This window comes from Saccopteryx leptura, chromosome 2 (genome assembly GCF_036850995.1).
Source record: "Saccopteryx leptura isolate mSacLep1 chromosome 2, mSacLep1_pri_phased_curated, whole genome shotgun sequence".
NCBI lineage: Eukaryota > Metazoa > Chordata > Mammalia > Chiroptera > Emballonuridae > Saccopteryx > Saccopteryx leptura.
This window is the reverse complement of record NC_089504.1, coordinates 271,121,449-271,182,396: the sequence shown is the minus strand read 5'-3', so window position 1 is coordinate 271,182,396 and position 60,948 is coordinate 271,121,449. Positions and strand designations below refer to the sequence as shown.

The following is a 60,948-nucleotide window of genomic DNA, read 5'->3' as shown; positions in this document are numbered from 1 at the left end:
CAGATAGTCACTTCTTCTGTGTGTACTGATGAGGAATCGAACTCAGGACATCCACACATCAGGCCAACACTCTACTGCTGAGCTAACTGGCCAGGGCCTCTTGTATTATTATTTAATTATTGTATTATTTTCTATATAGACAACTATAAATCTACTTTTGCCCCACCCTGTATATAAAGTGCTGAGAATAGTGTTGGCACATAGGAATTAGACAACACTAGCTATTATCATCATTATCATGATGTAGGTAATTAGCTTCTACTGGGGATTTTCCTCAATATAGTACAAACAAAAAAAGTTCTGAAGTCAGATGTTTGAGAAATGCTGCAACAAACAATGGGAAGCTTTCAAAAAGTTTTGAGCAGGGAGGGTTCGCCTTCGGTGTTGCACTTTCTCCGCAGACATGCCCATCAGAGACACGCAGCCAAAGTCACTGCTTCCTCCCTTTGTTCCTCACCTCATTCGTCAGGCTGAGCTTTTATGTTGTTGGCACATTCTGACTTTTAACTTAGGGGAAAATGGATGAAGTTACATATTCAACTGTATAATATTATGATAGTTCTCGGCTCCGTCTCATATTCTTTTGGCAGAGAATTATATAAATAAAAACAGACATCTAATGAATATATAACAGTTATGCATTCAACAAGTGTATTTGAATTCCAAGTTCAATTTTTTCTTCTTAACACATGCTTTATTCCATGGTTAACTTCAATGATCATTTTGTTCCTTACCTGAGTTGTGTATGTCATAGTTATTGACGGCACTTGCCCTTCGATTAGGCAGAAACAGTTTAGCCCGTCTTCCCCATCAGTGTGAGTTCTCACAGCTTCCATTTTCAACTGGCTGCACCTAGTTGAATGGTTGGTATCATATACAGACTGTACTATTTCGCATTTTTAATTGTGGTAAAATACACACAATGTAAAAAATGTATCATCTTAATAATTTTAAGTGCACAGTTCAGTTTGGACTGTATTTTTATTGTTAATGCCTGTTTTATGGACCCACCTGCATTTCACTTGTGACTTGCGTAAACACAATGTGTACAAAGCTTAAAAATAAATGTCCTCCGATGCCTGATAACCACATTCACAAGGAGGCTGTAGAAGGTTTTTCTTTGCTTCCTTTTGTTTGCTAGCCTGTTTTTTAAATGGTCTAGCTCATTTCAATGGGAAAAAGGTTTGGTTTTCTAAGAAAACCATAATCATCTGGATGGTAGCAATTACCATCTCGAACCTCCCTGGACAGCTCATATACTTTCTGTTTCCCTGGTACCTTATCTTTTGAATAAGAAAATAAACATCTCTTTGGTTCTCTCCCTTCTGGTGAGGAAAGAAACGGGACAGAGGAATGTGATTCCTGTTTGGCCAAGCAGGGAACCAGGCGAGGAGTCAGGGAAACGCAGTGTCCCAGTGAGGCCCCGGGCCAGGGCTGATAGGGATCCTGCTCTCCTGGGCTCTTCTCCAAAGCTCTGTGCTCAGCTCAGCTAGACGCTGTCACTCACCAAGCTCTGCCTCTGAAGGGTCTACAGCCTTGGCAGGAAGGTAAGCTGCACATATTTAACTATATTAAAAAGCAGCTCAAGGCCATACATAGGTGGCAAATGAAGGATACAGATAGTAAAGGCAGGGGGAGATGGTTAGAAAAATCTTCATGGGAAAAGTGGGGTTCCTGACGTATCTCGGATCTTAGATGGAGAGATTGTTGGAGAAACAAAGGGAGAATTAAGGGCCTGCTGGTAGGACAGTAATCTGCAGAGGAGAGAATGAACATGCATATTGAGAAAGCCTGTATCTCCCTACACTGCTTTACTATTACTTTTCATCTCCTGAACTAAATTCAGTTGGTTGGATTGGTTTTTGCCATTTGCAAAGGTTGTTTTTTGCTTCCACTTCTCCTTCAATCCTTAAGACAACTCCCAGCATTTACCTTTTTGTATTTCTGTGGATGAGCAATAGATCTTGCTTTTCCCCTTTTTTGGACATTGGCTTCCTAAAGGTAGAGGTCATGGCTGTTATGTGCAATGTGTCTGGGAAAAATACAAGGAGATACTCCTTGCCTGAATCAGGCCATGTATCCAGGGTTAGATTTCCCTCCCAGAGAGAGAGATGTCTGAGAAGTGTTGGGGGGTTTTGGGGGATGATCATGTCTTCAGACACTTCTGAGGTACCTGTGAGTAGCTAAGTTTGGGGAGCATCTCCCTTATCGCCAACCATGAATTTCTCCAGACAGAGATCACATGCAGTTTCCATGACTGTGTTTATTCGATAGCAACACTGACCAGTCTGGCCTCAGGGTCAGGTCTGGTGTAAGTCTGGACTCTGAAGGCACTGATCAATTTTGTGGTCTCTCCAGACTCTCTGGGGTCTCAATCTGGTTACTCAACTTCTCCTGATCACACGCTTTAGCCAAGAAAAAAGGGCTTCTGGGCAGAATGCCATTAGGAAGAATGTCCTTCAGAAAACAACACACCCTTTTATTTATGGTCTTTTCCTCCCCCCCCCCCATCAAATCAGATTTTGCTTTCTCACACTACTGAGGTGAAAGAGACAAAGACTTGTGTTTAATATGCAAAAGCAGTAGCTCACATCCAAATTGCTATTATCCCTGCAAAAAGGCTGCTTTCAGTGCTTTAAAATGCCTTAGCTATTTACTTTCATGGCGTGGGTTACATTCACCTATTTTTTGTTTGTGTTTTATATAGCATAATCACAAGGAAAGGGAAGCAGTTCTATACTATTTTTCTAGCCAGTCATCCCATTGAATGTTTATTTAAAACAAAGAAAAAGAAAATTCTACCGCGATTTCATGTAAAGGAATTGCAAACAGGTATAAGACTTGAATTCTAAAAAAATTCTATTTTATCTCATTTTTTTCCTTATTTTTATCTTATTTTCCAAGCCAGGTGATAAAATCACAGACACATGCAAGTATAAAAGCGCCATGTGCCCTCGATTTCTTTTGGTTTTCTTTGTAAAATGAAAGGTTGGCCCTGAATAGATTATTTTTGTTTCCTTCTAATTTAATATTTATGATTTCCACAGGAGGATATGGTGCTGTTTTTGTTGGAAGTTTAAGATGGTAACCAATTAAAGAGAGAGAGAGAGAGAGGGCTAGAAGGAGAGACAAATATTCTGCTTAGAGTAGATTGGTAGCCACCACTTAAGACCTCCTGGTTCTAAGAATGGTCAGCATTAGTGTAAGCAGAAGGGAGAGTCAGCAGTCCTTCCGTGGAGACATTCTACCTGTAGCTTAATATTTGCAGCCGAGGCAGGTATGAAAGTGTGTGAAGTGGTCAAATGAGAGTCCAAGGGGAGTGGTAGGAGCTCCAGTCAATAGGACAGGGCCTAACCCCTGCCTGAAAGTATGTAAATAAAATAAACTATAAAACAGTGTGGCCAAAACATGCAAATGAATCTCTTCCTATATTCAGCCCATAGGCTCCTAGCTTCCCATCCTTAAATTCTAATCCAGGCAATCCCTTTATTTTCTTTAAGTAACATTCTGAGATCCAGAGAGGTGTAATAATTTGCTACAGGTCACACAGCTATTTAGCGGTGTAGCAGGACAAGAAGCCAGGTTTCTTGATTCCCAAGTTAGTATTCTCACATCTGCTTATTCCCAGCTTGACTCTGCTCCAGCCAAGCAGGTCTACTGGTTGTCCAAACATAGAATGTGCTGTGGTCTTGTGGGAAAAACAGCTTTAACAATACCTGCTTCCTAAAGGAAAAAAAAAAGATCTATTTACATACAGTCACTTTTAAAAAGTGTTGGCACATTATTAAGTCATCATTAAATTATGAAGACTCTAAAACAGCCTCATGCCACAGCCACATAGATAATTTTAAATTGTCTAGTAGCCATGTTAACACAGGTAAAACCAATATATACAAAATACTATTATTTCAACTTATAATAAATATAAAAAATATTTAAAAGACATTTATATTCTTTTTTTTTAAGAGAGAGGTAGACAGAGACAGGAAGGGAGAGAGATGAGAAGCATCAACTCAGAGTTGCAGAACTTTAGTTGTTCATTTATTGCTTCTCATATGTGCCTTGTTCTGAAGGCTCCAGCCAAGCCAGTGACCTCTTGCTCAAGCCAATGACCTTGAGCTTTAAGCCAGCAACTTTTGGGCTCAGACCAGTGACCATGGGGTCATGTTGGTGATCCCACCCTAAGCCAGTGATCCAACACTCAAACTGGTAAGCCTGAATTCAAGCCAGATGAGTCCACACTTAAGCCAGCGAACTTGGGGTTTTGAACCTGGGACCTCAGTGTCCCAGGTTGACACTCTATTCCCTGTGCCACCACTGGTCAGGCTGTATTACACAAATATTCAAAAATCTGGTGTGACCTGACCTGTGGTGGCACAGTGGATAAAGTGTCGACCTGGAAATGCTGAGGTCACCGGTTCAAAACCCTGGGCTTGCCTGGTCAAGGCACATATGGGAGTTGATGCTTCCAGCTCCTTCCCCCTGTCTCTCTCTCCTCTCTCTTTCTTTCTCTCTCTCTCCTCTCTAAAATGAATAAATAAAAAAACCAAAAAATAAAAAACAAAATCTGTTATGTATTTTACACTGCCAGCGCATCTTAATTTGAACAGTCACATTTCACATGCTCAATAGCCACTGTGGCTACCATTTTGGACAGTGCAGTTCTGGAAGCTTCCTCATTGTTCCATTCTCCCCTGCTCACAGCTGACCAAGGAAGAGAGAAAGTCCCCAGAGGTTTATCTTTCTTGAGCCTTCTATTGCTAATTAAATTTCTAAGCAACAGCTGAGTCACTTGCAACTGAGGAAGATAATTTAAGAAATCTCTCTCAAAGCCAACATAGCTCCTCATAAAAGAAAGGGAAGAGAGTTTTTAGGGCTAGATGCCTTGCAAGAGGAAGCGTGAGCTTTGAATCAGGTACCCCTGGGTGGAGGCTAATAAGATAAGTAATTGACAAGGAGAGAAAAAAGCAGAGGAGAGGAATGGATTCCATTAGGGTCACTGTTTCCTGCCAGGCCACTATAAAGGAAAGCCTCCAATGCTTTCTCTACTCAGTCCTCACAGCTTGTCCATGAGGTGGGCACTATACAATTCCCATTTTATAGAAGAGGAAACAGACACAGAGAGTCATGCAGCTTGCCTGAGGTCATGTAGCTAGTAATCAGAAGAGCTAGGACTCAACACCTAGTCTGATGGACGTCAACACCTCATTCTTAACCATGGTGCTCTACTTAGGATGTTGTCACACCATCCTCTAAAGATCCAAGAGGGCCACATGCACATCTGCATAAAATGTGCACCGGTGTTGGTGTTTAAATATAATTTATTATTGTCTGAATATGACTGAATAGTCTATTTTCAGGCAAATTTCAATCTAAAGTGGTATCACTGCTTCCCAATAAAGTGCTAAGGTTTATTTTTGTTTGTTTGTTTGTTTTCATCTTTCCCTTTGCTATTTCTTTTCATTCACCCACTGTTTCTGGTGGACTCCTGGGAACAAAACTGTATGAGGGGACAAGAAGGAGCAAAGGAGGAGGAGGTGAATGCCAGAAATCAGCGGGACTGACTACCAGCAGGGGAGTTGGCATTTCTGTAACATCTGGTTTGAGGTGGGAGAGGAGGGAAAGAACAAAAATGTGGTGTTTGTTTCCCTCCTACAATATCTCCTATTAGATTGGACACGGGTACTTGGAATCACAGTGTCCATGATCTGTATGTGGCTGCAGCCGACATTGTATTGATATTTGGTTATTTCTCAGTATTCCCAGAGACCGCGGCCAGTACCGGTGCAAAGAGGGGCAGCCCGAAGAAGGGGGCCATTCACAGACTCAGCCGGGGGTGTCCTGAAGCCAAATGAGAATGTCTTGGGTGTTATTTACGGCTTCAGACACCAGGGGAAGTAAGGCTATAGGCTTCAGCAACGGACACATCCCAGGACACCCCAGGCTGCCTGCGGTCTATGAATGGCTCCCTTCTTGGAGCTGCTTTCGGAGCGCTCTTTCGACCTTAGGCATGTATGTAAGGAAACCCCTAGCACGTAGTAGGCACTGATAGCTTTGAACCATGACACTTTGAACCCACTAGTCAAACCACTTTACCAAAAATAATAGCTGTCATTCATATACGTCTTTATAGAGTATGTTCATAAATGTTATTTTTTAAGTTGTCACAACATTTTTGATTGTGAGGCAGGAAAGAAAAATCTTATTATATTTTCCAGGAAACAATAAATAAACAAACCGAGGTTCAGAGGGCTTAAGTAAATAGCCCAAGGTTCATGCAGTTAGTAAGTGGAAGGTCTGTCTCTTGAATTCAGGTTTCGGGTTCCAAATCCCAAGTGTTTCCCATGCCTGGAGGAGGAGCTGGAGAGCTGTTGGTCTCCCTCCTCCCTGCCTCTCCTTTGCCCTCTGCCCATAAAGCCTGCAATGGACAGAGCCACCTTTTAGAGGGGCCATAACCGAGTTCCCTTCTGTAAGTTAAGCTTCACCTCCTGTGCAACAATAAGCCACTCCCCTGGTTCAGCCATGACTGAGGACCATCCAGGAGCCGGGTACTATGCGAAGGGCTGAGCTGTAAAGAGGAATAAGACAGGTGAGGAACTCACCAGCAGAGGTTTCTGGATGTTTCTGCTGCACACTTGAGAGAGGGATGGGCAGCACGTGCTCTTGGAAACAGAGTGAGAAACAGCAATGACCAGAATGAAGGCAAAATGTCAGTAAGAGTCCAAGAGCAAGGACTCATAAAGTGAATAACAAAGAGACAACTGCAAAGAAAGTGGTAATTGACTTTCAAGCTCCTCTTCCCCTTCTCAGCCCTATTTTCACTATTTCCTGCTAGAAGGTCTGATGTCTAGAAAAGACTTGGGAAAACTGATGCAGGTGGTCCAGGGGTCCATGACCCACTGTGGGTTCTTGGCTTCATGCAGGAAAGAATTCAGTGACGAGCCAGCATAGACTTTAAAGCTAACGTGGGCTTATTAGTGAAGCATGAAACAGAGAGTGGCTACTCCACACACAGAAAAGCCCCTCTTTAGCGGAAGTTCCTCCCTATATCGAGGTTCATTTAGTCAGGGGTAAGGTGTTCAACAAGGGGAAGGAATATTCAGGATCTTCCTGGGAAAGGGCTGGAGCTTTCTCAGAGGAGTTCCGTGGATTATTTTCTCCTTATATGAGCTTTCTGTTAACGCATTGGTACAGGTGTGTTGTTTAGCATGCTAATGTATTACAATGAGCATATTATAAGGCTAGGGGTTACAGGTAGGTGAAATTAGTTGCCTAATTCAGTGATTTTCAACCTTTTTTGAGCCACGGCACATTTTTTACATTTACAAAATCCTGGGGCACACCACCTACCAAAATGACACAAAATGACACTCTAACACAGTACATATTATACATATAGTTAATAATATAGTTTCTAAATGTATTTATACTCACTTAGTGTGAAACCTGGGCCTGTTTCGATGAACACAAAAGGGATATCCTGGCAGGAATGGTAGAAAGACACACACAAAGCTCTTCCAAAACAGTTCTCAGTCTCTCTCTGTTTTTAGTTTTTATCACAGTCAAGCTTGAGAAGCTCAGCTCACATAGATATGTGGTTGAAAACGGGAGCAATGTCAAAATAGCTTTGTTGGCCAGAATGGGGAACTCCTTGGCAACAGATAACCAAAAACTGTCCAAAGGAAGATCAGCAAACTTTAGCTTTACAGTTAGATAACATTGTGATGCACTGTATATCACCCTCTGCGGGGGCCTCTTTTAAAAAGGAAAAGGTCAAATATCTATACATAACCAGCTGAAGCTGAGGCTTCATCTAGTGGTGGCAACATTTACCTCCAGTCCTGACCAGGATTAGAAATCAGGACCATGGGGAGGAGTAGCAGCTTCAACTACTCGCCAAGGCCACACAATGACAAGTACGCAGCAGCCTGAGCAGGGACCTTCCTGGGTGTGGATGAGAGGCGGCCTACTATTGGTTCATCGTTAGTGGTCGGGATGAATCCTAAAAGGTGATTGGTCAGTGAGCATTCCCTGTGCTTCCACTCTTCCTGTTGCTGATAGCTGGAGGGATTGTGAGGGGAATGTTTATGTTCAGATGGAGGCGGCTGGCGGCGGGCCGGATAAATAGCCTCCGTGGGCCATAGTTTGGGGACCCATGTTTAATTTCCCCACGGCACACCTGACCGTGTCTCACGGCACACTAGTGTGCCGCGGCACACTGGTTGAAAAACACTGGCCTAATTAGTTGAAATATGGGATGGAGCTGGTCTCTGCTGGTTATAAACTATAAATCTGGTTGGGAGTGGTCTTACATCCTTGTTGATAGTTCCTGTTTTTATCGATTGTGACTGTGTAGTCACATATCCTAATCTCAAAACTGGCCATATCTTGAGCTAGTTGACCCAAAGAACATCAGGGGAAATTCCCCTTTTGATAGCTTCCTTCTCACCTGGACAGATGGGGGACTACTGCTGAGAGACTGGGGTGGGGGGAAACAGGGAAAGAAAAATTGCTGTGTCTGTCGTCTCTGTTGACTAGGCCCCAGAACCTCTTCTGGTTTGGCTGTCTGTTATTGGTTATGTGTTATAATGTGTGTGAATCAGCCTGTGCATTTAATGCTGAGAGTTAAATCATTCTATTCCAAGACTCTAACTCAAGGAGTGAATGGAGAGAGACATCAAAGGGGCTTTTCCCCTGGATGGAAGGGAACACCACCACCAACAACCATAACTACACGGCTTACCCCTCCTCATTAGGGCTCAGCCTGGTTGGGATCTTCTAGTTCAACTGGCAGCGAGAGAATATCTCAAAGGCTAATTTGAAGGCTCCTAACTTCTGGAAATGGACAATTTACTTTTTAATAAGGAAAAACCCAAAGAGCTCTCCCCGCTGCTATGCCCAGCTTCCCTACTACTGACACCTGTGAGCTGGCGCCAATCCTCAGTGACCCACCCACCAGGAACCCTGACCAATGACCTGGCGGCTGCTCCTTCTGAAGGAAATTCACTTCCATTCAATGCCTACAGCCCAGCTGCATGGCTGCACAGTTCAATTGCTCCAGGGATGCTCCCAGAAGTTCCATCTCCCCACTTCTCAGAAGGCTTGGTGTTGAATGAAGTGAGGGCTCCCTCTTGGAAAGACAAGTGGTGCTAACATTGGCTAACCATCAGGCACTGCCTTGCTTAAATTATTTCTCACAATAAAGAAAGCTATAATAGTCTCTACTGCACATGTGGGGGAACTGAGGCTCAAAGAGATGACATGCCTTTCCCAAAGTCACATAGCCAGCAACTGAAAGGGTCCAAGTTTCATCACAGACCTGTCCAACACCAAAGCTGGTCCTTTCTCACTATATCATTTGGCCTCTTGATTTTTTTAGCATCACATGGATACGACTTAGTATTCCGGTGTACCAGTGCAGGGAACAATTGTGGCTTGTTTGTAGCCCCTCCCCCTCTGGGGAGAATAACTGCTCAGCTCCCAGGGTTCCCACTTAGTACCTGGGCCCTTGTATTTTAATAAACTCTCCTGGTGATTACAGTGTGAAATCTTGGTCAAGGCATCTCTAAGCCTCTATCCTGTGTGCACCACTGGATTATTGAGTGCTAATTTTCCAGGCACTTTATGTTCCCTGTCTCATTTAATCCTCTTGAAAGCCTATCAGGTGAAGAAATTTCAGTAACCTGTTTAAGTTGCCGCAGCTGGAAAATGGCAGACCAGGATGTCCGACACAAGCAATGTGGCCTCAGAGGCTGCAGGCTTAGCAGCGACTCTGTATGGCTTCCCCATTTGTTCCATTACATTTTCATGGGGTCTTCTGGAGAAAATATTTCCCCTCCAGTTAAATGAATCGACTAAGGGGAGCAACTCACTTAACCACATGGCTGACTGACGTTGATAGGATATTTTGAGACAGACAAAATTTTCGGTACTTCCCTCCTCTCCCACCTCAAATTGGATGCTATAGATGTGCCAATCCCGCTGATGCCTGGCATTCACCTCCTACTTTTTTCTCTGTGTCTCCCCCGCATACAGTCTTGTTCCCAGGAGTTCACCAGAAACAGTGGGTGGGTGAAAAGGAATAGCAAAGAGAAAGATTAAGAAAGCAGTACTTTTTATGAAGCAGTGATACTGTTTTAAATTGAAATTTGCCTGAAAATAGACCATTCAGTCATGCAGACAATAATAGTGTTAACTAAGACTCGCTTTAACCAATGATTGAGGCACTATTTCTAGTGACTTACAAATAGAACTTATTTAATATATATATATTAAATCATTCTAATCCATGTATATATATATATATATTTTTTTTTTAAGTGAGAGGCAGGAGGCAGGGAGACAGACTCCCACATGCGCCTCTTCCAGTATCCCACAGGTAAGCCCCCTAGAGAGCAATGCTCTGCCTATCTGGGGCCGCTGATCTTTTGCTCAGCAACTGAGCTATTTCAGTGCATGAGGCAAGTCCATGGAGCCATCCTCAGTGCCCAGGACCAACTTGCTCAAACCATTTGAGCCATGGCTGCAGTAGGAGAGGGGGGGAGTGAGGAAGAGAGAGAGAGAGAGAGAGAGAAAGGGAATGGGTGGAGAAGCAGATAGTTGCTTCTCCTGTGTGCCCTGACCAGAAATTGAACCCAGGACTTCCACACGCCAGGCTGACACTCTACTGCTGAGCCAACCAGACAAGACCAGAACTCATTTAATCTTTACAAGAACCCCACTAGGTGAGTTGTATTACTATCTTCATTTTCATATGAGGACACTGAGGTGCAGAGGGTTTAAAGAACTTGTCCCAAATCTCTCAGATTTGAGTGGTGGAATTATGATTTGAACCCAGGCAGTGTTGCACCAAAGGAAACTAGGCCAGCTGCTAACCTTGGGAGCAGCCTTTACAAGGACCTGTGGACTCTGCCTGGAAGGCGGGGCAGTATGCTCTGAACAACCTCTCAGGGATTACAACCTCTCTGTCCAGGATTGCCAGATCATAGTGGTTTTCAAGGGTTAAGAAAGAAGGGGACTCCACTTTTTATTCTATTTTGTTATACTTCTTGTCATAAGGACAACTTAATAGAAAAGGTAAAACTCATGACTTTGCTATAGACATAAAAAAACACACATTAAAGATAGTTGAAACTGCCTGACCTGTGGTGGCGCAGTGGGATAAAGAGTCGACCTAGAACGCTGAGATTGCCGGTTCAAAACCTTGGGCTTGCCTGGTCAAGGCACATATGAGGTTGATGCTTCCTGCTCCTCCCCTTTCTCTCTCTCTCTCTCTCTCTCTCTCTCTCTCTCTCTCTCCCTCTCTCTCTCTCCCTCCCCCCCCCCTAAAAATCAATCAAGATAGTTGAAACTCATTCTTAATGAGAGGACTAGGCAGATGTTGTAACTGGTTTCAAGGAATCCAAAGGACAATATTTATAGACAAGGAATTTACAAATGGAGGCAAAGAGGCTTTTGCTTGGGTGGGGAGAGACATCGTCCCTGTACTGGACAGAATTCCCTTGCATATCTATGGCAAGAATTATTTTGCATTGCCATTGGTTACCTGCTATTTACAGAGTTGTAGGGTAGCTCAAAGGCAATGAAAAGCTAGAATCAGGTAGTCCTAAAGGGTGTGCCCTGAACAATGAATAGTTTTTTACTAGAAACACCTATTTTTTTTTGCTTATTTCACATTTTCTTACAGTTTTCATTGCTAGAATCATTACAACATGCACCTATCATTGTATTATTTGAGTGATTTGTATACGTTGACTGAATTTTTTTAAAAAAGCAAGTTCAACTCCCTCTTCATTCTCTCACCTTTTTTCTGCACCCCCCAAGACTTCTTTCCTTTTCTCATTCTACTGAGTTGAAATGTTTATACAGTATTTATAAACTAATTTATATTGTGGTTTGATAATTCCAATATCTGAAGTCTGATTCTTCTGCTTGTTGCTTCTGTTGACTCCCATGGCATTTTATGTCCTTGTGGGTTTTGTGATTTGTATTTAAAAACTGTGAATATGAGTTTATTGACTCTTTTCTTGCTGGGATTCTTTGAGGCCTAGCTGGGAGTGGTCCTCCCAAGAAAATTTACATCTGCTTCCTCTAGGCATTGAGAATCCCTGTCTATCCAGGAGCAATTTAAATGACATTCCCAATTTGAGGTTTTCCAGAATATGCAGGTAAAGTGAATTTGGACCAGAAACTTGAGTTAAGGGTGGGGTTATGGTGATACATATCTCAATGAGATTTCTTTCAAGATAAGTACTTTCTTATGAGCCCCTTTGTAGGGGACCCCTCTCCCACCGCAGTTCAGCTTAAAGAAGTTCAGCTTCATGCTGGTGTCTCCGATCTGATCTTTCAGCTTGGGTGGAGCCTGTGGTCTCTAGAAGTTGACAGATTTTTCCCTCAGAGTGCCTGTGTGTGTGTGTGTGAGTGTAGGCATGCCAGCTCAGCAATACATTTTAAGAGTATCTAAGATTTTTTTTATTATTTTTAGAGATTTTAGGTATTTGTCCATTGCAGGGTTTTCCAAGACTATCTGGGCTACCATACTGCAGAAAATAAAAGTTACCTGTTATTTTCAAATTAGTAGCATAGGTTAATAAAATAAACCTGGGATTTGAGCTAATTTTCATTCAAAATGGCTACTACATGACAGGTACTGTACTAGATACTGGTGAACAAAATCCTGCCCTTAGCCTCAGGACAATGCCTGGCCCCATCTCCTTCATGAAGTCAGAACTGGATTGAATTTGGAGTAAGCTGCATACCAGCTGTATTAACTTAAATGCATTTGTTAATCAGTAAGAAGGAAATAGATAGATACTGCTTGGACAGTGATGAAGGCTAAGTGAACTAACCTATGGATCTCAGAATGTTTTCTGATGCAAGTAACAGAATCCCCAATTTAATATGGCGTTAGCACTAAGAAAATGATCATATTACATACGAGGAAGTCATATCCATACTAAATCCAGGGTTATCCCAAGCTCCAGGGAGAAATATCAGGTTTCCTGGCTTTGCCCCCTCTCTGTGCTGACATTTGTCCTTAGGCTGGTAACAAGATGACGACAGCAACTTCAGGAATCCCCCCAGACATAATACCCAGAGAGAAAAGCCATCTCTTTCTGTCTCTTTCCCAAAACCTTTAGCCTCCCTCAAAATGATTTCCCTTTATGCTTCAATGGCCGAATTGTATCAAATGACCTTTATTAAGTCACTCGTTGTTAAGGGTAATGGAAATATCATGATTGTGTAGACTAATTAATACTTACCTTTGGAATGAGATAGTGCTGGTCAAATAAGTTTGTAAATATGATGTATATGTTTGCTCACTTTGGGTGTGGGAGACAGGCTGTAGGCTGGCAAAGTCCTTATAGCCTAAGGCAGGGGTCCCCAAACTACGGCCCGCGGGCCGCATGCGGCCCCCTGAGGCCATTTATCCAGCCCCCGCCGCACTTCCAGAAGGGGCACCTCTTTCATTGGTGGTCAGTGAGAGGAGCATAGTTTCCATTGAAATACTGGTCAGCCTTGGCCGGTTGGCTCAGCAGTAGAGCGTCGGCCTGGCGTACGGGGGACCCGGGTTCGATTCCCGACCAGGGCACATAGGAGAAGCGCCCATTTGCTTCTCCACCCCCACCTCCTTCCTCTCTGTCTCTCTCTTCCCCTCCCGCAGCCAAGGCTCCATTGGAGCAAAGATAGCCCGGGCGCTGGGGATGGCTCCTTGGCCTCTGCCCCAGGCGCTAGAGTGGCTCTGGTCGCGGCAGAGCAACGCCCCGGAGGGGCAGAGCATTGCCCCCTGGTGGGCAGAGCGTCGCCCCCTGGTGGGCTTGCCGGGTGGATCCCGGTCGGGCGCATGTGGGAGTCTGTCTGACTGTCTCTCCCCATTTCCAGCTTCAGAAAAATACAAAAAAAAAAAAAAGAAAGAAATACTGGTCAGTTTGTTGATTTAAATTTACTTGTTCTTTATTTTAAATATTGTATTTGTTCCCGTTTTGTTTTTTTACTTAAAATAAAATATGTGCAGTGTGCATAGGGATTTGTTCATAGTTTTTTTTTTATAGTCCGGCCCTCCAACGGTCTGAGGGACAGTGAACTGGCCCCTTGTGTAAAAAGTTTGGGGACCCCTGGCCTAAGGCTTAGTTTTAAGACTAAGCCTTTCCCTCCCTTCTAATATTAAAATCTTCTCAAAACTAAGCTTTTCCCCACACCCTTGACTGTTGCATGACAGGGGATGGTACACTCTTATAAGGAATCCCATTTATGCCTCAGATAAATGGCTTTGTATCAGAGACTTCCTTATTTGTATATTGGCTTAAAGGCTTTAATTTTCTACACTGTAAAATGAAGCAGACTGGGGTCTCTCGCTCTCGGTTCCTGCCATCAGCATTGCAGAGGCTTCCCTGATCCCTTGCCCTCTATGGGAAAAGTAGGTTTTCTGCTTTTTCCTTGGCTTCTCTTGTGGCTTGCCTGTCTTGGTGAGACACCAATAGACAGAATGGCCCACCATCTTCCAACTCTGCCATTTCTTTACTGTCTTCCCGAATTCAATGGGAACCTGCATGTGAATGGCCATGGTAGTGGCCACTGGCCATACAGATGGGGTCACCCTTCTCTGGATCTCAAAAGGAAAATATAGATGAAAAAAGTTGGGGTTCTGTTAGAAGGAAGAAAGGGAGAGATGGAAGCTAAATAGGACACCAACCGTTTCCAGGACAGCCTACAAATGCCCAGGACAATGATGACTACCCAGCAGATATGCGTCCAAAAAATGTTAGTCATCAGTTCTCTTAGCTACACCTAAATATAATCTATAAAAACTAATTTGAGGGCAACATCTTAATGCAACACTTCACTGACAAATCAAGTCAATGAAATACTGTTCAAAAGCTTAAGATGGACAGTCTCCAGGAGTAGATACTGTTCATACTGTGTCCCACGCTGCACAGCACACTCCTTGCCAAGCAAGTGTTCTTGGGTGGAATGGTCCCCGCTCTCCTCTGTGTTGGTGGATCCTCCGAACCTCTGTACAGTTTGAATTCCACAACTGGCAAAGAAAATCTCCTCTGGGATTTTGTGCCTGGGAGGGAGGACTCCCCGCCTTTCCTTTCACTTCAAATAAAATATAATGAATATGAAAGTCAAACAAAAGACAGACACAAAGCAGACTTAGAAAGACAGAACAAGGAAAATACACATACTTTTACAAAAGCAATGGAGAAAACATCTCTGTGTCCACTTGAGCTCTGGGGAATCCTGGTTTTTTAAAACTACTTTTCACACTTAAAGATTTATTGCTTATTCTCCCCTTCCTAATCATCCACTTTTCAACAGTTTCTTTATTCATTTGGAGGCAGGAGGATGAACAAGAAACACCCCCTCCTTCCTTGTCTCCACACCCCTGTCCTCAGATTCCATGACTTCAGGAAATCTTTCAGATAAAACAATTCCAGTTACTGGAAAATCATAAGGCTTCCTCTGTGGGTTTACAACGGCCTGGTCTCTGACTCACAAATAAGAGATTTACTGGGAGACAGGAACACCTTTTATGGATTTTAAGACACTTTTCTTTCCTGATTCAGACTCCTCAATCACACAATACTGAAGGTTGGAATGAATTAGTGGTTCTCAAACTATCCAAGTGTGTGTGTGTGCTTGCATGCATGTATGTGTATATTTACTTAAACAACAGAACATCTAAGTAATTTTTTATTTTATTTTTTCATGAGAGAGAGAGATAGACAGGGACAGACAGATAGGAAGGGAGAGAGATCAGAAGCATCAACTCATAGTTACAACATCTTAGTTGTTCATTGATTGCTTCTCATATGTGCCTTGACTGGGGGCTCCAGCAGAACGAGTGACCCATTGCTCAAGCCATTGACTTTTGGGCTCAAGCCAATGATCATGGGGTCATGTCTATGACCCCACATTCAAGCCAGTGACTCCACACCCAAGCTGATTAGCCCATGCTTAAGCCGGCGACCTCAAGGTTTTGAACATAGGTCCTCAGTGTCCCAGGCTGATGCTCTATCCACAGCACCACTTCCTAGTCAGGCTAAGTGAATTTTTTTAATTGATTGCTTTTAAAGAGACAGAGAGAGGAAGGAGAGAGAAACATTCATTTGTTGTTTCACTTAGTTTTACCTTCATTGGTCACTTCCTGTATGTGCCCTTACAGGAAATCGAACCCACAACCTTAGTGTTTCAGGACAATGCTCTAACCAACTAAGCTAACTGGCCAGGGCCAGACCATCTTTTTGAACGATGACATCTTCTTTGGAACCACAACATAACATACAGACAGAGGCAGATTTCCTTTGGTTGAAAGGAAGGTGGGGGTGGTAAGGATAGGGTAAGAGAAGGTGCGAGGTCTCTAAGGGACCCACTCTTGGCCCCAGCAGCCCCTTGAAGTACTGCTCCAAGCTGGGCTTTCCCAGGGCCATCTGACAACCACTGGCCTAGCTGTTTCCTATGGTCCCTTCTGATCTAAAACCCTAAGGTTCTGCTCTTTCCTTCTTAAAAAGAAAGTCCGATTCTTCCATTCTAGATCACTAGTAGCACAACACACCCCCATAGATATGAAGTAGGTGAAAATATATTCCCTTCCTAACACCATTTTTCTCTTTTTGTAATTTTGAAAAACAATTTAATAAAGAAAATAATATATATGAAATAACAAGACTACCTACCATCCATAATCAGAAAACTACAATTTAACCTATTTGTTTCAGATAACTTTTTTAAAGAAAAGAAATAAAACCTCACAGATAAAGCATTCTTAGGTTATCTCCCCAATTCTATTTTCCTCCTTCTGTCCTCACATAAACATTATTGTGCCTGTCCAGTGGTGGCGCAATAGATAGAGCATCAACCTGGGACACTGAAGTCCTAGGTTTGAAAACGCGAGGTTGCCTGCTTGAGCATGGGAGCATGGGCTTTAGTGTGGGATCATCAACATGATCCTGTTGTTGCTGGCTTGAGCCCAAAGGTCGCTGGCTTGAAGCCAAAATTGCTGGCTTGAGCCCAAGATCTCTGGCTTGAGCAAAGGATCACTGGCTTGGCTAGAGCCCCTGGTCAAGGTATGTATGAAAAACAATCAGTGAACTAAAGTGACACAACTATGAGTTGATGCTTCTCATCTCTCTCCTTCCTATTTCTATCTCTGTCTCTCTCTTGCAACAAACAAACAAACAAAGCCACTATCATGATTGAATAATGCCCCTCCAAAGGTGTTTAAATCCTAATCCTTGGAACCGTGGATGTGTTACCTTACATAGCAAAACGTGTGATTAAATTAAGGGTTTTGAGATGAGAAGATTATTCTGGATCATCTAGCTGAGTCCAGCGTAATCACAAGTATCTTTAGAGGGAGGGTCAGAGTGACAGATGATGTGATGATGGAAGCAAAGGGTAGATGTAATGCAGCCAAGAGCCAAGGCATGTGGGCAGCCTCTAGAAGGTAAAGGCAAAGATTCTTTTCTAGCGCCTCTGGAAGAAACATAGCCCTGCTGCTCTGCTGTAGACTTCTGACCTCAAGAACAGTTATATTCTTTCAAGTTACTGAGCTTGTGCTAATAGGAAAGTAGTACAATGAGTTAGGTGAGTTTTCATCTGATCCATATTTTTATATTTGGACTAGATAGATGATAGATAGATATAGAAAAATAATTGTATGCATTTTCTATAGTCATTAGATGTTTTTGAGAATCTGTCCATTTGATACATAAATATCTAGTTCATCCATTTTAATTGCTATATAGTATTTTGTTACATGAATATACCAGTTTATATAGTTCTCTAAAATGGGGTTTAAGGGGCTCTGGCCGGTTGGCTCAGTGGTAGAGCGTCGGCCTGGCGTGCAGAAGTCCCGGGTTCGATTCCTGGCCAGGACACACAGGAGAAGTGCCCATCTGCTTCTCCACCCCTCCCCCTCTCCTTCCTCTCTGTCTCTCTCTTCCCCTCCGGCAGCCAAGGCTCCATTGGAGCAAAGATGGCCCGGGCGCTGGGGATGGCTCCTTGGCCTCTGCCCCAGGCGCTAGAGTGGCTCTGGTCGTGGCACAGCGACGCCCCGGAGGGGCAGAGCATCGCCCCCTGGTGGGCAGAGCGTCGCCCCCCGGTGGGTGTACCAGGTGGATCCTGGTCGGGCGCATGTGGGAGTCTGTCTGATGGTCTCTCCCCGTTTCTAGCTTCAGAAAAATACAAAAAAATAAATAAAAATAAAAATAAAAAATAAAATGGGGTTTAAGGTATTTTTCATTTTTCACAGCAATAAACATCCTTGTATGTATTTCTTTATACACATATGTCCTTGTACATATGCAAAAGGTCTACTAGATCCATATCTAGAATTTGCAGATTCTGGCTTTACCCCAGTCAGATTCCAAAATAAAGTTCAAAATCCTTAACACATGTGTCCAGACTATTGACAGGGGCTACCTCTGGGTAAGGGAATAGAATTTGAAGGAAGAATGAGGAGGACAACTTTCAGGTTCACATTATTATTATTATTATTATTATTATTATTAGTGGGAGAGAGGAGAGACAGAAAGAGAGACAGACAGACAGGCACACCTTAATTTTTTGATCTTTAAATGTTTTACAAGCATATATTACTGCAATAAAAAAATAACAAAACAAACAAAAAACTTATCCAGGTATTTAAGATTTTAAATGCAGGTGGAAAACTAGAGGTCCTCAGGCTAGATACAGCTGGCAGAAATGTTTTGTTTGCCCCACACGGATTTTTAAAGGATTGAAATATGCATTTATATGAAATAATTAGGAGATTTCTCATAAAAATCAAGAGTTCCAACTTGTTTTGAAAAAAACAGAAGAGTTGGAGACATTGTACCTGCATTTTCATGTGGCAGTAATTGTTGGGAGCAAAGCTGGACTGATCTGCCAAGTGGAACAAGCACTCTCTTGTTTTGCCATGGTTCCCTCCTTCTTCTGTTGCCTCCCTCCCCATTCATATCACTCATTTACTTTATCTCCTAGCCTTTTGTAGGCATTTACGTTTGCCACCCCAGCTAGAGTTACCAGATAAAAAACAACTTCCAGTTAAATTTGAATTTCAGGTAAACAATAATTTTTAAGTCAAAGCATGTCCCAAATATTGCTGAGTATCTTGTATTTCTATTTGCTAATCTATCAACTCTGACCATAGGTCCCCAGCTCTCAACAGCCTGACCCCGCCCATTTATTTATTTTTTTTTTAGGTGAGAGGAGGGGAGATAGTGAGGCAGACTCCCACATGCGCCTGACCAGGATTGACCTGGCAATCTTATCTGGGGCCAATGCTCAAGTATCAAGCTAGATTTAATGCCTGAGGCTGACACTCAGAACAACTGAGCTATCATCAGCACCTGGGGTCATGTTTGACCAATGGAGCCACTGGTTGTGGGAGGGGAAGAAGGAGAGTAGGGGCAGAGGAAGGAGGATAGAAGCAAATGGTTGCGTCTCCTGTGTGCTCTGACCAGAATCAAACCTGGGACGTTCATATGCCAGGCTGATGCTCTAACCACTAAGCCACAGGCCAGGGCCCGCCCTGCCCAATTCCAACCTTATCTCTCACTGATCTCCTTCACAGGCCCTATGCTCTGACCCAACCAAACTGCTCACCAGTTTTGGTGAACATGTATTCTTCTCCTGTTGCGGAGATCCTACCCCTGTTCCTCTCTAGTCACCTAAGATTAAATCAATGCCCATGAAGACCAAGTTGAAAATCCAGTCCTGCAGAAATTTTCTCTGCCTTGGGGATCACTTCTTTCTTCCTATTTCCATAGCACTATTGGTAGAATGCACCAAGCATTTGTCATTTTGAACTTGAGAGTTACTTATCTTTATACAGACAGGTAAGACGACTTCCTAACTAGATTATTACCTCTGAGTTTCTACTTCTTATTGTAACCCTAGTGCCTAACAAATGCTTTAAACACAGGAGGCAGTCGTTAAGAGTGTGTAAGATATAAGGAGGATGTATCAATTAGCTTTTCATAACAAACTACCTGAAAACCTAGTGACTTAAAATAACAAATAATTATTGTAGCTATCGTAGCTCATGATTTTGTAGGTTGGTTGGGTGGTTTTTCTGGTCTGATTTGGTTGGGCCTAGATGGTCTGGGATGGCCTCACTCATATAGCAGGGGCCTCAAGTAGAATGCTGGAGCAATGAATAGGGCCAGAGCCTCTGCATGGGGTCCTCTCATCCTTAAGGAGGAGGGACCGTGAGTTGTTCACATGGTGGCCAAGGGTTCTCACCAGTGAGAGCCTTTGCTTGTGTCATACTTGCTGCTGTCCCATTCACCAAAGAAGGTCATATAGCCCAGTTCAGATTCAACAGACAGAGAAATAGATTCTTCTGTTTGTTGGGAATAGGGACAAAATCACATTGCGAAGCGACATACATGCAGGGAGAAAAGAGTAAATGGGAGGCTATTCCTGCAGCCATCTATATCTGATAGTGAGAAGAACCCAGCTTCTAATGTGCTTAGAAATTCTTCTTGCTCTGACTGGGTAGCTCATTGGTTAGAGCATTGTCGCAAGATGCCGAGGTTGCAGGTTCAATCCCTGGTCAGGGAGCAGGTAAGAATCAACCAATGAATGCATAAATAAGTGGAACAACAAATCAATGTTTCTCTCTCCTTCCCTCTCAAAAATCAATCAATCAATAAAAATTTAAAAATTTTTTTTTATCTCATTTAAAGAAGTATGCTTATTTTCAGTGTTGGCCTCTGCATATCAGTAGAACTGGGTTTCTGTCAGTATGCTGGTTTGCCAGTAGGCCCAACTCCTTCCCCCAGGGGCCTTTCCCATGCTGTTTGCTTTGCCTGGAATGCTCCTCCCACCTCTTTGCCAGGCTAATTATCTCATTTCCTTCAAGTCCCTTCCTAAAGTTGCTTCCTGAGGGGAGCCTTTCCTGACTCTTTAGACCCAGCCTGGTCTCCTGTTCTGCACCTCAGAGCACCTGGGTGGGGCTTTTACAGCACTCACACCATGTTATGAATTGCTTTGTTATGAAGTTGTCTAATGTCATCTCTCCGTCTCAACAGAGAGAGTTCTAGAGCAAAGACTGGGTCTATTTCATTCAACGCTAGATCCCCAGCCTGTAGTGCATGCCTAGCATAGAGTAGGTGTTCATTATTGGAATAATTGAATGAACATATGAATGGATGACCTACAATGTGCTCAGCATGGAATAGGCCTGTTCAGAGTACTGAACTCTGTCAGAGTAGAACGCTGGGAAACTGCAATGTGTTGGGGAGATAAGAATGAGTTGCACACAAATCGTTCAAGAACTCAGGACCAGATAGTTACATATCAGATGCTGGACTGTAATTGGTATGGGAGATAAGGAAAAAGAGATCAGATAGGCCAGGTGGTTACTGAAGGCTTCATACTTGAATTTGGTCCAGAGAAGGAACAGGATTTCGATGTGATGAAATTAGGGAAGGAGGTTAATATGTCAAGGTCATGAATTTGATCCTCTGTAGTTCCCATTAGACTGGTATCCTCTTAAGCTGTTGAGCACAGAGGGAAGAGGCAGGAGAGGAAGTTCAGTGGAGCCATTCCCGCTGTCCCTGAAATGGGTCAAGAGGATTATGATTGAGAGGAGACTGCAAAGTCGAATGCTGTCTACATGTGAAAAAACAGCTCATTCAGAGACCAGACTCCTCCAAGCCAATGAAAGGGAACAGCAGTAAACATCTGCTTCTACTCTTCTGGAAACTTTGATGTCTGGATGCTCTATCTCCCTCGCTTTTCCTCTCTTTCTCACTTTTAACTATTTGTTATGAAAATTTCCAAACAAACACAAAGAAAAGAGTACAAGAAATGCCATCGCCAACTTCAACAAGCATCAGTGCTTTCCCATGTTGATTTCATCTCTCTCTCCAGCCCTACTTTTCTTTTTTCTAAAGCATTCCCCCCCCCTTTTTTTTTTTTGGTGAGAGAGGCAGGGAGAGAGAGACAGAGAGAGACAGGAACATGGAGTTGCTCCTGTATGTGTCCTGACCAGGAATCAAACTGGCAACCTCTGTGCTTCAGGACGATGCACCAACTAACCAAGCTATCTGGGCAGGACTCTGAAACATTTTAAAGCAAATCCCAGATACCATGCCTCGAGACTCCTAAATACTTCAATGTGCATTCCTAAAAGAAATAAGGGCATTTTCTTGCATAACCCTAATACCTTATTCACACTCAGAAAAATAAAGCATAATTTCTCAATATCATTTAACACCCAGTTCATATTCATCTTTTCTGATGATCTAAAACATATCTTTCTACAATCAATTTGTTTGAATCAGGATCTGAACAAAGTCCACACATTAATTTAATTGACATGTCTTTTAAATCTCTTTTAACCTAGATTAGTGTTAAATTAATTCAACAAGGAGGCTCTTAGACTGTGGGGACTCTCACACCGTGGTGGCCTCCAAAAGCAAACCAAAACCTAGGCCTTACATGTCTCAAGGTTATGAAATGAAAACACTCAGGAAAACCAGTCACAAAGAGCCAGCTAGGCTTCAAGCTATAGCTAAAAATCAAACAGTTGTCTTTCTTTGCTTCTGCACTTTCTCTGTCTGTCTTTCCCTTGGCTCCTGTCAGAGGAGTGCTCCTAACCACTTCTAGTTTGGCTCTGGCTGGTTCTCATCATTTTTTGCTTAAAATTTTTTAATATTTCTCATTGTATCTTTTATTATTATTATTACTATTGATTGATTTTAGAGAGCTAAAGAGAGGAAGGAAGAGAGAGAGAAGCATCCATCTGCTGTTCTACTTAGTTATTCATTCACTGGTTGCTTACCCTATGTGCCCTGACCAGGGATCCAACCCACAAACTTGGAGTTTCAGGTCGCTGCTCTAACCGACGGAACTAACTGGTCAGGGCTGCTCATTGTAGCCTTTAATACTATGATGCTGTCTTTTGATTGAGGCTTTTTGCTGACAATCCACCTCGGCCTCACTGCCTTCATCCTACTCCTGGGTTAGCAGGAAACGGCGAGATGAGATCTCATCTGTGGAGAGAGGGTGGGCAGGATGGAGTGAGTATCAGAGTCCTCAGGTCTCATGACAATAAACCCCTAATTCGCTTCAGGGGAAACATGAAGAGATTCATAAGAACTAGAGTTGACCTGCACACTCTCCTAACACCTAAGAATGACCAAAATCTACTGAGATTGTAAGAGGGGTTTCTGTGGGCAAGAGAGGGAGCGTGAGAGAAAGGAAATCAGGGTGAATCTGATGGACAACATACAAGCACAGGCAGGACCAGCTACATAATTCTCAGGGCTCAGAGCAAAATAAAAATCCCACAGCCCTTGTTCAAAAATAATTAGGAATTTCTTTTTTTTTTTAATTATTATTTTTTTTAATCAAGTGAAAGGCAGGAAGGTGGAGAGACAGACTCCTGCATGCGCCCCAAACGAGATCCACCCGGCAACCCCTGTCTGGGGCTGATGTTCTGCCCATCTGGGGCCGCTGCTCCATTGCTCGGTACCCAAGCTATTTTTTAGCACAGAGGTGAGGCCATGGAGCCATCCTCAGCACCTGGGGCCAACATGCTCATTCCAGCCATGGCTGCAGGAGGGGAAAAACAGGGCGAGCAGGCTGGAGGGGAGGGTTGAGAAGCAGATGGCCACTTCTCTTGTGTGCCCTGACCAGGAATCAAACCTGGGACTTCCACATGCTGAGCCAATGCTCTACTGCTGAGCCACCCAGCCAAGGCCAATAATTAGGAATTTCAAAGGGCAAAAGAAGAGCATTAAACCAAGTGGGGTCCTTCTGAGCACAGGCACCAGTGTGACTGCCTCATCACATGCCCACCCTGAAGCCGGCCCTCACATAGGTGGCAGAATCCAGAAGGCCCCCAGGAGTTTTTCTACAAGGCAATGTTTTGCCAACCTGTGTCTCAGTTGCACTTGAGAGACATTCAAAGGCAGTGGGAATTGCTTCCATATCTGGTAGCTACTACTAGCATCTCAGACTTCGGGTATCTAGGGGTGATGATGGCTTCTGGAGAGCCACAGTGCTGCATGGTGTATGGGTAGTGATGGGTCTGGATCCTCTACTCTCTCTGTCAATATGGGCTCTAAAGCCAGAATGCCTGGCTTCACATTCAGACTCTGTTGCTTATTCATTACGGTGTAACCTTGGTCAAGTTACTTGACCTGTCTGTGCTTCAGTTTCTTCATCTCTAAAATAGGCTAATTAAAAGTATCTACCTCACCTGACCAGGCGGTGGCGCAGTGGATAGAGCATTGGACTGGGATGCAGAGGACCCAGGTTCGAGACCCCGAGGTCGCCAGATTGAGTACGGGCTCATCTGGCTTGAGCAAAAAGCCCACCAGCTTGAACCCAAGGTTGCTGGCTCCAGCAAGGGGTTACTCGGTCTGCTGAAGGCCCGCGGTCAAGGCACATATGAGAAAGCAATCAATGAACAACTAAGGTGTTGCAACACACAATGAAAAACTAATGATTGATGCTTCTCATCTCTCTCCGTTCCTGTCTGTCTGTTCCTGTCTATCCCCCTCTCTCTCTGAAAAAAAAAAAGTATCTACCTCATAGAGTTGTTTGAGGATTAAATTAGTTGGTATTTGCTGGCACATGGCAAACACTAAAACAAATCCAGAGGCTAGAGCTTGAAGGGCCCAGGCAGATCAGTGGTAGCGGTGGTGGAGATGGATTCCTCTCTTCCAGTGGAAGGAGGCTGTGCCTGGCATCCTCGTCCTGCTCCCCAACAACTTACACAGTGGTCATCCACTCAGTGAGTGTTTATTAGACACATGTTACATGTCAGGCACCCAGTGAGTGAAGAGTTAACCAGACATGGTCCTTGTCCTTATGGTGCTGATTGTCTGGCATGAAGAGGGCTCCTCCTGCAGTCAGACTTGCCCAGGTATGGGGCCTGCCAGGCCTGGATCCCTGTGGGAGGAAGAGGAGATGCCCTAGGCCTGTTGCCCATGAACAGGGCTGAGCTGCCGCTAGTAAGCATGGTTTGACTTCAGTACCCTGACTCCTTGTTATCAATGTGCTTTGTAATACATTCTGTTTTGACCAAGCCTCTGCCTGATAAGTCAGCGTTTCCCACCTAAGATCCAACAATTTATTTCTGCCGTGGAACCTAGACACCACAGCTTGGGTTTCAATGCCTGCTGTTGAAACCCCAAGATGCTGTCAGCTGCCGGGCTTACCATTTTGGAGAGACTCCTAGGATCTTGGACTAGGGTGAGCCCACCCTCGGTTAACTATAATTATGTCACATTGACCTTCCCAGGCTGCTCTAGGCCCATCCATGTGAGCCCATGTCCCCAGTAATTACTCCGCAGCCTTGCCCTCCTAGCCTTAACTCCTGGCCAGCCCTTGACTTTGAGAGGCGGTACGGATTTGCATTCCTATCTTACCAACACTCAAGCCCAGGCCCTGAAGTTTCCAGGCGGGAGAGGCTGTGGGAGACTTCACCACTGTGAGTCTAACACTGAAACTACGCTCTTTCTCTCCAACTAATAAATTATTGCCCCTCTGCTAAGGTTTTTTAGGGGTAGTTTGTGGCAAAATGGCCATGGGAGGAAGCTGTGAGTTCATAGAGGTGGAGGGAGAATGACAGAGACACCAGCTGCTTTTCCACTGGCACACTCCAACCCTGAGGCCATTTGATACCGTTTCTAGCCTGAGGCCCAGGGACACTGTCTAGTACACCACCATCCCGGCCAAAGGCCTCCAGGCAATGGGGCTCTTCAGGAAGCTGGTAAACGGCAGGTGGAAGCCAAGGGAGAATTTTCTACAGATCCTCCTCCTTCCCCAGATCTACATTTTAGAGTTTCTAAATTGGCGAGACTGAAAAAAGGTTTCTCCCGGGTCACTTTGAAAGAAGCAATGTGTGTGAACTTCCTCCCCTTGGGTGACAGAGCTATGGTAAGTTAGAACTGTAGGTCCTATTGATGAAGTACTGTCGGAACAGGAGAGAACCAGACCCCACATGGATTACCCCCAGAAAATCAGAGAGGACTTTTGTGTAAACCTGGGGTTGCTCTGAATCCTCTGGCCCTGGGAGGGGACATGGTGGCCAGCCTGGGGAGGGGCCAAGCAGGAGGGCAGACCGTGGGGAAGGTGGCCAGGGCACAGGGCCAGGACCTTTTATCCTATTAGCCCATGGCTGCCCTGCAACTTCCAAATATAGAGCATTCATCTCACAGAAACTCTAAATTTCTGAGTGGGGGACAAATGGAGTGAGTGTTTTGGCTAAATTTTCTCAATAAACTAAGAGGCTTTAAAACAATTGATGTTGACATCTTAAAGGACCAGCCAATTAATTAATCAACAATATCTCCTAACAAACCAAAGTCTGGTCGGGGAAGAAAGGGAGTAAACGGTGTGGCTTCCCTAAAGCATATTATATAGTTCAGTAGAATAAATTTTTTTAATTCTAGAAAATGCAAGAAAATTCAGGAAGAGAGAAGTAACAGTTTACAACAATAGAGGATACAGAATTTGGGAGCTAGGTGGCAGAAATCTTTCCTTTCAGGTGTCAGATAAGACTTGGTAATGTGGGTGGGAGAGGGTCGATCTTCCTTTGAGTTATAAAATACCCACAGGGTGCCAGGTACTATGCTGAAGACTAGGAGTGCAGACATCAGCTCTGCATAGGCTCTGGCCTCACAGTCTGCGTGGGAAGCAGATGTGTGAACCGAGGACAGGACAGAAAATGGTGTGGTGGTTGTGTGGCTGAGGAGGCACGGAGTGTGTGTGTCTGTGTGTGGTGGCGAAGGAGAGAGGGGGGTGGGATGGGTGGGAGAGAAGAGGTATTTCTGGATGAGCTCCACTGAGGATGTAACATTTGAGCTGAGTCATGAAGCCTCAGTTTATTCTGTGGCCTCAGAGACACAGCATCCTAGACAGGGAACAGCAAGTGAAAAGGCGTGGACAGATGCCACCTATTAAAGACAGGCAAGTATTAGAGAAGTAGTGTGACTGGAACAAGGGATGCATGTGAGGTGTGCTAGCAGATAAGTCCGGGAAAGGGGGTGGGAGAAAGGTCATGAAGGCCTTGTGTCCTGAATAAACAGTGTGCGTTTTTATCGTGCAGGGGATCGGGAGCCAGCCACAACTTTTAAGCAGGAGACAGGCAGCTTCCTGCTTCCCGTTAGGAAGATCACTGGGAGAAGGGAGTCTCGGGCCTCAGAGGAACCAGAAGAAGTGGACCAGTGCTGGGGCAGAGGAAGCGGGCCACGGCGGCTTTTAAGCAGGGAAATATGAGCAGCTCACTTGAGGCTCATGGCTGTGTGATGTGCAAGATGGATTCGAGCCAGTACTGTTGGGTCCAGGGAGACCTTTAGGGTAAAATGCCCTGCGAAAACAAAGTTTAACAAAGAAACTTTTCCATTGCGCCATCTCTTTCCCCAGGAGCATCTTCCTTTTTGAGATTGTTACCGCATTTCCCCATATATAAGACACACTCTTTCCTGAAAAATTTGGGGTCTAAAACCTGAGTGCATCTTATACAGTGGCTGTAGATTTTTTACTTGCATTTTCTGCTTTTTTGACAGCCATGAGGAGTTGTATGACTTTTATGATAAATAAAACTTGATTTTAATAACTTTCTGTAATGCATTTTTTTTCCTTCAAATTTCGGTCCTCAAAATTAAGGTGTGTTGCCTGGCCTGTGCTGACACAGTGGATGGAGTGTTGACTGGGAATGCTGAGGGCTCCAGTTCGAAACCCTGGGCTTACCTGGTCAGGGCACATATGGGAGTGGATGCTTCCTTCTCTTTCTCTTCTCTTTCTCTCCCCTTTCTCTCTCTCTCTTCTGAAATGAATAAATAAAATCTTTTAAAAAACACTATTAAAAAAATTAAGGGGCGTCTTATAAATGGACGCGTCTTATACATGGGGAAATATGGTAATTCTTCGCAGAAATCACAGGAGTTGACTTCAACTTTGTGTCTTGTGAGGGCTGCTGCACAGTGTGTAGCCCCTTGTCCGTGGCTAAGAAAATGTCCTTGACAGTCACAATGGTGTGAATTTTCTAGAAATACTATTGAGATCAGCTGGCACAATTGTGTTTGTTTTAAAAAAACTTCCCAGGGGCAGTCTCCAAATTCTGCACAAAGGGACCGGTAGCCCCACTGCCTAAATGGTTAATTTTGAGTTATGCAGATAGCTCTTTTTTCAGGACAAGCTGGATGGTATGACATGGCACCAAAGAAAGTGACTTTTGTTCTAAAGCCCAATCCCTGGGAGACCGGTGCTCAGAATGTTTACATCCTCCTGACTTATTACATGATTTCTCCAACTCTTAACGTTTCATACACCAAGAGAAACTAGAACTTGACCCTGGTTATTACATGGTGGGTCTGCCAGGCAGGCCGTGACAATGTGGCTTTGCCATGTGCACTGGCTGGTTAGTCAGGAGACTGGAGCAGAGGTCAAGTCAGGTCGAGTCATGGTTGAGATTCCTATAGAGGCCAACTGGCCGGGCGTGCCCTGCCCTCCACTCTCTCTGGCCCAAGCCAGAAAGGGGTAGGAGGGTAGGGATGGCTCAATACAGCCCAGCCTCACACTCTTAAGTCGCATTGCTGTCCAGAATGGTGGGTCAGTAATAGGAACTTCAGACGTAATGAGACCTTGATTAAGAAACCCTCTGGGAAGCAAACACCATTATGTGTTTCAGCTGTGAGGTTTTTTTTCCCCCCAACCTTCATTAGTGATGTGGAGCACTGTGGGTTGTGGCAACTTTTCTACTAAACAGAAAACATTTTGTCTACTGCTTCAGACAAAAACACCTGCCTTAAAACTTCAATTTGCCCCAGTTTCCCTTCCATCCTCCCTCTGTCCTTCCTTTTCCCTTCACCCTATGGTCTCTTCTCCCCTGGCAGCTCCTGGGGACCTTTCTTCTTCCTATCAGAGCAGGAAAGGCTCTTATAATGGTTGTTTGTGCTCACACGTAAACAGAGTAACGATTTCTGTCACTGTTACTTCAACCAGGCACTGCACTTCAAGGTGTTTCCTGGGAGCCTGTAGGTAGAGGATAGCAGTTAAGAGTGGGTAGTTTAGAACCAGATCAAAGCCAGGTTGGGATCTGGCCCTGACAGTTACCAGCTTGCCAGCCTCAGTTTTCCCTCTCTGTAAAAGAAAACCCACAATGCAGTGTTGCTGTGAGAACTAAAGGAAAAAACTCATGAACTCTCAGAATTTCCTGTCATACGATAAATGTTAATTATGATTACTTGTTGGCTAATTGACAAGCAAATGGCTTTATTCTACTACAATCCTTAGTAAAACAGCTCACAGGTGGAGAGGATTTTTCAATTTATTTTATCATGAAAATTTTTGAATGTGCAGAAAAATGGAAAAAATAGTACAATGAACACTGAAAGCCCTCCCCCAGATTCTACAATTGTTTACATTTTGCTGTATACTTTTTTCAGAACCATTTCAAAGTAGGATACAGACATGACCCCTAAATACTTTAACACACATCTCTTAAAAAATAAGGACATTTTCCTACATATGCACAATAATCTTTATTGTGTTTAAGAAAATTAATGGTAATTTTCTAACTTACCTAACTCCTATTCAACATAAAAATTTTCAAAATTTTTCCCAAATAGATTCTTTTCAAGTGAGATCCAATAAAAATGCTTACATCCTTTGTTCTCTCTCTCTTTTATTTATTTATTTATTTATTTATTTATTTATTTATTTATTTATTTATTTATTGTGAGAGAGACAGACAAAAAGGGAGAGATGGAAAGCATCAACATATAGTTGTGGCACCTTAGTTTTTCATTGATTGCTTTCTTATATGTGCCTTGACTGGGGCTCTAGCCAACCCAGTGACCTTTTGCTCAAGCCAGCGAGACTTTGGGCTCAAGCCAGTGACCATAGGATCATGTCAAGACAGCATTCAAGACAGCAACCCCACACTCAAGCCGGATGAACCCACACTCAAGCCAGTGACCTCGGGGTTTCAAACCTGGGTCCCCTGGGTCCCAGGCTGACGCTCTCCCCATTATGCCACTGCCTGGTTAGGCCCCCTGCCAACTTTAATCTCTCCCTCTTTTTCCAGAGACAAGATGAATATTTGACAGTGGTAAAAAAAAGTAGTCTAGAGTAGATTTTCTTTTCCTGCAGGAAAGATGTTGTAGTATCCATAAGGGGGCATACTCTGCTGTAGGGACAGGGCACATGGACTGGTTCTTAAATCCAGGAAACACTGTCTCCAAACACTACCAACAGAGTTTGGCTCAAGCTTTAGGATCAAAGGATTGTTTTTATTTTGTGTATTGAGAACAATGACTGAATTGGCTGGAGTAGACCAAAGTGTGTATGGTAAACTTTCTCCATATCTCCTATTTAATCCATCTCTAAAATTTTGAGTTAAAACAAAAGCAGAGAACATTTGTGACAACATGGGGGGATCTTGAGAGTATGACGCCAGCGAAATAAGTTGAACAGAAAGGACAAAAATTATATGATTTCACTCATATGTGGAATATAAAACAAAAAAGTAACAAGTGAACTAACAAAACAAAGCAAAGACAAGTTCATAGATCCGTGATGGCAAACCTATGACACGTGTGTCAGCACTGATACGCGTAGCCATTTTCGATGACACGTAGCCGCATGCGGCTGCATACCAGAGAAGTATGGGGCCACATTCTGAGAAGGATGTTTCATCCTTGGCTCCTGCACGGCCAGGTGCAGTAGCCGAGGATAAAACATTTGCTATAGTGTAGACACTCTGTGCCCGAGGTCTGTAGGCCAAAACAACAGAACTCTGGCACAGAACGTCTAGTTCTGGGACTTCTGGTTAGGCCATTAGGGGATCTTTGACCTCACTTCCGGCCGGCGGAGCAGGGAGCAGTGGAATGCCATGGGGGACACATCTCTGGGGGCCCTGTGATCACCATTACCAGCAACCACATAACCACAGCAACCATCATCCAATCTACCGTTCTGGGGTGTCGTGGATTTCTAATTGACCATCATTACTGAGATAAGTGAGGGGGAGGCTGGGAGAGGCAAAGGCCTGTGCTATGGGTGCTGTTTCCCGCCATTAGAAATGGTGGCAGCCATCTTAATTTACATAAGATGCAACTTGCAGAATTTCAAGACAGCATCTGGGCTCAGGTGTTTTCGACTTGAGGTCAAAGCTTGAGAATCTGGAAAGGTGCCGCTTGGAGAATCAAGAGGAGTGCCACTACGAACAGGAAATTTGGAGTGCCTGGAACCGATTACCAGACACTTTTAGCACCCTGAAAAATATAGCAATGGCTTTACTCACAATTTCTCCCTCTATGTACTTTTATGAGATTTTATTTTCAGCATTAAATAATATCAAAACCAACAAAAGAAACAGATTGACAGATGAAGTTAGTAGTGCTTGCTTGGGCTTGAAGTGTACAAAATACCAACCTTCAATTGATTTAGCCAATGAAATTTAGCAACAAAAAAGTCACTAATAGGCAGGTTAGTTAAAGAATCCCCCCCCCCTCACTTATCTTAGTTCATGGCACTCCACACAAGTTAAATAATATCAAGACCAACAAAAGAAATCGATTGACAAATGAACAAAGAAGTCACTAAGCAGGTAAGTTAAATAATTAGTTTTTGGTTTATTAAATACAGTTATATATTACAATTATACAGTTTTGTTATTTAAACTATAATTATTGTGAAATTATGGTTTTTTTCTCGAAGTGACACACCACTCGAGTTATGCTCGGTTTTTTGGTGAATTTTGACACACCAGGCTCAAAAGATTGCCCATCACTGTCATAGATACAGACAACAGAATGGTGGTTACCAGAGGGAGAGGGGAGGAGGGGGGAAGGGAAGAGTGACATGGGTAAAGGGGTCAATTATACGGAAACTAGACTTTTAGTGGGGACCATGAAATAGATGATACAGATATCAAATTATAATCCCATACACCTGACATTTATGTAACTAATCATTTTTACCTCAATAAAAGTAAGTTTATTTTTAAAAAAAAGCAAAGAAGATATAGATGTAAGAAGATATGAATGTAAAATTCTCTAGATTATCTGCATGGTGGACTGGCTAATTTTCATTTCAGGCTGACCTTGTTGGTATGCTTCTCTGTCGCCTCTCCTTGTTGAGCAGTTAGTTGGCTTCTATTCAAAGTACACAAGGCCATTTAATTATTAATCTGAGCAAAACATTATTAGGAAAGTTCAACTGTTGAGTGTATGTGTATATGTACACACATGAATACTTTTCTTGATTATCTGGCTGTTTTGTTTTTGCTGTTTAGCTTTCTGGGCCCCTGTTCCTCTCCGTTTGTGGAGATGCCTATAAGGTGATTATGACCAACATTGAGTTCCTAAGGGCTTTTTGGTCCCTCTGCCCTTTTCTTGGATGTGTGTGGAAATATTTGTCAGCTGTGAGGGCACATGTACACAAGAAGAGTGACTGACCTTGACCTTTGAATGGACTGTGTATCTGTGACCAGGAAAAAGTTCATTGTTTGTGTTTGATGATGGTTTTATGTCCTTCTGTCAGTGGAGAGTACTTTATAGGGCTTGCTGATGGCTCGGGGCTCCAGGAACTATCATGATTATTTAGCCAACGGTTTTAATGAGTCTATAAACTCATTCTATTTTTATATTAATAACATGGAGAGAAAATTTGGAAGATTAATATAGAGAAAGATGAGTTTTAGCTTCACTGCTCAGGGCAATTGGGAATTCCTCTACAGAATTAGAGCCAGACTTTTCTCATTATTTCCTTCTTCCTACAGCTGTCATTCTTTCTTGTCCCTCCCTTCTTCCTTCCTTCCTTCCTTCCTTTCTTTCCTTCCTTCTTTCCTTCCTTCCTTCCTTCCTTCCTTCCTTCCTTCCTTCCTTCCTTCCTTCCTTCCTTCCTCCCTCCCTCCCTCCCTCCCCTCCCTCCCTTCCTTCCTGCCCTCCCTCCCTCCCTCCTTTTCTTTCTTTCTTTCTTCTTTCTTTCTTTTACTTTTTTCAACTTTTATTATATGCTTAAAACTTACTAGACAGTGTTAAGTGGGAGGAATACAGAGATAAATAATGCAACCCCAGCCCTCCTTGAACATGGTTTTGTGAGGGAAGCAGACAGAGACAGAGAGCATTCTAATACAATGGGTAATTATAGAAATAAACTCAGTGGAGGGGCCCTTATCCCAGCTTGGCTTGTGAGAGAAAGCAGGAAACTTCCTGGGAGAGATAACTAGGTGATTGATTGAGGAATGGGTTTGGGGGAGGAGCAGAGCCCAAGGCCTTTATCTAGCAAGTCAAACTAGTTATGTGGTTTAAGAGAACTGGACAGAGGAATTGAGATGAAGGACTTTGAGGACAGATGGATGTAAGAGATTTTGATGTCAGTGGGTATGGTTGGGACCACATGGGCAGGGTAGAAATGATATCTGCTTCTACTCTGGGAGAGTACAGGTGACCAATCCACGAAGTGTAGGGTATGCTCCAAGGTGTCTTCTCAGATGGCTGACCCCAGGAAACAAAAGCTAAAATGAAGGAAAGAACACCCTTGAAGGCCAATTATGACACATGCTCAGGGGTGAAGAGTTGTATGAGGGGAATCAGCAGGCGTAAAGAGGGACGGATGAAGATCAATGCTCCTCAGGGTTGGGCAATGAGAATTGGAGAGGTGGAGGAGGACTCCTGGCCTCCTAACAATCAAGGCCTGACTTGTGTTGCAAGTCTTACTGGGAGCTCAGGACTTGGGAGGGGTTCTTCCAGCCAGTAGTCAGGCAAGTGGCCACAGTAGTTCAACAAAGGGCAGGGCCCTATGTGGGCTGCTCCATGAGATATAGGAGTAGGTACCCTTTACAATCTTAGAAAGGTGAGAGGGAGTCTACTTGAGGGAGACTTAATTCCTGCTTCTTGGAAGTCTCAGCCTAAGAGTAGAAGAGCACATAAGAACCAGAAAGACCTAAGTATCATGACCAATCATATCAACTACAGCAACAGTAATAGCCACTGTATATTCAGTGTCTAACTGTGGCAGGGTGTGTCATGTTTTATTTAATTTACCCTTCACATGACTATATAATAATATATAATGATAGAAGGTATTGTAATTCCCTCCATTTTATAAATGGGGAAATCAAAGTTTGGGAAGGTCATAGGTAGGAAGCCCTAGATTCACACTGGAAGCCAGATTATCCTAACTCTAGAGTCCCTGACCTCAACTGCTCTCCTTACTATGGACCACTGGACCACAGCCCATCAGAAACAGTGAAGTGGAGAGGCTAGAGATTAATGAACTGCATTTATCCGGTACTACCAGTTGTTTTGAAGATGCATAATTAAAAAATATCCATTTATCTAATTAACATACTCTTAGTGTACTTAGAAAACATTAGTATTAGCCAAGAACATATGATTGAAGGGGGGAAAATTACGGATTAGAAGAAGAAAGAGGTACCGGAGTGTTCTCCCATCCCCCGTCCTTCTCCCTCTCCCTCACCACATGCAAACCCTCAGGAAAGACCACGTCAAGACAGTGACAGAGAGTGGTGTGAAGGTGGCTACCTATAAGCCTGGAAAAGAGACCTCTCCAAGAACTGAATATGCTGGTACCTTGATCTTGGACTTTCCAGCCTCCAGAACTGTAAGAAAATAAATGTCTGTTATTAAGTCACCCAGTCTATAGTATTTTTTTATAGCAACCCAAACAGACCAGATCAGTAGCTGATAATCAGCAACTGAACGGACATGTTCCATGTGTGTGTGCACGCACGCACACGCGCATGTGTGAATAGATCCCTCTTGTCAGCAGGTTGTTGCCATATCTTGAGATTCCGTCACATTCCACGTGAGATTTTGCTGTTCTCTTTCTCATTGGTTGTTTATCAATGATTTATATAATGACTTTTACAAGACCTTCTAGGGAAAATAGATGAGTTGCCTTATGATCCTTCACCAGGTGAGATGCTGGGCTGTCTGTTACCATAGACCCAGAAGAATGAACTGAACAGGGAGCCAGAAGCCACACAAACCACTGGACTACCCACCTCGCTCCTTGCTCTAGGAGTCCTTGATGGGCCTGAGAGGGACATATGTCAAGGGGATTGCAACTACAGTCCCCCTGAACACACAGCAGACTCCCAAGCTGGAAGGTCTTGCAAGGATTTGCCACAGTGTGTTCAGGGAGACTGCAGCTGCCTAGCCCCTTGAGGTTGTGGAGACACATGTCAAATACAGATAAGTGATTGGCCCTGGCTGGTTGGTTCTGTGGATAGAGCATCAGCCTGGAGTGCAGATGTCCTGGGCTCGATCCCTGGTCAGGGGACACATGAAAAGTGACCATCTACTCTTCCCCTCCGTCTCCCTCTTCTCTCTTCTCCTCTCACAGCCAGTGGCTCGGTCAGCCCCAGGCACTGAGGATAGTCTGTTGATTTAAGCATCAGCCCCAGCCAGGGGTTGCTGGGTGGATCCTGGTCGGGGCACATGCAGGAGTCTGTCTATCTCTCCTCCTCTCATTTAAAAAAAATATATAAATGAGTGGCTTGTGAGGAGGTGACCAATCAAATCCTCAAGTAAGAGGAATGTGAAAAGGTCATTTAGTCCAGCGTTTCCTGGTCTGTTAGGTACATGTGTTTCACCTGGGTGTTTGTGGGGGAGATTCTTACTCAGCAGGCTGGCAGGGGAGGGCGTCAGAGTGGGCAGTTCCAACAAGCTCTCTGGTGAGGTCAGCGCTGCTTGTCCGGGGACCACACTCTAAATGTCTCTCCATGTCAAGGTGGGCTGAATTTCAGTTACCATCTCAGCCAAGTAAGAACCCATTCTGCTGCAGAAAAGGGAATTCTCTTGTTTAGCAGCTCTCTTACCTTTTAGAAATTCTTGCTTAGCAAAGCCAAATTCCTTTAGTCAAGTTCACTGAGACCATTTTGCCTGGTTGGAGACCCAAAGCGGCCCTCTCTCATATCATAATCCTGGGCTATTTAAAGACTACTAAGGCAGATCTATTTTTGAAGTCACTGCTTTTCTCTCCGTTCTTATTCCTGCACCACCCAGCTTGGTCAGGAGGATTGAAACAACGGGGCATTTTGGTGGAGGAATTGGCGTTTGGAACATTCATGGGGCTGCTCATCCAATCGAAACCAAAATCCTCCCCACTCATTCTCTGGAATAAAGGGGACGGCGGAAATTATGAATGTCCAAATCTGAAGAGGGAATGACAGTCTCAAATTAACCTTTAGCGTCCTTACTACTCTTATCAGAACTTGATCACGGTGTTGTTCACAGGTAACACGTGACCTCGTTTGGGTTTTCTCTTTTCTCCCAGCTGAGAGACTGGGAAGCAAGGAAGGATGCAGCCATATCCGCAGACAAGCAAAGGAGCCTGAGTTAACCACCACATGAAAGAGAGTCGGTAGGTTGTATTCTTAAGTACCCAGTAATTGTGCTAGGTGCCCAGCCACTTCCACTGCTGTTTTCTTTTGTAATTTTTAAGTTACAGCTGACATATAATATTATATTAGTTTAAGGTGCACAATATAGTGAATAGACACTTAAATAACTCACACTTCCACCTCTGTTTTAATCCCCTAAACTCTGCTTTCTTTCTGCCCCAGACATGTCTGCCATTAGCTTTTTGCTCTTTTGTGTGACTTAAAAAAATTGTTTTTTAATTTATTGATTTGAAAGAGAGACAAAAGGGGAGAGGAAGAGAAAAAAAATTTGTTGTTTCACTTATTTATGCATTCATTGGTTGACTCTTGTATGCACCCCGACTGGGAATTGAATATGCAATCTTGGTGTATGGGGTGAATGCTCCAACCAACTGAGCTACCCAGCCAGCACTCTTTTGTGTGGCTTTAAATCAGTTTGCTTCTTCTCTGAGGGGTGCCTGTATTTTAAACCTTTCTCTCTATCTTTTGTTAAAGAGGCTAATGGTCTCCTGGTGACAGGGTAGGTTACTTACCTGCCTGACATGGCTTAGTGAGGCTGCTGCCGACATCGCCCATGGTAAGGAAACTGTGGCCACTTGCAGGTTCACACTGACATCCTGGGGGGAGGGTGGACTCTTCCAGCAGAACGTGAGGTTTCCAGGAGAACCTGTGCAATTTGCAGGTTGGTAAAGTGCAAGAGTATCCAGAAGTCTGCTGTCACTCTGACCCCACCCTCTGCAGAACATCCTTTGTCATTTCAAGAAGGTAAAATGAGACAATGGGAGCAGAAGACGAGATGGTGACTTTTCCTGGTTTATTCTGACAGTGTGTAGGGTACTCTGTATGGGGAGTATGACTCACCAGCCTTTTCATGACTCCGGGCCCAGGATTCACAAGTGCTCCAAAATTAGCAACCAGCCTTGTACGCCCTCAGAGTAGTAAGACACTTCCCTTTGGAAACACTCAATCAAAGGATAAATATATAGAGAAAGGGAAGGTTAAAAGAGTTATAGATTATTACAGCTCTTTCAGTTATCCTGAAAAATATTTCTGGAGAATATAGTTCTCTTTGCTTCACCCTATGTTACCTGTCATTCATCCATTCAAGAATTCTTTTTTAATTCTTATTTATTGATTTTTAGCAAGAGCAGAAAGAAGAGAGAGACAGGAACATTGATTTATTTCTGTATGTGCACTGGCTGGGGATTCAACTGGCAACCTCTGTGCTTCAGGACGATGTTCTAACCAATCAAGCTACCCCACCGGGGCTCATTCAGGAAGTCTTTATTGAACATTGTCCTGCACCTTAGCACTATTCTTTTTTCTTTTTTCATTTAAATATCATCTGTCTTTCTCTCTTTCTTTTTGTTTTTTAAAGAGAGGATAGAGAAAGGCAGCAGCGGTGGGAGCGGGAAGCATCAACTCATAGTAGCTGCATCTTGTATGCACCTTGACCAGGAAAGCTGGGGTTTCAAACACGCGACCTCAGCATTCCAGGTCAACGCTTTATCCACTGTGCCACCACAGGTCAGACCTTAGCTCTATGCTCGGTCTGAAGAAGGCGGTCCTGCCTTCCATGGAGTTCATAGTTCAGTGGGGGAACCTGAGCAAGTGCCTTAATCTCTTATAGTTTCCTCATCTGTAAAATGGGAATATAATGTACCTGATTCATTGGATAATGTGTGTGTATGTAACTCTCATCGAAGTGCCTGACATTCAGCAGCCATTTAACTGTTAGCCGTTAGCGTCTGTTGAGAAACCTGTCTGAATATAAGATTGCTGGCGTCCTGAAGTGCCTGTTGGTGCCATAGTCAAATCTCCCCCCAAGAAATTAGGGCCTCAGCAATGCTGCAGCTGGAAACTTAGTCCCAGTGGGGATGGGACCAGGGATGGGACCAGAGATGCTAAGTTCAGCAAAAGCCTCCACCCCATTGGACAAACTCACTAACTTGATCTGAAAGGAACTGGTTGATGATGATAGTGATGATGGTGATGGTGATGATGGTGATGAAGAATCTGTGTAAAGTATAACTCAATTTTATAGTCATTCATTTCTCTTTAGTGTGTGGAACCACCCAATCTGCTGCACAATGAAGATTTAAGCCTACGAATGCCAAGATGTGTCACTGGTTATAGACCCACAGCTAGAAAGGGGAAAGTCAGATTGCAAAACCAGCATCGCCTGCCTGCCTTCGGCTCATCAACCCGGCTGCCTCCCAGGCCTACTGTTGCCCTGGGTCTCAGTTCCTTCCCTGGGTCTCCTCCTTGATGAGGTTTCAGGACACCTGCAGGCACTGATTTTCTGGTTTGAGTGCTCACATAAAACTCCTTACAGGTATATGTTAACACAGTCTGCTGGTGTTATTATGTGTCTGTGAGTTTCTTAACAGTCCTGTTTATTTCTATATTCTTGGTGACCTTCCAAGAGCTCCTTCTGGTTTGGGAAAGATGGAGCAGACCCTCTGACCTACCCCAGTGAGGACTTTGCTGATGGTGGTGGAAGGGTGTTGGCAGGCAAAGCCATCTTTCTTTAAGTGCCTAAAATAGTTCTGCCACTAGCCGGTCTCTCAGCCCCATTAACAGTGGGCAAGTCTTCTTTCTCAGTAGGGGAGAAAAGCTTTCAACATACAATAAGACATAACTGTTGCTTTAAGTAGCCTTGACAAGGGACATTAGATCATCTCTAATTTTCCTTCCAGTTTTGTGACTCAAGAATCTTAACTGTCTTGAGCTGAAAATAGTTTGAAGCTGGGCTGAAAAACAAAACAAAACAACAACAACAACAACAGAATAAAAACAACTCAGCAGGGAGAAGAGAAAAGGAAAAAAACTAGATGGCTTGGGAAGTAAGCAGGGAGGGTGAGGACAGCTTTGATATTTTTCCATTTGGAGATTTGGCTGCATTTAGAGCCAGTTTTTCAGCTCTGCTGGGTTCACCTTTTTAAAAGGCATGCGATTTAAATTGGCTCAGCAATCTGGCTAATTGGTGTGATTTGTAAGTAACTGAGGAGCAAGGAATGCGGGCTCTGACTCCTTTGCTGTGCCTGATGCTGCCTCCAGCAGACAGGATTAGCACATCCCCAAGCCTGCTCAGCATTCTCCTGTCCCTTTCCACGGCCCCCTCTCTGTGTCAATGTGTCGGGGAGCCAGACAGCCCTGGCATGAAATTCACCACCTGTTCATTATGTGATTTGAACATATTTAACCTCCGAGCTTCAGTTCTCCTGTCCATAAAATGGGTTCACATGAACCTATAAGCTATTACAGAGTTACAGTGAGTGAGAATTAAACATGCACACGCACATGTGACCATACCTAAATGGTCATCGAGAAGCCTTCGAGTAGGGGTAAGGTGCATGTCCAGATGTGCCATTTAGTAGCTGTAGGACCTTAGCAAATTACTTAACTTCTGTGCCTCAGTTTTCTCATCTGTAAAATGGAGATATTACCTACTCCCTTGATTTGGGGTCATGATTATATGAGTTCATATGTATAAAATGCTTGGAATAGTAATTGGCAGGTGGTATGTGCGATGTGTTAGCTATTAATATTATTGTGATAATTATTATTATGCAATGCACCCAGCAAATACCTGGCACAGAGAAATACTAAAAACATAAAACAATATATGAATCCCTGTCCCCTGATTCCCCTGGGATAAAACTTGCTGCTGGGCCTCTGGAACTCCCTGCCTCTCCGCAGCTAATATGAAGCTGGCCTCAGGAGCTACTGAGGCATCGGGCATTTAAGGTCCAGGTTTGGTGGCCCAGGTAGGTCGGCAGCTGGGGCCAGAGCCTGAGGGGTGAGAAGGACCAGCAACTTTCACTTCCTTCCTTACATGATTTGTCCAGGGTTCTAGCCTCAGGGACACCCCAGAGTGGGGAAACCACAGGGTGCTGCCTTCCTGGAGGGAGGGGTCCCCGAAACAAATCATTCCCCCTACGTTCGGTCAGTTCAGGCACATGCCAGAAGAGGCCTTGTGTTAGCTTTGGTGGGAATGTGTTTCAAAGCCTGCAAACTGAATGGACTATAAAAACCTCCAGTCCCAAGAACTCGCTCTGCACACTGTGCTAAGCTTCCACTTGCTAGGGGGAGGGGGGGTGCTGGTGCACTGCCATCCAGGGAGAGCGCTCGAAAGGCTGTGGTGGGGGCGGGGGAGCCAGGCTGCTGGCCCAGCTGACCACTGTGCCGGTCCAAGCTGGCTGTGCTGGGCTGCATGGAAAATACTCTTGCTCCAGTGCATGGAATCAATCATGTACTAGGCACCCAGCCTGCGCAAGGCACCGTGGAGGGCACAATGGAACCTGAGGTAGCCCTTGCCCTCGAGGAGGTCATGAATCTGGTGGAAGAAACAGAAGTCTTTAAAGAGGAAACTAATAATAGCAGGATATCTGAAGTCATCAGCTTGTCCTTGCAGATATCAGTGACCTGTAGGACTCTAAATTCCTGAGATTCTAGGTAGAGCAAACCCCACTAGCAGAGGTAAAATAATCATATACACTGTATACTAGGCTCTTTTCTAGAGGCCTTTGTGGCTATTATTATTATTAAATTTTTTTTTAAGAGAGAGGCAGAGAGAGAGACGGGAACATGGAGCTGCTCCTGTATGTGCCCGACTGGGGAATGAATCCAGCAACCCCTGCACTCCTGGACGATGCTCCAACTCAGCGAGCTATCCAGCCAGGGCTTAATATTTTTTTAAAGACAGAGAGAGGGAAGGAGAGGAGAAGGGGGAGGGAAGCATTCATTTGTTATTCCACTCAGTCGTGTATTCATTGGTTGCTTTCTGTGTGTGCCCTGACTGGGGATGGAACCTGGAACCTCGTTGTTTCTGACAAGGCTTTTAACCAACTGAGCTAACCAGCCAGAGCCTGTAGCTATTATTTCATTAGTTTCCACAGTAACCTTTTGAAGTAGGCCTTGTTGTCCTTATTTTCACATGAGGAAACTCAGGAACAGAAAGGCTGAGGGACTAGTTTAAGATTACGCAGGTAGGGAGCTACAGAGACAGGATCCAAACGCAGCCTCTCCAGCTGCACACACCACACCTTCGCCCTCCCGGTTAAATGGCCATGGTCAGGGAGCGGGAGTCCCGGGAATCACACAGGGGCTCTTTCCTCTCTGGAATTGTGGAGAACCACTGGTTACTTGGGTTCATGGAGTTTATCCTGCCTGCCCCTCATATGGAGGGGGCTCCTATGCACTCAACACCCCCGGGGGGGGGAACCTGCTCAGCTCATTAGTCACCACCTAGGAGAGCAGTCCCTCTCAGGGCAGAGGTCTGCCAGGCCCCTCACAGGCTTTTGACCAGCCCCAGCTGGCTGCCTTTGGGGAGGAGAGGAAGCCCATCCAGTTGTGAGCAGAGGGTGAGTAGCCAGGTGGTACAGGGGAATCAAATAACTCCCTGCCACCTGAACGAATCTGACTGACACATGAACCCGCAAAGAAGGGGTGTGGCTGCTCTGCGTCCCTAATCACGCTGAATTGCTCCTGGCCGCTCACTCGGAAGTCTTAAAAAGGACACACACACACAAATATATATGTGCATATATTTGTACAAAGTATATTTCTAAGGTTTTTTCTGATAATGAAAAATAAAACCTTCTAGCTATCCATAGGGGTGGTTAAATAAATTAAGATACACCCAAACAACAGGTTACTAGATGCTGTTAAAATTGATGCTATGCAAGCATATTTATTAACATAGAAAGATGTTTTCAGTATGTTACAAAGTGTCCGGATCAATTTGAAAAACAATATGAATATTCTTATCCTCTTTTCATAAGAAAAAATAAATATATGTGTATAGAAAAACATTTCTTTTATACATGGAAAATGTTGCCTGGCCTGTGGTGGTGCAATGAATAAAGCATTGACCTGAAATGCTGAGGTTGCCAGTTTGAAACCCTGGACTTGCCTGGTCAAGGCATATATGCTCCTCTTCCCCTTCTCTCTCTCTCTCTCTCTTCTCTCTCTCAAAATGAATTAATAAAATCTAAAAAAATTAAGTTATATATAAGTAAATAAATAATAGAAGAAAATGTTAATAAAGGCTATCTTTTTCTTTTTTTATTGAGAGAAGGGGAGATAGTGAGGTAGACTCCTGCATATGCCAGACTGGGATCCACCCAGCAAGCCCCATCTGGGGCTGATGCTCGAATCAACTGAGCTATCCTCAGTGCCTGAGGCTGACTCTCAAACCAACCAAGCTATCCTCAGTGCCCACACCAATGTCCAAACCAATGTAGCCACTGGCTGCGGTAGTGGAAGAAGGAGAGAAGGAGGAGAGGTAGGGGGAGAGAAGCAAATGGTTACTTCTTTTGTGTGCCCAGACTTGGAATCAAACCTGGGACATCTATATGCTGGGCCGGTGCTCTACAACTGAGCAAATCAGCCAGGGCCAAGGCTATCTTTGATAGGAAGGACTACAGATTAAGTTCTTCCTTTTTGCTTATTTATACTTTCTATAATAAGCTTTTATTTCTTATATAGTAAACTTGTTCTTTTACAAAGCTAATTGTGTGTTAGAAATAAGCTTAACCCTTTGAGTAGTACAAATGTGCATGTACGTCCTCACTCAAAGGGTTAACAAAAAGCTCACTACTCAAAAGGTTAATTCTGTAAGAAGAATCATCTCACCTTAAATATGAGGGATAAAAATGTCTGAATGTCTTGTTCTCTTTCCTCTTTGTCCCTCCTGCTTTTGGTGGAAAGCAAACAGATTTCATCGTGGAGATGATTCTAGGCCAATGACATACCTTTGAGTAATGGCATATGAGAGCTGGGAGGGATTTTAGAGATCATCTAGCTCAGTTCTTTATTTAAGAGATGCAGACACTGGACCTAGAGGCTTAGTTAGTCTTCTAAGGGCTTGGTGGAAAAAACAGCTGGAATCCAGGTCCTTGGACTCCCAGTGCAGGGCAATTTCTACACCATCATGCCAGGCCATTACATTGGCCCCACTGACACACAGAGGGGACTGGAATCATTTAGTGTGGAGGTAGCAATTCTAAGCATGGGAAAGGCTGTTAGGTTGACGATGGTTGGTCACTATTCTTCAGCTCTACTGAGAGGCAAACATGGGAAGCTGGGTTTAACTTACTGGAACTCCAACAGTGAAAGTTAAGACCTTGGGGTGGATGGTGGGAAGGTAATTCTTGCACACTCATCTGGAAAACTCGTATGGGATTCCACATGAAGGCAGAGGCCAGGCCATGAGTCTGTCCCCCAGATTCCGTTCTCTTCTTCAGTAGTTGGGTCATTAAATGCTACTTGGGATATTTTCACTCTTCTTCCCAACACTTATCCTCCTGGAGAGTAGTGACAGTAATTCAAAGTCAGCATTCTGTAAACATTGCTCTTAACACTTTGTGAAACCAAGTTTGAGAAGCTGCACAGATAATATTGCTTTGTCAACTTTCCTACAGAATTCTTGGCATTCGCGCTATCGTGTTAGTGAAGACATTTGGTTGCACACATCAGAACCCCTACTTGAACTACTTTAGGCAAAAGAAGAAATGTATTAGCTCACGGAATTCAAGGAAAGGTTGAATTCCATGAAATCCAAACACAGCAAAGGTCAGGGACAGGAGCTAGGCCTCAGGAACCATGAGAACCAAGGACTTCAGTGCCAGGCCTTTGTCTCTGCCTCTCCTCTCTGTTTCTCACTCATGGTTGCTTCATTCTCTTTCACTGCGACAGGCTAACTCCACTTTCCGTGCCCATATTGCCACCTGACAGTCTCCATCACCAGAGATGAACTTTCTGGATGATTTCTCACTCATCCCAAGTCAAGATATCCCGTGGGAGGGCCAGTATGCTGGGCCATATAAGAACATGACAATCCCAGCATGAACACATTGCTTGTCTAGGAGGAAAAGCAGGTCCCAGAGGACTAGAAGGTATTTGCTGAGACAGGGATATCTTCTACCCCTTTTTAGAGGTAATGAGTTTGAAGAGAAGAGACTGAACAATTAAAGGGCAAGTAAGAATCCTTAAAGAGTCAAAAATAAAAATCCTGAGAGTGGGTTGTGCCTGGCTAGGGACTCCCTTTATTACAATGATTGACATCCGGTGGGGAAAAATCCTCTAGTGAATCTCTCCTTGGCTGGGCCCCCATGGGGGCACACGTGGGTATTTTAGGACCTGAAACAAGTTTCCAGAACCATACTCCCCCTTTCCCAGCCCACTCTTCAGAGAACTAAACCATGGGGGTAACAATCCTATAATTTAACTGTATTTATAAATTCCTGATCTTTTATGTAGTACTTTTTTCTACTCTATGCTTAGTTTGAATGTTGCTATTTTCACAGAGGAAATCAGAGGAAAGAGGCTGTAATTATAGGTCAAACAGCAGCTCCGGAAGCAGGGAAGGCAGCAGAGCGCTATGGCTCCCTGCCCTCTTCCGGGTTGCACCCTGGACATTTCCCCCTTTCCTTGGGCCCAGGTCAGCTCTTTGTGCCTTTATCCCCGTATCTTTTTCTCCCTTTTGTTTGCCAGTCCAGCCTATCACGAGACTAAAAGGGAAAGTTAGAACTAAAAGCCAACAAATTAAAACTGCACGTTGCTTGGGCAGGCCTGTCTCTTGGAGATAATTCAAATGGAAAAGAAAAGGGGAAAAAAAACATTTCAGGTCATTGGCCTTTTTAAACAGACCGCCGGCAATATTTACTCCTCCTGAAATAGCACAGTCACATGAAATAAAACCGTGTTCGGTAAAGCCTGCAAAACAAAAGGACAATTTACAGGCTGGCACGCTCACTGAGAGCCCTCTGTTTGCGGCCGGATCAGGGCCTCCGCTTCCTGGCTCCCCTGGCCACCTTCTGCCCAAGGTCCCTGGGATATCTGTGGGGCTCAAGGTCAGATTGCCTTGGAGACCCTCCCACAGTTTCCCCCCCTCAAATAATTTGGAAAGGTAGCCAAGAGTTGCAAGCAGGGCTGTGACAAGTTGGTGGCCAATGTGACCTCCATCATAGAAGCCGGGCTGGGAAGTCCAGGTCGTGGATGCTGCAGGAGCAGCACCAAGGGTGCCCATCACCCTCTGCTTGGTCATCTCCATTTCCTCTCTCTCCTTCACCCCTTACTTTTTTATCTGTCACCTACCCACCCACCCATGTAGCTCCAATCCCTCCATTTTCCCCCTCACTCTTTCTTATATTTCCCTCTTGCCTTCTCCCCTCACATCTTACTTCTTCTGGGAACTCTCATGGACTATTATTGATTAGTCCTGCTGTCACCTATAAGCTTTAAACGGGTTCTGGTGATGGGTTCATGAATGTGCTGCCACAGGCCAGGTCTGAGGTCAGGGTGAGTTTTCACTGAGAACCAGACCACTCAGGGAACTTTCTCAGCCTTACTTTTTAAAACTTTTTTCTTCAGTTGGCCAGGATTCCTCTTTTTTTAAAAAAAGCTAAAAGCTATTTAAAAAATAATTAGCTATATTTGTGAGCGCATTATGCTTCTCTAAGCCCTCTCATATCCATTGATTTAATCTTTACATCAACCTCGGGGCATGGGCAAAGCTGCCTAGGAAATGGGAAAATAAAGAGGTCCAGTGACTCCCCCAGCCCCAGCAGGGAATGTCCTTTGTCCCCTCAGCTGCTAGCTTTCAGGTTGGGAAGTACAACATTAGCCCAGGTCCCAGGTTTATCAGATGTTGACCACCAACTTTGTCACCTGGAACTTCATGAAGTCAATTTTCCTGAGTGTCTAAGTTTCCTGCCTTTACATCAACAGTCTGGCAGGTACTGCCTTCATTTCCCTTTGCACGTGCCAAGGTACGTACAGTCAGTGCAGAAGGGTCGGCCAGGTGTGTATAATGTCCTCCACCTTTTCAAGTCTTTAATGGTTGTAAAGAACATTACTTTTACAGCTCCAGTGAAGTCTGTCTACTGATCAGTTGATTGAGCAATCAATCTGCTATGTCCTATCAACAAATACTGATCTCGGCAACACACTATGTGAAAACTGCTAGTTTCTGATGGTTGTGAGGAAAGGAGACCTTGGGAAAGAGAGCCTGTGTGTTCCCTGTTGACAGCCAGCACCTTTATGTCTAGTCAAACGGCTGCTGTCTGGCTCAGGATGCCCTTTGCCTGGGTTCCCTGCAAGCTGAACTGCCTGGATTGTACACACCCTCAACTGATGATTGGCAGGTGCAGGTACAAACGCCCACCCGGAGGTGCACGGTCGCTCCCCTATGGGCTGAGCTGCAGTTACCCTCCGTGGGGCTTCACTTGCTGTCACTCGCTTTTTGGCTTCCATATATTTATTCTCCATGCGACCTTCTCAGAACCCTACTTGTTTTTCCTGGGAATCCATCCTCAAAAATTCTTGTCTTAGGATGTGCTTGGTTTGTCTTGGGCTCCTTCCCACCCTGGTCTCCAGGGTCAGAGTGACTGAGCGTGGTGAGAGAGCGGACTACCAGGCCTTCCTCCAGGTGCCAGAGAGGGATGTAGTTACAGACTGAAGGCCAGGGGACAAGCAGCACTCAGGTAGGGAGGAAGACCATGTCCCCAAGTCTGCACAGGATAGCGCTCCAGAGAAGGGAGGGAAGGACTGATGGGAACCAGGATTCATTTGACACCTTAGGGGATAAGTCATTTGACACCTTAGGGGATGGAGGCAGGAGAGGTAGCAGCTGTGAGACACTTCTCTCAAGTGGCTTCTCAGAAGCAGATGTCCATGAACAGACTTGTGCCTAAGCACACGGGAACCACCATCTGGGGTGCCCAGAGAGACCTGAGAAAAGGAATGAAGTATTGCTATCTGCTACATGAATGAACCCTGCAAACATGCTAAGTAAGAGATGCCAGCCACAAAAGGCCATGTATTGTATGACTCCCTTTACACGAACTGTTCACTGCTGGCAAATCCAGAGACAGAAAGTAGATTAGGGGGTGACAGGGGCCGGGGGGAGAGGGGGACAGGGAGTGACTGCTTAATGGCACAGGGTTTCTTTTTTTTTTAGATTTTTTTTTTTTTTTACAGAGAAGAGAGAGAGAGAAGGGGGAGGAACAGGAAGTGTTAACTCCTATATGTGCCTTTACCAGGCAAGCCCAGGGTTTCGAACCGGTGACCTCAGCATTCCAGGTCGATGCTTTATCCACTGCGCCACCACAAATCAGGCACAGGTTTCTTTTTGGGTGATGACAATGCTCTGGAATTAGACAGGGGTGATGGTTGCAAAGCCTTGTGAATATACTTAAAACCACTGAATTGTATACTTTAAAATGTTAGATTCTGTGCTATCTCTAAAGAAAGGAAAGAAAGAACAAACTGGGAAACTTTGGGGAAGTGGAAGGAGGGGCTGAGGTCCTGATTCACCAGGGCTGCAAGCTAGGAAAATCTTGGTTGTGGACGTTACGCTCCTTCCTCATTTGGTCAGTAATGGTTGGGATCATCAGTGCCATGTAAGTGCTGGAAGAAGTCTGGTTGTACACACTGTATGTGGTACAACCTTTGTGGTGGCCTGGTCAGTTACACATTTCTGTAAATTTTTTCAGCACTTAAGGTCTCCACTGCCCAAGACAGAAGGATTGGAGATTTTTCTCAATGGTTTCACAAGTGCCCATCGCATCTACCTAACTGCAACATAAACTTTCTGAGGGTAGGGATCATGTCTTTTCAGAGAAGTAGAAATTCTCCCATCCTTTCCTGCTCTAGGCTGGGCACCCATAAGTGTTCATTGACCCTGTGACCTCTCCACGCTGACTCTAAAGTGAATATAAACCCAGGGCCTGGCACCAGGGCCCACCCTGTGTGTATCCTCAACCTTGGACAGGGCTCTGTTCTACTTGCTGCCAGTCTTTCCAGATTCTTCTCCAAAGGTCAGGATGGTTCACCGCTCCAGGGATTTTCCTCATGTCTGCCCTCATATTTGGCATCATTTGCTCCCGCCAACAGGAAGGCAGCTTTGATTTATAGAGGACACGTGACACTTGCTTTTTCTGGGTCACAATACTCCAACATGGAACAAGCTGATTATGATAATGTGTTTGATATTAAACTCCAGCAAAATGGAGGCCTAAGTACCAAAACCAGTTCAAAAGTCACTACCGGGTTTCTTTTTCAGTGGAAGAAAAAGAAACTTCCAATTAAACTATATTTTAAAAAACAACAATTAAAATGTATAATGTATCTCCCTCCAACCAGTTCCTCCTGCATTCTCTAAACATAGGGGAATAGAAAGAAATATTTTCTGACAGCAGGTAGGTAGGTCCCTTCTGTTCTGAAAACCATGGCGAGGAAGGCGGTTTCCTCCCAACCGTGCTCTGTGGGCTGCTCCTCTGCTCCCCACCCCCACTCCTCCACCCCGAGAGACACCTGCGTGGCCGGCCTGCCTGTCGTTAAGGGAGCCTGTCTCCATGCACCCAGGTTGGGTGTTTACTTGAAAGCTTGGATGAATAAGAATGTCACTTCCTTGTTCCAGAGCTGGCAGAGTGCCTGCCCCTTTCTGCTGGCCGGCAGCCAGAGATGACCTGAGGTCTCTACATGCGCTGCCCTCAGGCACGTTCTCAGTGTCCCTGAGGCGGGGTCACCTCTGCACTCGGAGTTCCTGCCTCCTCAGGGAGTATGCATGTTTGTGTGCTTTGCGTGTGTGTTTGTGGGGGTTGTATATGCATATTACGGGTTGCAGTGTTTGTGTTTGTGTCTGAGTGTGTGTATGTGTACTGTGGGAGCTGATGTGGCTAAGCGTATATAAAAATCAATATTTATTATAAAAGTCTAACAATAAAGAAAATACGTGTATTAGTAAAAAACCACTCATCATCACCTTCATAAACATTCTTGCATGTATCTCTGTCTCCCTCTACACACACACAAACACACACACACAGATGTAATTTTCCATAAGTAGTATCAAACAATATATTGAATGACTTTTCTAAACTAATAATAATGGGCCTGACCTGTGGTGGTACAGTGAATCAAGTGTCGACCTAGAATGCTGAGGTCGCCAGTTCAAAACCCCAGGCTTGCCCAGTCAAGGTATATATGGGAGTAATGTTTCCTGTTCTTCCCCCCATTCTCTCTCTTTCTTCTTCTTCTCTCTCTTTCTCCTCACTAAAATTAATTAATTTAAAAAAATAATGAACAGTTACCGAGTGCTTGCTACGTGTCAGGTACCATACTGGCCCCTTGATATAAACTAATCTCTTTTAATGTCTATGGCCATTCTGTGAGGTAGGTACTATCAATATCCTCATTTTACAGATGAGGAGACTAGGCCACAGAGAGGGTAAATAAGGTTAGCTTACAGTGAGTGGCCACAAAGCTAGTACAAGTGCGGAACTTGGATTAGAACTCTTCTGGCTCAGGGACTCTGCTCTTGACCAAGAACAGTAGACGGAACACACTGATAAGAGTCTTGGAGTTTGCTCATTCATTTATTCGTTCATTTGTTTGTTCAACATGCATGCTGAGGTATTTGGGAATAAATTGGCATACTGTCTGAACTTTGCTTTAAAATGGTCCAGCCCCCCCCCCAAAAAAACAAAACAAAAGTGAAGGGAGGTCAGATGAAATAAAATATGAAAAATTTGATGGCTACTGAAGCTGGTGAGTGGGTTCATGAGAGTTTTTTCTGCGTGTTTAGAAATTCTCACAATAAAAAGTTAACTGAGTGGGTCATGAGCTGGGTCATGGGGGTAAAAATAAATAAGACATAGATCTTCTTCTTTTTCCTCCTCTTCCTCCTCCTCCTCTTCCTTCTTCTTCTTAAGTGAAGGAGGGGAGATGGAGAAACAGACTGCTGCACGCACCCCAACCGGGATCCACCCAGCAACCCCTATTTGGGGCCAATGCTTGGATCAACTGAGCTATCCTTAGTGCCTAGGGCCTACATTTGAACCAATCGAGCCACTGGCAAGAGAAAGAAGAGGGGGAGAGGGTAAGGAAGAGAAGCAGAGAAGGTTGCTTCTCTTTTGTGCCTGACTGGGGATCAAACCCAGGATGTCCACAAGCCAGGCCGATGCTCTCTCCACTGAACAAACCAGCCAGGGCAACACAGATCTTCTTGAGACGCAGTCTTTTGAGGGAGACAGGTAAATAAATCCTTGCCACTAAGAGTGATGAGGCAAATTACAAAGAAAACAAAGGGGAAGCCATTAATGCCACCTGGGGAAGTTGTAGAGGCAACAGTTTCACTGAGTCTCAAAAAAAGAGAAAGAGAAGCTATTTACTGGAGAGTTAGGTGTGGAAATGAAAAGAGGGGAAAGCCACTTTAAACTGAGCAAACAGCATATGCAAAGGCCCTGGAAATCTCAAGTGTGCAATGCGGCTGCAGGTGCAGATAAGGAAGGGGAAGCTCACAGGTGAGAGTGCAAATAGAAAGGTCTGGATGCTCTGCTGAGGAGCTTGGCCTTTGCTGTATGGACACTTGGAGGCTGCTGGGGCTGTCTGATCATAGTGGTTTTACAAGGACAGCTAGACAGCATGCTGGAGGAAGGTTAGGAAGGAAGGGGACTGGGAGCAGGGCAAGTAGTTATGCACAGAGATGGGGAAGATGGCCCAGGAGCATCCCCTGAGGAAGAAGCCTGGGGCTCAAGAGAAAGTCTGAGCTATCTCTCCTAATTCTGCAGACAGTAGAGCTTAAGAAAGTCTCTTTAAGTATTTGTTGAGGATCTGATATGTGAAAAATTCTTAATAACACTGGAGCCAAACACACATACGCACGTGCACACACACACTTTTTGGAAGTTTGTACATACATATACAAAAGTTAGGTCAAAGACAGAAAAAGGCAAGGTGTAAGGGCTGAAACGAGGGGTCTATAAATGATGCCATAAGGACGTAATCAGCCAAATTCAGAATGTGGGGCATTCTACAGAGCAGTTAACCTGATTTTGTTTATTTAGTCCATGGCTTGGGGAAAAGTGAAAAAAGGACTATTCTAGTTTAAAAGGAGTTAAAAGAGACTTCACAGGTATAATCAAATATGGTAAATAAGGGTGACCTTGTTTGGATCCTAAGTACAACATACTCAACCCTAAAAATGATTGTTTTAGACAGTGTGGGAAACTTGAATATAGACTGAGAAATGGATGATAGGAAGGAATTATTATCAATTTTATTAGGCATGATGATGGCATTGTTGCTATGTAACAAAATGTTCTTTTTTGAGATGCATGCTGAGGTATTTGGGAATAAATTGGCATACTGTCTGAACTTTGCTTTAAAATGGTCCAGCCCCCCCCCCCCAAAAAAAAACAAAAGTGAAGGGAGGGCAGATGAAATAAAATATGACAAATTTGATGGCTACTGAAGCTGGTAAATGGGTTCATGAGAGTTTTTTCTGCATGTTTAGAAATTCTCACAATAAAAAGTTTTGGTTTTGCTGTTCGTTTTTTCATGAGTGTTGTAGACACGGATGGTGGAACAATTCAGAGCAGGGTGCTAATGGAAAGGACTAGAATGATTTGTGGAGATGGACCTGAGCGCTTACTTCCTCCTTCCGTCCCCCTCTCCCTTCCTATGAGTGGACATCTCTGTCCCACCAAGCAGAGGGCAGCACTGACAGGAAGGAGCAGTGGGTGTCTTTTGGGGAGTGGGGAGATTGCCTAAGGAAGTGGGCAGCCAATCTGCAGAAAAGTGCGGTGCCTGGCTGGACTTTGCACTCTGGCAACCATGAGGCTTCTGCGCAGAAAAGGGAGTGATGAAATCTGGGCTCTGGGTGGGTTCATTTCGACACGTGGGGCAGCATGGAGTGAAGTGGGGAGGCCTGGAGGGGTGTTACTGAGGTCCAGGCATGAGGAAATGATAAAGCGTGAACTGTATGGGAGTGACAGTGATGAGGGGCCAGTACAGAAACATTTCAGATGAACCCAGAATCAGCCAAATCTGTTGGTGACTATAAAGCCAGTAGGTGTGAGTCAAAGATTAACCTGAACTACTGGATAAATGGTGGTACTGTTTCATGGAAATGAGAGAGCTGAGCTGATTTTGGAGATGAGGATGAAGGGCTGATTTCAAATGTGCCAAATTTGAGGTGAGGACAGACAACCGAGCTACAAGATTTCAGACTGTTTCAAACAATAGGCCATTTCATGGGGAGATGAAGAAACTCAAACTCAAATAAATTGGTTAAATCTTTCACTTCTGCCTCCCCTCCCCCCGAATAAAGCCTGATTTAAGTTTGGAGACTAAAGTCCAAAAAAGAATTTGGGAAAGTAAGCAGTTGAGCAGAGAGATAAGAGGTGAAACCATGGGGAGAGGATGGGGAGGCAAGTGGTTTTTCCCAAGATGCTGAAGAAACCTTGCTTTTGAAATCCTGCTCTGCTATGACTTTTGCTTCCTGTTTGTGATAATGGAAGCTTCCCAGGGTTCCATGGGGCACGGCTCTGGTGGGTCATTTAATGTGCACCGAGCTACATCTCAGTTGGAGAGCTGATGGCCGCCGAAGGACACGAGGCGTTCCCCGAGGGCAGGGACCAGTTCTATGACTTCAGTCCCAGGATACAGCGTGTTCTTGCTGGAGATGCCGTGGTAGCTGCGGGTGACCTCCCCGGTCCATGCCCCACAGAACTGGGGGGCTGTTCTCTCATGACTGGGCGAACAAACAAGAAAAAAAAAGTCACACGGGGCAAGGTTTCAAGAGCAGAATTACTTCAGCTGCCTGTGGAAATAACACCAGGTTGTGCAACAGACTTTTAGGGTAAAAAAGGCACATTAGGTCTTGGTCTGACCATTTATAAAATACAGCCCGGTTTTCCTTTCTGCAGCTGTAGATAGAATGCCTCCCGAGAAAAGAAACCAAAGCAAGGCCCGATATTTTGTGACACCCCAGAAATCTTGTGTTGGTTTCTCTTTCTGAGTCTTCATTTCCAGAAAACAACACCAAGAAGCCAATAAGACACAACATGGATCAATTTTTTTCTCAACTGCCTTCCTTCCTGCTAAAAACCTCTCAAGCTTTGCCCGTCCCCTTTTCCTTACCCCGCCCTCTACCCACCGCAAACCTACTTCCTCCCCAGAGTCCTAGCCTACCCACCAACACCCCATTTTCCCCTGTGCCTCGTGCTCCTCCTGTCACAGCTGCCAGCTCAGAGGTCATGCCCAGGCAGCCTGATCCTGGCTGAGATTCTTACCTCACTCAGCAGCCCTGGACAGAGCTGGCACAGCCACTCTGGGTCACCTTGGGAGAAGGCAGGCAGGAGTGACTGGGGATGTGGCCTGAGAGCACAGCTGACTGGAGCCCTGTCTTGCTGTCATCATTTTACATAGGACTTCCTGTTATTACTATTATTAATCTACAAAGAAGAGCCACCACTGAGTAAGCACCTAACTACACGCCAGGCACATGCTAAATGCCTTACATGCCTTTTCTAATTTAAATTCCCAGCAAACACATAAAGTAGGTGCTGTCACATCCCCTTTTAAATATAAGGAAATAAGTTTCAGAGAAGTTAAGCAACCTGCATGAGACCAGATAGCAAGCAAGCGGCAGTGTTGGGACACAGACGCAGATATGCTTGCTTCTCAAAGCCCTGCTCTTAACCATCACGACACACTGCTTGAAAGGCAAGTAGCTCCACTTATTCCCAGCTGCCAAAGTGGGGGAAACCATCTCAAACAGGAAGCTATTTGGGGGAGGAGGCTAATCACAGGGGCCTGGGGGCAGGTTGCCCCCAGAAGCCATAGGAACCTGTAGCAGGTCTTCTGCAGACAGCTTGCTCTTTCTCAAGTTTGCAGTCACCGAGCTCTAGCTTTGCCAGGCACATCCTGCTGGGGAGAGTGGCAATAGGGCCAAGGTCACAGATCTGACTTCTTTGTGAACCAGTTCACTTCTATCCATCCTGTGGTCATAGATGCTACTTCTAACTTTGGAAGGACTTCTCAAGAATGGACAACGGGATGAGAACAAAAGCGTCTTCACACAACCTTTTTTAAAAAAAATAATAATAATAAGTAAATCATAAAAGCATATATCCTACTGAAGGATAGTCAAGAGTTACATACAACCTTATATAAAGATAGTTTTCTACTTATAACAGAGACCTAGCATTTTAGTGAACCCTTATCCCTGAATGGACAAGCTCCCCCAAAAGGTATAGTGGGAAATTGTAGCAGTGTTTCTACCCAGTTAAGATACCACTTCTGTTTAATTGTTTGAGCTTGTTGACATCATGATACACCATCTCCTCATCAGGCATCCCTGAGACAGATGTTAAATCTCTTAGTATTCGGTAACAGCACACATCTGGGTCAGGGCTCAGTATACAATGAAAATAAATAGTTAAGGGAAAGTTATACAAACTGGCCTCTTGCATAGATGACTGCAGACTGTAGATTGTGAATTGTCCCAAACAGGCTCTGGACCAGTGAGGGAGGCAACCTCCACTGTGTATACAGCATGTAGAAGGCCTGGTGGAGAACCATGGCCATCTGCAAAACTTTGACCTGAGTGTAGGAGACAAGGGAACACATCCATGTGTGCAAAAATAGAAACAGAAACATGCACCCAAAAATATAGTACACTTAATGAGAGGGGCAGAAATGTGAACAGAAAATAACCAAGTAGATTTAAACAGGGAACAGATTTCCAAAAGAGGAAGAGCATGGGGCCTGGAGTTGCAGAGTCCAAGTCTAGATGGAGAGAATTATGTGAGTCTATGTGTGGACCAAGGGCCCAAGTTAGAGAGTACCGTTAGAGCTTAAGGCTTATACCCGGGAGAGACCTGCACACAAAGCCAGCTGTATTCTCTGGCACCATGCCGATGCCATTGGCTGGGATAGTTCTATCCCCAATCCATGCCTAACTAGTAAGTTTATCAACATCTATTGAGCTTCTATAAGTCACTGGCATTGTGCAAGACACTAGGATTGAAGTGATGGTTAATATATACATAGTCTTACCTCCAAAGAGCTTATGATCCAGCCTAGTCAGGGAGACAGTAAAGCAGAGGCAATTACAGTATCCTATAATAAAGACTATGGTAGAGATCTGCCTGGGTGCCCAGAGATAACTGAAGAGGGAGACCAAGCTCAAGGGGTATCAGGGATAGGGCACCTGAGTTTTCCTAAACTCAGAGAAGTTTAGAAAACAAATAGAAAATAGAAGGGGGAGAAGATGGGAAAAGGCACCCTGGTAGAATTCAGCTTGAGGAAAGAGATTGAGAGGAGAGTGCACGTGGAGAATTACAAGTCTTGACATGCAACAGGGAGTGTTGAGAAATGAATTTGAAGATACTGAGCAGGACCAAATTTGAATGTCAAGCCAAGGGTGCAATGGCAAGCATTCTTGGGATGCAATACGTTAAGTAGGGCAACAATAGTGTTAGAGTTTAATCCTTCAGCGGTCAGCAATCATGGATCTAGGATGAGAAGACAGAATAGCTTTGTGGAAAATAACTACAATACCTCACCCGAATGCCCACCATTTTCCCCAACACCCTACTCCCCCGACATTTCTCTCTCGCTTTTACGCTTGTACGATCCAGTGCACGTACCAGAATGTTGGGAAGGGCAGCCTGATTCCACTTCCACTAAGGAATCTGAGCAGGCCTAGTTTAGAGCTCAAAGGCCTCCACGTGAATTTCTAGAATTCATTTCAAGGTGGTCTCCAAAAGTGCCCAGGAGACTTAGAAGTGATTTGTTAGGAAGATGCCTTCCAGAATTTTTTAGATATCTCTTACCTGCCATCCCAGGAAAACTGAGTCAGCGTATTTGTAACCTTTTTGATATTAGCCCAGAACAATCTGAAAATAAGAAGGTAGGTAGATAGGCAGGCCAGTACTAGTCTTAGTATCACAACATATCCTGCTACCAACACTGCTCTTTTCAACAGCTACCCTCTCTGTTGTGAGAACTTTGAGCTATTTACATCTGATTATTTTTCCTCTAAAATAGTTAAAATGTCCACTTGATTTCTAACATGCAGTGGGTATTAGGGGCACAGACTAGCTTTTTAAATGGGTTGTCTCTTTCAAAACAGGAAGCAGCATTGGCCAACTTCATTAAAAATCAGAACCACAGAACATTTAATGAGTGCTTAATTATGTAATCAGATTTTGGCTTGGGGGCTGGGAATAAAGTTAGGAAAAAAAAATAGACTGGCTCTACCTGGGTGAAATAAAAGAGCATGAACAAGGAATCAGGATAGTAGCTCTGTCCCACTCCATGTGGGCTGACCTCTGTTAGTCCTATGTCCTTGAGCCTGGTGGCCAAGATAACCAGACTTGAGATGTCTTCCTCAAGTCCAGTGAGCAGTGACCCTTTTCCCTGGGGAAGGTCAATCCCCTTCCAGTCATGATTGTTATTGGTGCATCCTGCCTAATGCCAACAGTCTAACTTTAGAATTTTGAGGCAGGAAGGCATCTCTATATTTTGCAAATCCAAATGGGCTGATACACAAACTCACACTGAGGTTAGTTATAAGGCCTGAATGATGCCTTTCCTGACTCCCACCATGCTGCCTCCCTTTCTCCTTGCCAATTCACCATCCCTTCGGAGACACAAAAATGCAAAACAAACTTGAACCTTGTGTTGTGAGTTAAGCTCATGAGTCATGGTTGAACAACAGCTTCTTTCTCTTCCGCATTAGCTGTGTTTTTCCTCTACTGTGGCCCAAACAAAAATCAACCAAGTGACATTAATCCATTCAGTGGTTATGGAGTGACTTTTATGGAGCAGGCAATATGATTGGATTCTACAGTGACCCAGGTGGTGAGGTGCGTCTTCTCCTGATGGGGGGTTTGTAAGTGCAGAAGGCAGGAGAGGAAAGGCACCATCCTCGTTCACTTTCAGGTGGTCAGCCAAAATGAATGCAGAGGGCAGGGTTCCCAAACACCTTAAACACCTGGGAGTGGAGAAGGCTCTGGAGGACAAGAGGAAGGAAGCCTTGGGAATAAGCGGAGATTGGCAAGAGAACTGATCGGGATAAAGCCTTGGGTGGCTTTCTAAAATTGGACGTGGCTAGAAATAGCTGTTAGAAGACTATGGGAAGAAAGAGCTTTGCCTTGAATTTTGGGGCTATCCCGTAGGGTGGGTGTCCACTTTGCTTCCTGACCCTTGCTCTGTCCCTAGCTATCACCTCTGTCCTTCTCACTTCCCACATCTGCTGTTTGACTCTTTCACACTTACCTCAAACTTTTGCTTAAAGCTTTATTTCTTCAGTGACACTCTTTGTTCCTTGGAGAGGATACTTGGATATCTCAAGTTAAAACTCTTTTCCTTCCCTAATTTTTTCAAATGCTCCTACTTTCTGACCAAATGTTTTTGAGCAATTATCCTGTAGTATAGGGAATTCACAAATTATAAAACATTCATCCCAACCTGTCCAGGGATACATATACATGATTACTTTAAACAACAATACAAGGTAATATATGATTAAATGCCAGATACACAAAAGCTGCTTCAGGAATTTAGAGGAGAGAGAGATCATACCAGGGCTGGAGTCTACATTGAGGACCTCATAGAAAAGTGGACCTTCAGTCTAGGTGGTCAGAGAGGAGAACTAAGGTAAAGCAGGTGTAGGGAACAAATACTGGCAGAGGAGTTTCACAGTGGAGAAGAATAAAAATAACATTTAACAACCAAATCGTTCCTTAGGGTTTGCAACTTCTTTCACATACGCTATTGAATTTGAGAATGGTGAGCTGAGCCAGATAACAGATGTCTGAATACCAGCTGAGATGTAGAAGATTCATCAAGCATGGGGGGCAGTTTTGTATATCTTATCTCATTTAATTCCAGAAGAAACCTTGTGAGGTAGATGCTGTTATCACAATTTTACAAATGAGTAAATATGGTTAAGGAACTTCTCAAGGTCACTTGGTTAATAATAATAACACCAATAGCTATTATACACAATAATTACTATGTGTGGGACACTAAGTAAGTATTCTCATCACAACCCTGTAAAGTAAGAACTATCATTATCCCTACTTTTAGATGGGAATAACTGAAGCACGGAGATTAGGTAAACAACTTGCCCAAGGAACACAACTATAAAGTGTTAGGGACTAGATTTGAATTGAGGCTATCTGGTTTCAGAGCTCAGCCCCTGAAACCTCTACTCTAGAGCAGGGCTGCTTATTAAAATATAATGGTACAGTGTTATATATCAGTTATAGCTTAATAAACCTGGAAAAAATATAATACACACCACAAATATGAACCACATATATAAGTTTAAATGTATAATAGCCACATTAAAAAGAAAAAGGTAAAATGAATATTAATAATGTATTTATTTAATCAGCTAGTTCCAAAATATTATCAATTCAATGTGTAATCAATATAAAAATTATTACATACATCTTTCACATTTATATGTGAAATCTCCTAAATGTACTGTATATTTTTAAACTTAGATTTTTGATTCAAATGCTAAATTTGCACCAGAAATATTTTATTTATATTGATATTTCATACTTTGAAAAAGTAGATTCACATGCCCAAATTAGCCCAAACATACTTAAAAGTTTTCCAATAACTGAGCCTTTCAAAAAATATCTGCACCCATATGGTCAAACATATTTTCTTTATTTTAGTATAAAATATCTGACTTTGAAGCAAAGTATATCAGTTTTAAAATTATCTGTGTAATTCATTGACTCTTGTGTAAAACTCAGTATTATTAATATTGTATTCAAAGGAGTATTGCATAAATTTAAAAGCAATTCTAAATTCATCAATATTAATAGTTATTCATATTTTTCTTTTCGTTTTTGCAACTAATTTACATAATGCTCTTGCTTACAATGAAAATCATCTGTATATTTATTCATGTTAAAAATGTGTTAAACTGTCATTACTGATTATTATTATAAAGATTTTTAATTTCATTACAAATTCTTAGACCATCTAGATAGATCACAAATATATTTTTCATTCCTTGGAACTTCAGATTTAGCTCATTCCTCTGCAATGTGATATCAGTGAGAAAACATAAATCACACTGCTGTCTTTTTGTCTTTGATTGTTGCATATCTGGCAAGTATTCCTTTCATTTCAAGAAAATCTTGAATTAGAGTCAACAGTATAAGAAATCTTTGTAAAGGTCCCCCAACTACTCAACTGATGAGCATTGGAAAAGAACAAGATCATTACACTGATTTTCTTGTATCTTTTCCACAGCTGATGATTCATAGCATTTGCGCATATATGGAATAATTTTAACTATATTCATGACACTGTTCAGAAAACTGAACATAAATATCTCCAATATATATCATATAAGAAGAATGAAGCAATAGAAGAAAGATCAGTTTCTTGCTTTGAAATGTCAATAAATCCACACTTTCAACTTAACATCGTTGGAGAACTCTTTGTTGGGATCAAAACTATGTTTGCATAACTAGCTGGTTTTTCTTTGACAGATGTAAAGACTCAACAATTTCTACACCAATGTGTTCAGTTTTTAGGCTGTGAGATAAGACTTCTTTTTCTATAAATTTGAAAGTCTTTTGAGACAAAACACATCCAAAGTATTAACTGGGCATGATTCCTCTAAAGCTGAAGAAAACCCTTCCAATGTCAAAAGTTGACTCAATTGAATTTTGATATATGTAGTTAGAAAAATTTTGTATTCAATGTGTAATTATTGAGTGGCTTGATTGAAGAGTTTTTATCTTTATAAACTATCTCTTTTAGTTTTTATCTTATATTTTTCAAATAAAAATTATATAACTGAAATAATAATTTATTTTATTATCTCTCTTTTTAAAATGGTTTTCATTTTTGCACAAGAATACAAGTCATCTTACATAGCTACCAAAGTTATAAGCTCAGATACTTTTCAAATTTGTGTTTAAAATGTTTGTTGGACATTTAATTCTAATTTCAGGGCTCTTTTAGACCTACTACATAGCCAGAATCCTCCTGAATGCCACAAGGGTTCAACAAGTTCTCTCCATTCTAGCTGGTTGGAACTTGAATGCTTCCCAACACATCCAAGGAACTTATATAACTTAAAGCAGTGGTCCCCAACCTTTTTTGGGCCACGGACCAGTTTAATGTCAGAAAATATTTTCACGGACCGGCTTTTAGGGTGGGATGGATAAATGTATCATGTGACCGAGACAAGCGTCAAGAGTGAGTCTTAGATGGCTGTAACAGAGGGAATCTGGTCATTTTTTAAAAATAAAACATCGTTCAGACTTAAATATAAATAAAATGGAAATAGTGTAAGTTATTTATTCTTTCTCTGCGGACTGGTACCAAATGGCCCACGGACCGATACCGGTCCATGTCCTGGGGGTTGGGGACCACTGACTTAAAGCAACCTAAGAATTATCTTTGCTGCCTCACAGAGTTGCATCCTATGTGGCTTAGTATTTAGCCTAAGACTCAAAGAACTCAAAATTTCTGGAGCTTCTTCTATGCACACCCACCTCTTCTCTGGTACTCTGCCTCAAAAATTCCAGCCACCACCTCAACCTCCCCAAACTTTGTTTTCTTGGCCTTCATTTCAGCAAGACTGTTATATCTACTTTGGTTCTCCTTCCTTGTGGTCTGCAAAGTGCCTCCAAGCAGAAAGCCAAGAGTATTGGAAGGATGACTTCGTTTGTTTCTGTTTCCAGGGGTAGCAATTCTGCACTGTGTGTTGTACAATGAGAACA

The 60,948-nt window shown here is 43.7% G+C and overlaps 2 long non-coding RNA genes across 3 annotated transcripts; one reads left to right on the top strand and one right to left on the bottom strand.

Moving 5' to 3' along the window:
* Window positions 1–2,904: 2,904 nt before the first annotated feature.
* On the bottom strand, window positions 2,905–37,049 carry LOC136390808 (uncharacterized). The gene is made up of 4 exons (XR_010748770.1): window positions 36,919–37,049; window positions 27,721–27,796; window positions 6,486–6,568; window positions 2,905–3,723 (listed from the first exon to the last, which is right to left on the bottom strand). It is a non-coding gene; the product is annotated as an uncharacterized lncRNA (long non-coding RNA).
* Window positions 36,002–38,731, top strand: LOC136390807 (uncharacterized). 2 transcript variants are annotated; one of them, XR_010748768.1, is made up of 3 exons: window positions 36,002–36,366; window positions 36,881–36,962; window positions 38,448–38,731. It is a non-coding gene; the product is annotated as an uncharacterized lncRNA (long non-coding RNA). The 2 variants fall into 2 exon arrangements; XR_010748769.1 differs by having other exon boundaries at window positions 36,881–37,150.
* Window positions 38,732–60,948: the final 22,217 nt, after the last annotated feature.